The following is a 72,089-nucleotide window of genomic DNA, read 5'->3' as shown; positions in this document are numbered from 1 at the left end:
ACTTTTTATGCCCATATACGAGTCATTCTGTACCACATCTCCATGTTTAGGCCAAACAGGTTCGCTCCATTTCTCCATGTATAGGTCCAAATGACCAACTTCGAGCTTGACAAGGAGGATACCGCACATTGTACCTCATCCACCCTTTCTTCTCTCTCCTTTTGGTATCTTTATCCTCCTCCTCCTTTTTTTTTCTTTTTTATTCTTCTCTTTTTTTCACAGCCGCCTTTAGAAAATATATATTAAATTCTAAGAACGTTTCGAGTACCAGTTTGATACAAGAGCGAATAAGCGCTACACTTCTGGAATCCTGTGCCTTGACTTAAAGTCGGATCCAGGCCTAATAACTTTATCTAGCCGCCCCCGTTGCCACCTCCTTTTCTTTTCTGAGACACATTGTACCTCATCCACCCTTTCTTCTCTCTCCTTTTGGTATCTTTATCCTCCTCCTCCTTTTTTTGTCTTTCTTAGTCTTGTGTATCCTTCTCTTTTGGCTACTGTCTATGACGGTAGTCCCATATGACATGATGGACTGGACTATCTCCATATATAGTGTTATTCACATTTCGTGTAGCCGCCCCGTACAGGAAGTGATGTCACAACTCGCTGACATCACACTGACATCACAGATGTTACGGAAGGAAGGACACTCAAGCGACACGGTTTTTCAGAGTATATGCGACCTTCGGTCGCAATGAATGGATGAATGAATTAATACGCCCTCATTTCTCACATGCCCCCTCTTCTAGCACCACCATCAGGCCGATTTTCGCAAAACACACTTTTGAACACTCCTACAGATTTTGCCCGAAAATCACACAAATTGGATGGCAAGTCACAACCTCCGTTCCTGATTTCTCACATGTCCCCCTCCATGTCTCTCTCCCACATGTCCACCATCAGGCCGATTTTTGCTAAACCCATTTTTTAACACTGCTCCTACCGATTTTGGCCTAAAATCACGGAAATTGGATTGCAAATCACAACCTCCACCCCTGATTTCTTAGCGCCACCATGAGGTTGCTTTTTGCAGATACCATATCTCTGGCACCGTTGCCCCTATTCATGCCAAACGTTGCACACACACTCCTTGGCTGGCAAACCACAACCTCCACCCCTCATTTCTCACATGCCCCTCTTCTAGCGCCACCATGAGGTTGCCGACCTGACGGTCCCTTATCTCACGATTAGGGAGTGTTACTGGTATTATTATTATTAGTAGTATTATTAATTGTTGAGTTTGGAAGCGCTGGTTTTCAACAACACAGCGTCCTGCTGCCTCCTGCATTATGTGACATTTAGAACCACGTGCTACACAGGACCGTTGAGTGATTTATAACCAGCCCTTTCAAACTCCAACACTTAGAAAAAGAATCACCTGCACGGCATTTATTGACAGAAAGTAGATCAGATTATGTCTATGATGGATTTGTATTACACTGACTGGCTGGCTGACTGGGGTTGCTTTGTGGTGTAGTTGTTTTGATGTTGTGCAGATGTAGAAGTTAGATGCTATTTTTTACATGTTGAATAATATGTTGGCTGACTGGCATAATGAGTGGCATAATGACATTAGTGTGGAGAAAGGTTGTGTCCAGTATGTGTGTCTTGGAGCCTGGGAGGCTCAGAGCATGTTCTGGCATGGCTGTGCATAGGCGGAAGGTTCGCCGTCTGACCTTTGGTGGAGGTAGCATATCCTGGAGGTCCCTTGGGCAGTGGGGGGTTGCAATTTGGGACCTGTTGCAATTTGGGAACGAGGACCTGTTGCAACAAGACTTCTGCTTCATAGTTGCAGTCAGGCAGAAACAGGAGGAGTGAGTCAGAGAGAGGAACAGGAAGTTACAGTTTGTTCAGAAATTTTTATAAACAACACAGAACAACATGTGTAGGGTGAGTTTACACTAGTTTAACATGTTTATGGGGAGGGAAGCAGATCTAGTGGTGTAGTTGTTTTAATGTTGTGTTGATGTAGATAGATAGATACCTTTATTATCCCAAGGGGGAAATTCAGTTGTCCAGTTGTAGCATAGCAGTATACAGTATTTACAAAGTTACAGAGAAGTAAGAAAAAAGATAGATAAGAGTAAAAGAAAAAAAAGAGCAGTACAGTACCAATAAAGAGAAGGTGCATCAATAGAGGGGGCGAATAATATATAAGTATATATACATAAAGTGACTTACAAAAAGAGACCGTAACAGTCAATGCTAGTTAGTGCAACAAGTATCTCAAGTATCTCACTGACATTGTTAAACAAAGCAGAATACTCAGAAACTACCAACACAACCTAATAGTGCAAAGTAAAAAATCAGTGCGAAAAAACTAAAAAAAAAAGCAGCTCAGAGAAGAAGAAAAACTAGGGAGCGTGTCACCGCAAGACGCACATGAGCACTCTCCCTGGAAGGTCCTTAGGGGTCAAAGTCAATACAGCAATAGTTCCGTCAGTCTAGGTTAGGAAGGAAGTCCTTTTCACTCGTCCGTTATGTGTCTCGTTGTACAGCTGCCGGGCGGCAGCTGTACGGCCGGTACAAAAGATTTTCCTAGTCTCTCACATCTCCGTCCTGGGTAGGCAAAGCGGTCGTTTCCTCTCTTACTCCAGTAACTGGTGATCTCCAGATGGAGGGGGTGAGAGGAGTTCTCCAAAATGGAATCTAGCTTCCTCGCTGTACACTCTCTGGTTATTTCCTCCACCCCCTGCAGAGAGGACCCAACAACAGAGCCTGCTTTCCTCACCAGTCTGTTCAGGTTAAACGTGTCACCTGCTCTGTTGTTGCCTCCCCATCATGTTATACCAAAAAAGAGGACACTTGCCATGACAGACTGGTAAAACATCTGTAACATCCTCTTGCACACACCAAACGATCTCAGTCTTCTCAGGAGGAACAGCCTGCTTTTTCCCTTGCTGTGAATGTAGATGTGGATGTTAGATGTTATTTTTAATATTTTGAATAATATGTTGGCTGACTAGCATAATGACTGGCATAATGGCTGGCATAATGACAGGCATAATGATTGGCATAATTACTAGGGATGGGTATCGTTAAGATTTTAGTGATTCCGATTCCGGTCCTGCTTATAGATCCGATTCCTTAGCGATTCTCTTATCGATTCTCAGCCCCCTCAGAAATAGTGGCCTATGGTATTTTCTACCTCCTCCACTCCTTATTCTCCTCCTGTCATTTTCTTCTTTTTCAAAGGGGGCTTGAGCCCCTGCCCTTTATCCTCTGTTAGAAAGTGCCCTCTCCAGACCATGAATGCTTTAATGCAAGTAAAGAAAATAGCTGACCTCCAAGCGGTCTGCTATTTTCAATATTTTCACCAAAAGGACCTTTTAGATATTTCAGCCCCTGCCCCTCTAACATTCTCTGCACGTCCCTGGTGTAGCCTACTCTATAACGTCGGCTGTATTTAATTTAGGCCTATATTATGTTTATTTTTTAATTATTTCAATTGCAATTGTGAACAATAGCCATGTAAGATAATGTATACACCATCCATTGGTCAATCATAAGTTTCACTGCAGCTCAACAGTAAAATGTGAGGCGTGGTCAGGAGATGTCTATGAACTATGTTTAAAGCAGGGGTCGGCAATTAGATTTGGCCTCGGGCCAATTTTTTTTTCGGGCCAATTAGATGGCGGGCCAGAACATTAAATGAAAAAGTTAAACAATACTGGAACTCCAAGACAGACTGCCTTACAAGACATAGGCATCTGTGATTAAAAAATCGAACCTCTGTTCGAAGTGGAGCTGTGTGTGTGTGTGTGTGTGTGTGTGTGTGTGTGTGTGTGTGTGTGTGTGTGTGTGTGTGTGTGTGTGTGTGTGTGTGTGTGTGTGTGTGTGTGTGTGTGTGTGTGTGTGTGTGTGTGTGTGTGTGTGTATTGCAGTTGATGCTCTGGGCAGGCTAGACTCAACAGCACCTCTCTGGTCACCCAGGATCATGTGTACCGATTTTTGTGACATTTGAAGAAAATATGTAGGAAAAGGAGCAAAAAGTGTGTTTTGGAGAAAATTCAAGATGGCGGAAAATCTATCCTAGAATTTTAATTTTCCGATCTACGGTTCAAGAGTTACGGGGCAAAACGCAAAGTGGGCCGTTATAGCGCCACCATGAGGCCGAGTGATGTAATTATTTTTCGATTCATTCTTAAAATCATTATGAATCTCCTCTCCGAGGTTTGAAACTGTAGCTCCTATGCTTTGCGAGAGAAAAATACTTGAATGTGATGTCTTGCATTGTCCCATTATAAGTCAATGGGGACAATTCAGCGTCGTTTTTTGCCGATTATGTCGCCATTGTAAGGCGGATCGGAAAGAAAGTTACTAGCACACCATTCCCGGCCGAGCCGCACGTTTTGATGTATATATTGCGGGGGTGGCGTAAATGGTGCGGGACTAGTAGCGTGCCGAAGTTTAGGCTACATACAGACACGGACGGACGGACGGAGACCCACACACACGGCCACGTATAGGGAGCTTGTGTTCCACACAGCTCCAAAAAGAAAAATATATAGACCTATATGTGGAAAAACAAGCTGTTTTCCCCTCTTTCTATTTGCAAATAGGACTGATTAGTGGAGCCTATAATAATTTTAATGATTACATACTTTTAATTATGTTCATAACTATTATTCCCCTCTTCTCTGCTGCCAGTAGGCTACAACATTACATACACATATGCATGATTCAAAATAAATCACTTTGCACATCTCACAACGCTGTGCAGCACGGCACCTTTCTGAGTTTGTAGATTGAATAATGTGCGCATTCTGCGCGACACCGCTGCACGTTGGATCAAACATTGGTCGTTAGTGTGAATTGAGTGCAGCTGCAAGCCTACTTGTGCAGAAAGACAGCTAGACAATGCGAAACATTCAGCCTTATCTGCTTCTAGTTGGCAAGAGAAATGACAAATGAACACTATCCAAAGGCATGAAGAAAGAGGAGTAAACAGTGAAAAGGGGCGTTTAAAGAGGAATATGGACAGCAAACTTTGTGTTTATCCTACCGACCTGTTCTCATCTACGCAAAGCCATTTGAGAAGCACCACAGCTTTGCCGTGACAGTTTTGGCTGCTTGCAAGGATTTTAGACACAGCACCAAAGATGAAGCATGGATATGGCACCAGTTAGTTTTCACCCAAGACAGAAGCAGTTTGACCACAGGTAGCCTACAACGGTACAAGCTCACAGCAGCAGCACCACTCCACTGCCGCGTGGTGCGTGACTGTGTGTGAGTGAGTGTGAGAGAGAGAGAGAGAGAGAGAGAGAGAGAGAGAGAGAGAGAGAGAGAGAGAGAGAGAGAGAGAGAGAGAGAGAGAGAGAGAGAGAGAGAGAGAGAGAGAGAGAGAGAGAGACGGTCCGCAGCGGCGTTCGCTCGCTCGTAGTGCTACCTTTCTAGTGGGTCTGTCAGTATTGTTTAAATAAAAAGGAAAATAAAAATGAATAAAACTCAAAATAATCTGAGGGGCCAGAAATAATTTCCGAGGGGCCAGTTTTGGCCCGCGGGCCGCCTATTGCCGACCCCTGGTTTAAAGGCTTGAAGGCCATTGTCTGTGATGGAGTCGACCACATGCTCTGGTATGCTGTTCCACACCAGGACAGCAGTGTGGAGAAAGGTTCTGTTCAGTGTGGGTGTATTGGAGCCTGGGGGGCTGAGAGCATGTTCTGGCATGGCTGTGCATAGGCGGGTGGTTCGCCGTCTGACCTTTAGTGGAGGGAGCATATCCAGGAGGTCCCTTGGGCAGTGGGGGGTTGGAAATTGTTATTTATATCAGGTCGCACTTGTTGGTGGTGACGTGGCAGACATTGCAGACCTTGTGAACCCATTTCTGCCATGCTGTGAGATATGTATTAATTGTTCCTGTACATTTCACATGTAGGCCTACTAGGAATCCCCCACCCCCGGCCTAAGTGCTAGAAGGCGTTGAATTTCTCCGTCTGTCCACTGAATGCTGCTCGCCATTTCTTCTGTAGTGTAAAACTTCTGCAGAACTTTTTTTTTTTTTCATTACACCCTTGCACTCTTGTAAATCAAAATGAAATTCTCACGCTCTGTAATGACATCAGTGGCACTTGGGTCGCGCTGCAAGTGAAGTTTGGGACAGTTTGATATGCAACTTGCTCATTAAATCAGGTTAGTGCATTCAGACTGAAACACATCTTTAGAAATCAGATTTGAATCAGATTTGAAACCACCTCTGGATGTGGTTTATAAAAATCGGATTTCATGCTTGTGACCTGTCTGCATTTAGACAAATTTAAGCATATCTGATTCTTTCTTCTTTTTCTTTCACCTTTATTTAGTCAGGGGAGCCCATTGAGAGCAAGCTCTCTTTTTCAAGGACACCCTGATTACAACATAGAAAACAATACAAGCAATGACAAATAAATAATACAAAATAATACAACAAGCATTGAATCATGGAACAACGTTACAGATGCGAAGACAAATGTGCTGTTACACAAAGCAGGTACAGTCACTATTTAGTGTGCCCTCAAGTAGTACTTTAAATGTCTCTATTGAAAGCAATCGAGCCATTTTCAGCGAATCCTGAAGTTTATCCCACTTGTGTGGAGCATAATACTTAAAGGCAGTCTTTCCTTGCTCACTGTTCATATGCGGGCAGGTAAATCTGATGTGTGCCTGTGCACGTGTTGAATGTCCAGTGACTTTAGGATCTAGAAGCGAGGAAAGGTACATAGGAAGCTTACCACACGCTGCCTTATAAATAAATAAAATACAATGTTGCTCTCTACGAACTGCGAGAGATGTCCAACCCACTTTTTCATATAACAAGCAATGCTGGGTAAGATAAGCATCGCCAGTGATAAACCGCAGAGCACTGTGATAGACGGCATCAAGAGGCTTTAACGTGGAGAGTGAGGCATGCATGTACAGCACATCACCATAGTCAAAAACAGACATTACAACAGATTGAACAATAGTCTTTCTACTGGCAAGAGAAAAACAGGACCTATTTCTATAAAGGAACCCAATTTGTCCTCTTAATTTCTCATGCTCCACATGGTCTTTAAATGAGAGCTTGTCATCTAGCCAGATGCCCAGATATTTGTATGATCTAACCTGTTCAATTTGTTCACCTTTAAGAGTAAAGATACTTGTAAAGGCATTCGTGTCTACAGATCTAGTCAATACCATGCATTTGGTTTTACTGGAGTTTAAGACCAGCTTAAGCCTAATTAGTGACAATTGAAACCAATTGAAACCTAAATTTGCATTCCAATCTTAATGTGACACGGATCTGATTCAGGCTGGATTTGGCTGGCAGTGTAAATCAGGCCTGAATGTCTGTCGATCGTAGCTGCCGGCCTGCTTAGCTACCCAAAGCAAGGGGGAGGGGAGGTGGAACAAGGGGCCAGATCTTCAAGCTAATAACATGTTGAACTGCGACACATTGTTAGCATGTAGATCTGTCCTTTTTGGGCAAATTACACCACTGTACTATAGAAGTATAAATTAAGCTATAGAGCTGCGACTCATAGAATATGCAGCTGCTGTATCCAAAGCCTTTTATGACTGTAACCCGATTCATACGATATCTCTGAAAAGGCATAACGTGGCAAAGCTGTATCGTCTCAACGAGAATTATCGCCATATCGCCCACCTCTATGTCATTGTAAATGCTGTAAATGCTTCTAGTTCAACATGTTGTGATCTTGTAGATCTTCTATTTTCACTATTTTAAAATGTTTCTAAAATGATAATAAAATGGATAGCATACAAGGTTTCTACCTGACTGCAACAATATGATAAATACACAGCTCTGTGTGTGTGTGTGTGTGTGTGTGTGTGTGTGTGTGTGTGTGTGTGTGTGTGTGTGTGTGTGTGTGTGTGTGTGTGTGTGTGTGTGTGTGTGTGTGTGTGTGTGTGTGTGTGTGTGTGTGTGTGTGTGTGTGTGTGTGTGTGTGTGTGTGTGTGATTGATTGAAGACTTTATTAGAAGTTTACATAGAAAAACGTACAGTTTCATGACACAGTTCACTGGTACAAGGTCAACTAAAAGGAGATCCTAGGAAAGCACTTGGCTTATTTACACAGGAAACCATTGAAGTATCTCAGTATCTCAACATTGAATGACAGACGGATAGAACACAGTACTATGCAGTTAGCCTGGGATCGCTTCCAATGTCAGGCTTTTGATCCGGTCGGGAGTGGATTACATCTTACGTCACTTTGTATTCAAAACGGACTACAATTTGGCCGGAACTACCAACCGGAATCAGTTTTAACCCAGTATTGCGCATGTGCTAACTGGGCATGCGCTAAACTGAAACTAGAGAGGTATTGAACCTTGTTGCGGGACAAGACAGGCCAAACTGGCGATTTACAAAAGCAGTAAAGAAAAAAGTGTTGGATGTTTCAGGGGAGGGGCTTGTGCCCATTTATAAGGCTTTGGTAAAAGCCAGGATCAGACTTTTATTGGTGGTTTATTCACTCATGAATGATGATGGTTTATTTCTATGTTTCAGCTGTGCTTCATTGAGGCTCTGTGTTCTGTTGAGGACAGCTGGTTTTTAATTATATTGTTCTAGGTTTTAAATGAGGAGTTATTTATTATATGGTGTAATGTGTGTGTGTGTGTGTGTGTGTGTGTGTGTGTGTGTGTGTGTGTGTGTGTGTGTGTGTGTGTGTGTGTGTGTGTGTGTGTGTGTGTGTGTGTGTGTGTGTGTGTGTGTGTGTGTGTGTGTGTGTGTGTGTGTGTGTGTGTGCTTGTGCCTGAGGGGAGAGGTGGAGGAAAAGTACTAAGGTGTGGCCGTGGGATGAGGGGAGGGGTTTAGTAAGGACAAACCACAAACATGCACATAAACACACACACACACACACACACACACACACACACACACACACACACACACACACACACACACACACACACACACACACACACACACACACACACACAGTGTCAGGGAGTAGAACAGGAATTAAAAAAGTTTTTTGAGGCTGTATTAACCCAACAACACAGAACATGTGTAGGGTGAGTTTACACTAGTTTAATATGTTTATGGGGAGGGAAGCAGATCTACAAGCTCACAACATGTCACTCTGCAGATGCGTAGTGAGCTTGTAGATCTTCTGCTTTGTTGTGTAGTTGTGTTGATGTTGTGTTGATGTTGTGTAGTTGGTTGGTAGCCCATACATCCAAAAAGAAAAGTCTCTGATTGTATTAAACAATGTTAAACTCATCAACATTACAGCTGTATGGAAAGCTTGAATTATCCTCTTTATATCTGCAAAGTGTTTGTTTCACCAGTGCTTACAACCAGAACTTCAACTCCAAATAATCACCTGCTCAGAATTTAGACAGAAAGTAGATCAGAACATGTCTATGATGGAATGCGATGTCGCACAGGGTCCATCTACAGTTGGATCTGTCCCTGGGTGTATGTACCATACCGTCTATCCCTAACGCTGCGTTAGAGCAAGAGCTCCCAAGCTTTGGGAAATGTGCAAGTCCGTTTAGAACACTGAAGCTGGGATGCAGAAATCCCTATTTAGTCCATGTACAGTCTCTTGGGAGACAGGGTTTCATGTTCCTCGATTGCCCGTCACAAACACTAGAGGTGTCTTTCAAAGTTAAGCATGGAGATGGCTATTACAGTATTACACAGTGTATGCTAGCCCTGACAATATGAAGTGCTTGAGTTTTAGTGTGGGGCCTTAAGGGGAGAAAATGTAGCCTAGTTCCAGACCCTGAATCGCTAGCCACACCCCTTTCAGGGGTCTAGAATTGCTCTCATTGAAGAGACTTTCCTCGTTCGAAAATCCGTACGGCGAATCAGCGTCGTGAATCAGCTTCTTGTGACGTTGGTGGGGGTTGGTGGGGGTTTAGAACTCATGTGCGTTTCCAAGTAAACCAGCGCCGCCGCCGTACCGTACGGCACATTGCGTCACGGTAAAATGCGGTAAAATGCGATTGTATCAATCTCGCTATGAAACACCAGTAGCAGGCACGTTATGTTGTGTTTGATTACTAGTTCGTAGTGCTCCTATTCTGCCTGTTTCTTTGGTTAGCAAGTAGTACTAGCAAGCAACAGGCTAGCCACTAGCCAGCCACACATAACAACACTACTCATGTGTTGGTCAGACGGTGAACCAATCGCAGAAGACTGCCTCTTTGGCAACGCCCATCCCAGCAATCGCCCTGTGTGGGAGCAACCTCAGACTGAATAATGGAGTGAAACGAGAAAATGCTCATTTCATGCAAATTAGTCTAAAAGCGCCACATTTTGCATAGATTTAGCTAGCCCACAAAACTGTGAAAAGTGATGACTCATTGTTTTCTGGGGCCATTTATAGCCCAAGGAAAGTTTTGTGTGCAAAACAAATGCTTGCAATGGATTCAGAATCATGACAAACCCCTAGTTAGACCCCTCACATCCAACTTAAAGCAGATTTTTTCTGAGTATTTTCCTCCTGTATAGAAAGTCGATGGGAGCCCAACTTGATTTGGCCGCTGTGGCGACCACGAAGGTCGTCGGCTCAGGCGCCCTAGCTAAATCATTAGAGCAAACCCTGGGCTACATCTGTGCAAAATGTGGCGCTTTTAGACTGTTTTGCACAAAATGAGCATTCTCTCCCCTTAAGGCCCCGCACTATTTGGGGATGTGGGCCACAAGCGCTTTGCTGCTTGTCCTCACCCACACAGAAAAAAAATATATGGGGAGAGTGGGGTAAACTGAGACACCCTGTGTATCTAGGCAATAGAACACATTTGTGGTATGTGACCATTATATTTTCAAGCCCCTTGAATTGTCCCCTTGCCATGAAGGAGAGGACCTGATGCTGTGGAAAACACATCTTTTTGCATGTAAAAGTAAATGTTCTGGCTGTCAACATAATCAGCTGTTGTGTCAAAGGAAATTGATTCAGGGAGAACATTTTATTTCATACATGTTGATGCATATACATCCATGTGATAGATGCTAGCTGAAGATTACTCTGAATTGATAAGATGCTAGCTGAAGATTACTCTGAATTGATAAGAGATGTCCTTTTTCCCAAAATGTGGCTGTGGGGTAAAGTGCAGTGTTAATTTTGTTGACCAAGACTAAGACTAAAGACTAAGTCGGCTAAGATTTTGATATTTAGACGACTAAATCTAGACATACTAAAACAATTTCAGAAGACTAAGACTAAATGTGTGTTATTAAAACATCTAAGACTAAGACTAAAGCTAAGTCTAAGACTAAAAGGAATTAAACCCAAATACATATGTTATCTTTACATTTGAGAATGTAGGCACTTATCTGTTCTTTTCAAATGTTGTTTGTTTTGCACAGAGAGTAGTAGACAGTGTCAGATGTGATTGATACTGTTACTATTTGCAGAGCAGAGATGTTGTACCTCATATAACTATCAAATGACAGAACACAATACTATGATAGATGTTTAACTCATATAACATTGAATGACAGACAGAACACAGTACTATGATAGATATTTAACTCATATAACATTGAAGAATGACAGACAGACAGAACACAGTACTATGATAGATATTTAACTCATATAACATTGAATGACAGACAGACAGAACACAGTACTATGATAGATATTTAACTCATATAACATTGAATGACAGACAGACAGAACACAGTACTATGATAGATATTTAACTCATATAACATTGAATGACAGACAGAACACAGTACTATGATAGATATTTAACTCATCTAACATTGCATGACAGCAGGGCCGGATTTAGCCTTCAGCACTAGGTGGAGCAGGACGACATGACAGGGGGTTACCTCCAGCCCATGCTGCTTTGTGGCGCGGGCGGAAAATAATTGGGGGGGACAAACCCCCTAAAACACCCGAAATGCATAGAAAACTGAGCATTTTGGCACACTTATTCCTATAACACACAATGTAAACAACAGGTCTTACACCTGCATCAGTCTACAGCATCAACCCCCATCCTTTTTTTCCTCTCTTTTTTTGGGTGGCCCATTGGCCCACTAGTGTAGTCGGTATGCCAGATGCCCAGTCCACCCACCCCTGCTATACTGTATCTCTCTCTCTCTCTCTCTCTCTCTCTCTCTCTCTCTCTCTCTCTCTCTCTCTCTCTCTCTAATTTCTTATCAGTTAATCTATCCATCTACCTAGTCGTAGCATAACATTTCAAATAGTTTAACATTTTTGAATTTTTAGTTTTTGCATGCCATCATGTTTGGTGGGGAAGACAGGGCATTTAGGGGGGCATTGCTCCCCTTGCCTATGCTTAGATCTGGCCCTGACACAGACAGAACACAGTACTATGATAGATATTTAACTCATATCACATTGAATGACAGACAGATATAGAACACAGTACTATGATAGATATTTAACTCATATCACATTGAATGACAGACAGATATAGAACACATTACTAAGATATCATTAGAAAAACAGTTGTAAAAATAAAAAAGGATTTACATTCCTTTAAGGCCTTCGTTAGGGCGTTCCACATTGTATCAGCATAGCAGGTGAACACATTTGACATTTTTTTGTGCCAAATCTACAGTGGAGGATATTGAAGGGAGCGGTGGCTGCAGGCACGTGTACACATAGACATCAAAGGGGGCTTGATGCCCTGCCCTTTTACCCTGCTGAAAAAAAGTGCCCTCTCCAGACCATGAATGCATGCTTTTACTATGGAGAAATAACTGCAAATGCCCCCCTTTCCAGGTCCTACAGCAGGGGTCTTCAACGTTTTCAGGCCAAGGACCCTTTAACTGAGACAGAGATAATGCAGGGACCCCCACTACATATTGTATAAAATCGTATTGCAGATTTTCATCGATTTTATGAAAGCACTGTCATCATTCTATGACATTTAACCACTTAAATCATGGATACTTAATACATTTGACCTTTTCACTCTACACCAAACCTATTTGCCAACAATAGCAGCTCTACAAGCTCTCAATGCCTCGTGCTACAAGCTCTCAACGCCTTAGCTGTTGTTGGCTAAAGTTCTCCTTAGAATAGGGATGCGATGGTTCAAGTTGTTCATTGAAAATAATGATCCTATCACACAAAGATTTGGTGGCCCCCTTGAAGTAACTCTGAGGACCCCTAGGGGACCCGGACCCCCTGTTGAAGACCCCTGTCCTACAGCATTCAGGAGACTTGTCTTTTCCGTTTCTCCTGAACTTGAATGCAACATTTTATGTTGACAGCATGTGTCCTCCGTCTAGAAAGCACAACACATTGAGAGCTTGTAGATCTGCTATTTTTGCATTCTTTGCCAAAAGAGCCCTTTTAGGAAATTTCAGCCCCTGCCCCTCAAACATCCTCTGCGCATCCCTGGATGGCTGTTAACAGTTCTGTTTCCAGGATTAACCCCTCAGTGTCCATTAAGTGCCCTTTCTGTGATGAGACACAAACTATTTGTCATTGTCTCATGGAATGTTGCAGGTTACAAGAATGATTTGAAACCTTGAGAATGATCATTTTAAGTTTTAATGGTGTAAAATGGCTTTCATTCTTGGTGCTGGTTACAAAAAAAAAAAAAAAAAAAAAGAGTGTCAGGTATTGAACTTTGTTGCAGGACAAGACAGGCCAAACTGGTTGGATGTTTCAGGGGAGGGGCTTGTGCCCATGTTTAAGGCTTTGGTAAAAGCCAGAATTAGACTTGTATTGGTGGGTTTCTCAGTCATTAGTAAAAGCCTTAATCAGACTTTTATTGGTGGTTTATTCACTCATGAATGATGATGGTTTATTTCTATGTTTCAGCTGTGCTTCATTGAGGCTCCGTGTTCTGTTGAGGACAGCTGGTTTTTAATTATATTGTTCTAGGTTTTACATGAGGAGTTATTTATTATATGGTGATGTTTAAATGTCTGCCTGAGGGGAGTTTAGAAAATGTACTCAGGTGTGTGTGTGTGTGTGTGTGTGTGTGTGTGTGTGTGTGTGTGTGTGTGTGTGTGTGTGTGTGTGTGTGTGTGTGTGTGTGTGTGTGTGTGTGTGTGTGTGTGTGTGTGTGTGTGTGTGTGTGTGTGTGTGTGTGTGTGTGTGTGTGTGCGTGCACGTGTGCTTGTGCCTGAGGGGAGAGGTGGAGGAAAAGTACTAAGGTGTGGCCATGGGATGAGGGGAGGGGCTTAATAATGACACACCACAAACCACACACACACACACACACACACACAAACTGTGCGGTAGAAATAAAGGGAAAGTCTGAAAGGATTAAGATGGTATTGGCAGCAGCAAAAAGATTCTTGAATGTTATGGACGTCACTGGGGAGGATCTGGATAGTGTGTTGAGGGAAGAATTCACGGAGGCTCAGACTCACGCTCTGGGTCACTGAATGGACAATATATATATTTGGAATGGGAGCACTACGGGTGGACACTGTTTATAGTTTTCACAGAAATGAATGACAAGGGGAAAAAAAGAAGAAATAGACATTGAGTAGTCTGGTCCATGAAAAGGGACCAGAAGAGGGCGGTAATGCACCGAATATACCGGATGCCAACCGCCTTTAAAAATCAAAAAGAAGAAGAAGAAGAAGACACACACACACACACACACACACACACACACACACACACACACACCAGTGTCAGGGAGCAGAACAGGAAGTAACACAGTTTGTTGAGGCTGTATTTTACCAACAACACAGAACAACATGTGTAGGGTGAGTTTACACTAGTTTCATATGTTTATGGGGAGGGAAGCAGATCTACAAGCTCACAACATGTCACTCTGCAGACGCCTAGTGAGCTTGTAGATCTGCTGCTTTGTTGTGTAGTTGTGTTGATGTTGTGTAGTTGGTTGGTAACACCAACCATTAACAGCCCATACATCCAAACAGAAAAGTCTCTGATTGTATTAAACAACGTTAAACTCATCAACATTACAGCTGTATGGAAAGCTTGAATTATCCTCTTTCCATCTGCAAAGTGTTTGTTTCACCAGCGCTTACAAACTCCCAACTCCAACTGCCAAATAATCTCTGCACACAATTTATTGACAGAAAGTAGATCAGAACATGTCTATGATGGATTTGTATCTGGCTGGCTGGCTGGCTGGCTGACTGACTGGCTGGCTGTTTCTCTGTCTCACTCCGTTTCTGCCTGGGGATGTGGTGAAGGCGGGGGCACTAGGACCTGTTGCAACAAATCAGGCAGAAACAGGCGTGAAAATAGCAGATGTACAAGTTCAACATGTTGTGATCTTGTAGATCTGCTATTTTTAACTTTTTCAAAAGGTTTCCCTGACAGCAAGAAGTAACGTGTGTGTGTGTGTGTGTGTGTGTGTGTGTGTGTGTGTGTGTGTGTGTGTGTGTGTGTGTGTGTGTGTGTGTGTGTGTGTGTGTGTGTGTGTGTGTGTGTGTGTGTGTGTGTGTGTGTGTGTGTGTGTGTGTGTGTGTGTCAACACAACGGAAGTAAAGATTAGACAAACTTCCTTTGACGAATCTCAGTATGATGAGTGTGGTAAAGGGTTAATAATATGACCCCCCCCCCCTCCCCCCTCCCCCCCTCTGCCACTCAGGTAGAAGAGCTCATCACTACATGTCTGGATGAATGTCTTGTCAACAGCTCCAGCTGAACATTCACTTCTTCCCAGGTAAGTCTTGATTGATTGATTGATTGATTGATTGATTGATTGATTGATTGATTGATTGACTTTGCCCTTTAGGGTGAGGTCGCTTAGGCGTCTTACTAGTATGATGAGTTCACCTTTTTGGTAATCTCATGTCATTGAAGCTTAGATCTAGTTAAATATAACTAGATATCTAGTAAAAAATCCTAGAATTACATGTCACTCTGCATCACGTTGTGAGCTTGTAGATCTGCTGTTTTGGGTTTGCAAGTTAATGACGCTGACAGATGGGGAGGTGTCAAGGAGCTGACTGACAGATCCAGCATCCAATCAGGTACTCTGGGCAGACGATAACCCAATTGCCTTAAAGTTAAAGCTCCAAACAGCCCAGAACAAACTGATTAGCGTTGTGCTTGGTCTTCCTCCTCGGGGCCCACCTTACCGATTATCACCACATAAGTGTGGGGTGGCAGAGTACAGCATCTTGCAATGGGCCTGGTGTACAAGATACACTACACCACTAAGATACCCATGTACCTGACTAAATACTGGTCTACAAGATACACTACACCACTAAGATACCCATGTACCTGACTAAATACTGGTCTACAAGATACACTACACCACTAAGATACCCATGTACCTGACTAAATACTGGTCTACAAGATACACTACACCTCAAAGATACCCATACCCCAGTATGATGTGTGTGGTAAAGGGTTAATAATAATATGCCCCCCCCCCTCCCCCAGGTAGAAGAGCTCACCACTACATGTCTGGATGAATGTCTTCTCATCACCTCCAGCTGAACCTTCTCTTCTTCCCAGGTAAGTCCTGATTGATTGATTGATTGATTGATTGATTGATTGATTGATTGATTGATTGATTGAATAATTTATTAGAAGTTTCATGACAGTACAAATCACTGGTACAAGGTCAACTTAGCGACACCCACAGCCGCAACACCAGAGGGAGTGCACACAACGATCTGATAACACAAACCCATAAGACAAATATGGGTAAATGCTCCCTTTCCAACACTGTCACCCAGGTGTGGAATTCCTTGACTACTTCCCTTAAAACATTTACCTCGCTGGAATCCTTCAAAACTGCCCCGAAAACTCACCTTTCAGGAGGCCAGAGTAGGAGGTAGTTATCACTTCTCCCATAGACAGGCCAGAAGTGAGCACCCCCCCCCCCCCCCCCCCCCCCCACTTACATTAGCCCACCCCCTTGTTTCCCCTATCCTGTACATATAGTGTTTTTATATCTGCGATGATTTTTGAATCTTTTTTTGCTTGCTATTTGTTAAGTCCATGAATTAAATACCAAGGACTTCCAACTTAACAAGACCGTAAAAGGACTTATTTGGGATGCTCAAATAAGTGGTGTTTAACTGTAGCCTACTGTACTACATTTTTGTCTAATAAAATATTGCGACCGAAGGTCGCAGTTTAGGATGAGAAACGGCACATCATGTCTCTGTCCGTCCGGAAGGACGTCTGTCCATGTACGCTTTTTTACGGTCTATGGGTTTGCTGCTCTGACATGACGCTCTGACATCACTGTGATGTCAGGGGAACCACACTAACAGAATCCGTTTTATGCCCATATATGGAGATCCCTGATGTTATCAATAGTAAGCCCATATCTAACAGGACTTCATATGGGAATTCCCATATATGAAGGAAGACAGCCCATATCTGTGTGGCTGGTTCTACAGACAGGGATCTCCATATATGAGCATAAAAGGGATTGTATGTATGATGTCAGATGTCATATATGTCATAGGACTTTCACATAACAATTAACGAGTAAGCATGTTTGGGATCTCAAAGCATATATCCATATACAGAACATGGATCTCCTTATATGGGTACCAGGGGTCTCATGGGTAACTGGTCCGATATACATCACTGGCCAGATGGCCAAGACATGGCACAACCTCGCCCTTTTGGATGAGGTCGCTTGTCGCCCTTAGGTGTCTTACTAGTTTACACAGGAACCACTTTATGTATCTCATAAAACATTGAAAGACAGACGGATAGAACGCAGTACTTTGCATAGGATATCATCAATAAGAAAAGGGGAATAGGCATTCAAAAATAAAAGGGAGAGGGAACTTAGAATTGAAAGCCGGCGTTACATCTGGTTTCCAGGCAATCATTCTCCTTACTGTATACATCATGGTCACAAACAAATAGCTGAAACCATGTCCCACATCTTAAATGGGTGCCATGTATACAGGGGACTCTACATAAGTAGGCATGACAGAATAGTGGATTTGTGTGCAGCTTGAAAAGAATGGGAACGTTGTTCCTACCACCGTTTATCCCTAACGCTGCGTTAGAGCAAGAGCTCCCAAGCTTTGGGAAATTTGCAAGTCCATTTAGAACACTAAAGCTGGGATGCAAAAATCCCAATTTAGTCCATGTAAATGCAGTCTCTTCGGTGACAGGGTTTCATGTTCCTCGATTGCCTGAAACAAACACTAGAGGTGTGGGGATGTACTGTACTATGATAGATATTTAACTCATATAACATTGAATTATAGACAGACAGAACACAGTACTATGTAGAAGATATCATCAGAAAAAACACAGTGCAAAATAAATTGTATTTGCAATAGAAAGGTGGCTTTTCAGTGCCGTTTTAAAGGAAAGGGATTTACATTCCTTTAAGGCCTTCGGTAGGGCGTTCCACATTTTAGCAACATAGCAGGAGGCGTACCACTTTGCTTGATTTTAGGGCAAAATCTGTAGGAGCAGTGTCCAAAAATGTCTTTGAAAAAAGGGCCTGATGGTGGCGCTAAATGGGACAGATCCATGTTGCTGCCATGACTCTAGACATACTGTGTACCGCTTTGTGTGATTTTAGAGCAAAATCTGTAGGAGCAGTGTCCAAAAATGCGTTTGTAAAAAGGGCCTGATGGTGGCACTAAATGGGACAGATCCATGTTGATGACATGAGTCTAGACATACTGTGTACCGCTTTGTGTGATTTTAGAGCAAAATCTGTAGGAGCAGTGTCCAAAAATGCGTTTGTAAAAAGGGCCTGATGGTGGCACTAAATGGGACAGATCCATGTTGATGACATGAGTCTAGACATACTGTGTACCGCTTTGTGTGATTTTAGAGCAAAATCTGTAGGAGCAGTGTCCAAAAATGCGTTTGTAAAAAGGGCCTGATGGTGGTACTAAATGGGACAGATCCATGTTGATGACATGAGTCTAGACATACTGTGTACCGCTTTGTGTGATTTTAGAGCAAAATCTGTAGGAGCAGTGTCCAAAAATGCGTTTGTAAAAAGGGCCTGATGGTGGCACTAAATGGGACAGATCCATGTTGATGACATGAGTCTAGACATACTGTGTACCGCTTTGTGTGATTTTAGAGCAAAATCTGTAGGAGCAGTGTCCAAAAATGCGTTTGTAAAAAGGGCCTGATGGTGGCACTAAATGGGACAGATCCATGTTGATGACATGAGTCTAGACATACTGTGTACCGCTTTGTGTGATTTTAGAGCAAAATCTGTAGGAGCAGTGTCCAAAAATGCGTTTGTAAAAAGGGCCTGATGGTGGCACTAAATGGGACAGATCCATGTTGATGACATGAGTCTAGACATACTGTGTACCGCTTTGTGGGATTTTAGAGCAAAATCTGTAGGAGCAGTGTCCAAAAATGCGTTTGTAAAAAGGGCCTGATGGTGGCACTAAATGGGACAGATCCATGTTGATGACATGAGTCTAGACATACACTGTGTACCGCTTTGCGTGATTTTAGGCAGGGGTAGACAAGGGGAAATTTACTCCTGGCACTCTGGGCCAGTGGATTTTGATGATCACTGGCCCCGACACGCATGTGCACGCGTCCTCGTCCTCGTTCATCCTCGATACCAGCGTATTTTTTACATATTTTTTAATACAAAAGGACCCCAATGCAAACCAGCCATTTACTTTTCTGTGGTTTAAATCCTTTCAGTAGAAGTTGTATCAGTGAACTGTACTGTCCCGTCCCCTTTTGCAAATGACCATGATTGCCACCATGGCCCCCACCACTGTAACCACTGGTCCAGGACAATGTCACTTATCATTCCCCATAAAAATAACTCACTTTATTCAATAAAATGTAGGCCTACTCCTAACACCAGCTGTAGCCTGTTTAACTGGCGAGGGCCCCAGCCCAGATTGACAGCTGTCTGTCTGCCTTCCCAGCCTATGATCAAGACTATCAAAGCTGTAAATAAAATACATCTATGATATTCTTGATCCAAGGCTAGGAGTTTATGCTGGCATAATTGCATCATAATATTTATAAACTGTGTAGCCTACTGTGTTTCTTGAATTTGTCTTTTAATTCATGAAGCATTTAGTTTTTTGGGGGAATGTTTTTTGAATAACTAAAAACTAAATGTAGGAAACCGAAAATGAAGGGACCCATAGAAATGTGTCTGCGACCCAAAAATGGGTCCCGACCCACTGTTTGGGAAACAGTGCTCTAAATCAACACTGAGTTTCTGAAACACTTGGAATTGTAGCCGCCAATGCGATTCTGTTTCTGCACCGTCGGGATCGGCATATGTATTTAATGACGGCAGGTTTGGGGGGGGGGGGGGGGGGGGGGTGGAGGTCTGTGGATTCAGATTATTTTAGACCTAGATATCTTTGTCGTGTGGACCTAGATATTTTTCTATGTGGGTATCTGAAAAACCGGGATATATGAAAAATCCAGCTCTGTGTAGCCATGGCCTAGACTGATTTGCACGAAATGAGCATTGTCTCCCCTTAAGGCCCCGCACTATTTGGAGATGTGGGCCACAAGCGCTTTGCTGCTTGTCCTCACCCACACAGAAAAAACATAGGGGGAGAGTGGGGTAAACTGAGACACCCCCTGTATCTAGGCAATTGAACACATTTGTGGGCATGTGACCATTATATTTTCAAGCCTCTTGAATTGTCCCCTTGCCTTGAAGGAGAGGACCTGATAGTGCTGTGGAAAACACATTTGTTTGCGTGTAAAAGTAAATGTTCTTGCTGTCAACATAATCAGCTTGTGTCAAAGGAAATTGATTCAGGGAGAACATTTTGTATCATACATGTTGATGAACATATAAATCCATGTGATAGATGAAGATTACCCTGAATTGATAAGAGATGTCCTTTTTCCCAAAATGTGGCTGTGGGGTAAAGTGCAGTGTTAATTTTTGTTGACCAAGACTAAGACTAAAGACTAAGTCGGATTAGATTTTGATATTTAGTCGACTAAGACTAGACTAGACTAAAACAATTTCAGAAGACTAAGACTACATGTGTGTTATTAAAATGTCTAAGACTAAAAGGAATTAAACCCAAATACAAATTCTATCTTTACATTTGAGAATGTAGGCACTTATCTGTTCTTTTCAAATCTCGTTGGTTTTGCACAGAGAGTAGTAGACAGTGTCAGATGTGATTGATACTGTTACTATTTGCAGAGCAGAGATTTTGTACATCATATAACATCGAATGACAGACAGACAGAACACAATACTAAGATAGATATTTAACTCATATAACATTGAATGGCAGACAGAACACAATACTATGATAGATATTTAACTCATATAACATTGCATGACAGACAGAACACAATACTATGATAGATATTTAACTCATATAACATTGCATGACAGACAGAACACAGTACTATGATAGATATTTAACTCGTATAACATTGATTGACAGACAGAACACAATACTATGATAGATATTTAACTCATATAACATTGCATGACAGACAGAACACAGCACTATGATAGATATTTAACTCATATAACATTGCATGACAGACAGAACACAGTACTATGATAGATATTTAACTCATATAACATTGCATGACAGACAGAACACAATACTATGATAGATATTTAACTCATATAACATTGCATGACAGACAGAACACAGTACTATGATAGATATTTAACTCATATAACATTGAATGACAGACAGAACACAGTACTATGATAGATATTTAACTCATATAACATTGAATGACAGACAGAACACAGTACTATGATAGATATTTAACTCATATAACATTGCATGACAGCAGGGCCGGATTTAGCCTTCAGCACTAGGTGGGGCAGGACGACATGACAAGGGGTTACCTCCAGCCCATGCTGCTTTGTGGCGCGGGCGGAAAAGAAAAATCTAAAACACCCAAAATGCATAGAAAACATTTTGGCACACTTATTCCTATAACACACAATGTAAACAACAGGTCTTACACCTGCATCAGGCTACAGCATCAACCCCCATCCTTTTTTGCCTCTCTTGTTTTGGGCAGCCCATTGGCCCACTAGTGTAGTCGGTATGCCAGATGCCCACTTGCCCAGTCCACCCACCCCTGCTATCTCTCTCTCTCTCTCTCTCTCTCTCTCTCTCTCTCTCTCTCTCTCTCTCTTTAATATCTTATCAGTTTATCTATCCATCGACCTAGTCGTAGCATAACATTTCAAATAGTTTAATGTTTTTGCATGCCATCAATGTTTGGTTAGGTGGGGAAGACAGGGCATTTAGGGGGACATTGCTCCCCTTGCCTATGCTTAGATCTGGCCCTGCCACAGACAGAACACAGTACTATGATAGATATTTAACTCATATCACATTGAATGACAGACAGATATAGAACACAGTATTATGATAGATATTTAACTCATAACATTGAATGACAGACAGATATAGAACACAGTACTATGATCGATATTTAACTCATAACATTGAATGACAGACACATATAGAACACATTACTAGGATATCATCAGAAAAACTGTTGTAAAAACACAATGCAAAATAAATGGTATTTACACTAGAACGGTGGCTTTTCAGTGCCTTTTTAAAGGAAAGGGATTTACATTCCTTTAAGGCCCTCGGTAGGGCGTTCCACATTTTAGCAGCATAGCAGGAGAACACATTTGACACTTTTTTGTGCCAAATCTACAGTGGAGGATATTGAAGGGAGCGCTGGCTGCAGGCACGTGCACACATATACATCAAAGGGGGCTTGAGCCCCTGCCCTTTTACCCTGCTGTAAAAAAGTGCCCTCTCCAGACCATGAATGCATGCTTTTACTATGGAGAAATAAATGCAAATGCCCCCCTTTCCAGGTCCTACAGCAGGGGTCTTCAACGTTTTCAGGCCAAGGACCCCTTAACTGAGAGGGAGATAATGCAGGGACCCCCACTACTATATAAAATTGTGTTGCAGATTTTCATCGATTTTATGAAAGAACTGTCATCAGTCTATGCCATTTAACCACTTAAATCACGGATACTTAATACATTTGACCTTTTCACTCTACACCAAACCTATTTGCCAACAATAGCAGCTCTACAAGCTCACAATGCCTCGCGCTACAAGCACTCAACGCCTTAGCTGTTGGCTAAAGTTCTCCTTAGATTAGGGATGCAATGGTTCAAGTTGTTCATTGAAAATAATGATCCTATCACACAAAGATTTGGTGGCCCCCTTGAAGTAACTCTGAGGACCCCCTAGGGGTCCCGGACCCCCTGTTGAAGACCCCTGTCCTACAGCATTCAGGAGACTTGTCTTTTCCGACTCTCCTGAACTTGAATGCAACATTTTATGTTGAAATAATGTGTCCTCCGTCTAGAAATCCACGTCGTAGGCCCACACCGAAAATAGCACGACACCTTGAGAGCTTGTAGATCTGCTATTTTCACAATCTTTGCCAAAAGAGCCCTTTTAGGACATTTCAGCCCCTGCCCCTCAAACATCCTCTGCGCGTCCCTGGCTTTGATTGATTGATTGATTGAAGACTTTATTAGAAGTTTGCATAGGAAAAGTTACAGTTTCATGACGGTACAGTTCACTGGTACAAGGTCTACTAAAAGGAGATCCATGAAAAGACTAAGCTTATTTCCACTGGAAACCATTGAAGTATCTCATATAACATTGAATGACAGACAAATAGAACACAGTACTATGCAGTAGATATGTAAAGAAAAAGAAAAAAGAAAACAGTAAGTCTAAACAAACAGTATATACAAAGAAGGGGCAGGGGAGGGTAGGGTTGGGCTAGGTTCATTTTTTTACCAGTTGCGAACGGCTGCTGCCTGTAAGTGGTTTTTCAGGGCAATTTTAAAGGATGCTAGTGATCCACACTCCTTTATGGCCTTCGGTAAGGCTTTCCACATTGATGGTATAGCAGAAAAACGAGTTTGACCCTTTGTTGGTTTTTACTCTGGGTTGGAAGTGATCTGTGGCGCTGCCTCTGGTGTTATAATTATGGACATCCTTAATGTTTATAAAGTATTTTGACAGGTACTTGGGTATCATAGTGGTGTAGTGTATCTTGTACACCAGGCCCATTGCAAGTTGCTGTACTCTGTCATCTACTCTGAGCCACCCCACTCTTAACTGGTGAGTAGCGGTGAGGTGAGTCTGATAGGGGAGGTTAAGCAGGACCCTAATTAGTTTATTTTGGGCTGTTTGGAGTTTTGTTTTCAGGGCTTGTGGGGCGTCACGATACCATACGTGGACTCCGTAGTCAAAGAGGGGCTGGATTATTGCACCAGCTATGGTCTTCAGTGTGTTGAAATTGACCATTGGGGCGATCCTCTGTAGGAAACGAGTTCGTTGATTGATTTTATTTATTACTTTAGAAGTCATCTTTTCACTGGAAAGATTAGCTTCAAGGATACATCCTAAGTAAGAGATTTAGTTTTTTCGTGTTATGACCTTGTCACCCACTTTGATTGTGAAGTTATCGACTTTTTTGAGGTTATGATTTGATCCAAAGAGGATGGACTCAGTTTTACCCAGGTGAATTGATAATTTGTTGTCTTTAAGCCATGTGCAGATCTTACTTAGTTCAGAGTTAAGTGTCCTTTCAACCTGCAAGTGGTCCTTGCCCGAGACTAGTAGAGCCGAGTCATCCGCGAACAGGAACAGGTTGCAGTCACAAACAGATGCCATGTCGTTCACGTATATTAGGAACGACAGAGGTCCCAGTATGCTACCTTGAGGAACACCACAGCTTACTGGGAGGGGGGGGGGACAGGGTACCGTTAATCTCCACCACCTGTTCCCTCCCCACCAGGTAAGACTGCATCCAACTCACTGCTGCGCTGTCAAGACCGATGGCTTTTAGTTTCTCAATCAGAATAGAATGATTTACGGTGTCAAATGCCTTCTGGAGGTCCATCATGACCATGCCGCTATATTTGCCGTCATCCGCTTCGCGTTTGATTTGGTCAGTCAAATAGAGAAGGCATGTGTCAGTGGAATGAGATTTTCTGAATCCAGATTGGAACTCGTAAATCAGATTATTCTCATCGAGATATCTTGCTATCTGTTCGTAGACTATTTTCTCCATGACTTTGGATATGGAGCTAAGAATGGAAACGGGACGGTAGTTTCCAGGGTCTCTTTTGCTACCTTTTTTATGCAGGGGGGTTACTTTTGCTAGTTTGAAGTCCTGTGGGACATGACCCTGTTCGATGGAAAGGTTAATTATGTGGGTAATGATTGGAGCAATGGTGGCGGCTGAATCTCTGAGAAATCTAGCTGGAATTTAACAAGGCCAGTGGCCTTGTGTTGAGGTAGGGCGCTCAGTTTTTTAAACACTTCATCAGTTGTCACTGTGGCAAGTTTAAAACTGTCTTTACTGACGCCCAGTTTCTTGTAGAATTTCTTAACAAATTTTACACCATACCGGCTGGCTGTTAACAGTTCTGTTTCCAGGATTAACCCCTCAGTGTCCATTAAGTGCCCTTTCTGTGATGAGACAAACTATTTGTCATTGTCTCATGGAATGTTGCAGATTACAAGAATGATTTGAAACCTTGAGAATGATCATTGTAAGTTGTAATGGTGTAAAATGGCTTTCATTCTTGGTGCTGGTTACAAAAAAAAGAAAAAGAAAAGGAGTGTCAGATATTGAACTTTGTTGCAGGACAAGACAGGCCAAACTGTCGATTTAAAAAAGCAGCTAAAAAAAAAAGAAAAAAAAAAGTGTTGGATGTTTCAGGGGAGGGGCTTGTGCCCATGTTTAAGGCTTTGGTAAAAGCCAGAATTAGACTTGTATTGGTGGGTTTCTCAGTCATTAGTAAAAGCCTTAATCAGACTTTTATTGGTGGTTTATTCACTCATGAATGATGATGGTTTATTTCTATGTTTCAGCTGTGCTTCATTGAGGCTCCGTGTTATCCGAGTTATTTATTATATGGTGTAATGTTTAAATGTCTGCCTGAGGGGAATTTAGAAAATGTACTCAGGTGTGTGTGTGTGTGTGTGTGTGTGTGTGTGTGTGTGTGTGTGTGTGTGTGTGTGTGTGTGTGTGTGTGTGTGTGTGTGTGTGTGTGTGTGTGTGTGTGTGTGTGTGTGTGTGTGTGTGTGTGTGTGTGTGTGTGTGTGTGTGTGTGTGTGTCGCGCGCGCGTGCATGTGTGCTTGTGCCTGAGGGGAGAGGTGGAGGAAAAGTACTAAGGTGTGGCCATGGGATGAGGGGAGGGGCTTAATAATGACACACCACAAAAACACACACACACACACACACACACACACACACACACACACACACACACACACCCACATGCACACGCCAGTGTCAGGGAGCAGAACAGGAAGTAACACAGTTTGTTGAGGCTGTATTTTACCAACAACACAGAACAACATGTGTAGGGTGAGTTTACACTAGTTTCATATGTTTATGGGGAGGGAAGCAGATCTACAAGCTCACAACATGTCACTGTGCAGACGCCTAGTGAGCTTGTAGATCTGCTGCTTTGTTGTGTAGTTGTGTTGATGTTGTGTTGATGTTGTGTAGATGGTTGGTAACACCAACCATTGACAGCCCATACATCCAAACAGAAAAGTCTCTGATTGTATTAAACAATGTTAAACTCATCAACATTACAGCTGTATGGAAAGCTTGAATTATCCTCTTTCCATCTGCAAAGTGTTTGTTTCACCAGCGCTTACAAACTCCCAACTCCAACTGCCAAATAATCACCTGCACACAATTTATTGACAGAAAGTAGATCATGTCTATGATGGATTTGTATCTGGCTGGCTGGCTGGCTGGCTGGCTGACTGACTGGCTGGCTGGCTGTTTCTCTGTCTCTGTCTCTCAACACAACAGAAGTAAAGATTAGACAAACTTCCTTTGATGAATCTCAGTATGATGTGTGTGGTAAAGGGTTAATAATATGACCCCCCCCCCCTCTGCCACTCAGGTAGAAGAGCTCATCACTACATGTCTGGATGAATGTCTTGTCAACAGCTCCAGCTGAAAATTCACTTCTTCCCAGGTAAGTCCTGATTGATTGATTGATTGATTGATTGATTGATTGAATAATTTATTAGAAGTTTCATGACAGTACAAATCACTGGTACAAGGTCAACTTAGCGACACCCACAGCCGCAACACCAGAGGGAGTGCACACAACGATCTGATAACACAAACCCATAAGACAAATATGGGTAAATTCTCCCTTTCCAACACTGTCACCCAGGTGTGGAATTCCTTGACTACTTTCCTTAAAACATTTAGCTCGCTGGAATCCTTCAAAACTGCCCCGAAAACTCACCTTTCAGGAGGCCAGAGTAGGAGGTAGTTATAAATGGTAAATGGTGCATTTATATATAGCGCTTTTATCCAAAGCGCTTTACAGAGATTGTGCATTACATTCACCCATTCACGCACACATTCATACACCGGTGGTGTAGGAAACCATGCAAGGCACCAACCTGCTCACCGGGAGCAATGTGGGGTTCAGAGTCTTGCCCAAGGACCCTTCGACATTAACTCAGGGGGAGCCCGGATTCGAACTGGGAACCCTTCGTGCTCTAATAACGGTTTCTCTACCCCTGAGCTATGCTGCCCCACTTCTCCCATAGTAAGGCCAGAAGTGAGCACCACCCCCCCCCCCCTTACATTAGACCACCCCCTTGTTTCCCCTATCCTGTACATATAGTGTTTTTATATCTGCGATGATTTTTGAATCTTTTTTTGCTTGCTATTTGTTAAGTCCATGAATTAAATACCAAGGACTTCCAACTTAACAAGACCGTAAAAGGACTTATTTGGGATGCCAAATAAGTGGTGTTTAACTGTAGCCTACTGTACTACATTTTTGTCTAATAAAATATTGCGACCGTAGGTCGCAGTTTAGGATGAGAAACGGCACATCATGTCTCTGTCCGTCCGGAAGGACGTCTGTCCATGTACGCTTTTTTACTGCTGCTCTGACATGACGCTCTGACATCACTGTGATGTCAGGGGAACCACACTAACAGAATCCTTTTTATGCCCATATATGGAGATCCCTGATGTTATCAATAGTAAGCCCATATCTAACAGGACTTCATATGGGAATTCCCATATATGAAGGAAGACAGCCCATATCTGTGTGGCTGGTTCTACAGACAGGGATCTCCATATATGAGCATATAAGGGATTGTATGTATGATGTCAGATGTCATATATGTCATAGGACTTTCACATAACAATTAACGAGTAAGCATGTTTGGGGACTCAAAGCATATATCCATATACAGAACATGGATCTCCTTATATGGGTACCAGGGGTCTCCATATATGGGTAACTGGTCAGATATACATCACTGGCCAGATGGCCAAGACATGGCGCAACCTCGCCCTTTAGGATGAGGTCGCTTGTCGCCCTTAGGCGTCTTACTAGTTTACACAGGAACCACTTTATGTATCTCATAAAACATTGAAAGACAGACGGATAGAACGCAGTACTTTGCATAGGATATCATCAATAAGAAAAGGGGAAAAGGCATTCAAAAATAAAAGGGAGAGGGAACTTAGAATTGAAAGCCGGCGTTACATCTGGTTTCCAGGCAATCATTCTCCTTACTGTATACATCATGGTCACGAACAAATAGCTGAAACCATGTCCCACATCTTAAATGGGTGCCATGTATACAGGGGACTCTACATAAGTAGGCATGACAGAATAGTGGATTTGATATCAAAATATATCTCTTCCATCTTTAGGTCCTCCATCATGCTATATTACATTACTTTGATTACAGCTTAGAGTAAGCCAACGTGTTAAAATATCAGCTAGAACCAGGCATGTGCAGAGAGAATTGGAGGGGCAGGTCTGAGAGGGGCACCTTTTGCCGAAGGGCGCAGGCACTTAAATAGCCATATTTAGAGGGATGTCACATTTTAAAATAACACAATGAATTCAGCATTCCCCCCAAGCAGGCGTGCACTTCAGACTTTTTTGTCAGCTGACAAATATTTGATTTCCATGAAATCATAATCACTTCACACAGCATTTCCTCTCATCTATTTGATGAAAAACACAATTTTAAGCAATAAAGTGCAGTACAAGACAACAAGACAACACCCAATGTCTAGTTAAACCAACTGATCACACAGTACAGTAGGCTACAGTAAGACAACACCAGGCAGTAGCTATGTCCAGTTCATCCAACTGAGCCCACAACAAGCCTAACATTACTAAACAAGCAGAACCACCAGTCCAGTAGGTAAATAAGTACAACTTGCACAAGTACTAGTATACACACACACACATGTGCGGCCACGCGCATACACGCGAGTGTCTCGTACACATAGGGTTGCCACCCTTTCCGTAAAATACGGATTTGTCCCGTATTTGAGAATGAAATGTTGTGTTCCGCATTGAACCAATACGGAACACAGTTTGTTCCGTATTTCTCAAATGCCCCATAAAGGTCTGTCACTCAAACACTGAATTTAACAATAATGAACTGGCAGCACTCGCGGGAGGCAAGCAGGACATTCTGCGAGCGTAAACATAAAACATCAAGTGGCTCGGTGCGGTGGCTGGTCACGTGTCAGTCTGTGTCCATGGAGTCCACTTGTAGCCCGGCCAACAGCCGCTGCCTGCAGTCATTGGCGACATTAAGCAGACCGTTTCTACTACCGCAACGTGAGGCGGGACTACGGCTGCTATGATGTAATCGCCGTAGTGATCAAAATGGTTAAGCAAAGCCTCGGCCGCGACGGGTTCCCACCCCTTTCATTGAACGCTTTGGTTCCCATGGCGACGCGCACATGCAGCAGACGGAGTAGGCGCTACGTGGGAAGGGACCTTCTGCCGTAGTAGAGACGGCCGCGGCGACGGCAGGTTGATCTATCGAGCGCGGATCATTTCCGATTACCGTTGTCATCTGCCGTTGCCGTAGCCTTGCTTAAACTGGCTATTTACGCTGCGTTGCGGTGAGCACTGCGGATTTACCCCATAAGCGAGCCGATCTACAAGCTTGTTGTTGTTTGTTGTGCTATGTGCCGAGGACACCCTCGAAAACGAGTTGTTGCAACTCAATGGTTGATCCTCTATTGCAATTTCAAATAAATAAGCTCGAGTGTTTTGTTATTTAATAATAATACTCTGATAGTTCACAGTAGAGATGTGTTCAATTCAAATTCAATAGGAGACGTTTAAAAACACAAAAAGCACGAGCGCACCAAACTCTGTGTGCGCCTTTGTCAGGTTGGTGGGAGGAACCAGCAGCCACCAGCATCCCCTCTACCAGTTCAAGATAAGATACAATAAGGTGACATGAGATGAGATAAACCTCTATTGATCCACGAGAAGGAAATTTGAAATAACATAGGAGAGGTATTTTAAGCTCACAACGTGTTGCAATGTGACACATTGTGAGCTTGTAGAGCTGCCATTTCAAAATGTCTTTGAATTTGAAACATTTCAACAACACAAATCTTGAATGACCCGGCAAAAATATATATAAACTAGAAAAATGCTCCTCGGAGCACAGATCTCCGCCAGGTCAGGTAGGATAGGCCTAGAATACAATTTAATTGTTCATATTTTGGAAACAATTGCCGATTTCAAACTGCAAAAAGCTTACACAATATTGTGTGTTAGTTATAACTATTCTATGTATTTCAGGGGTTCGGGACTTCAGTTTCAGTTTCTGAAAGGTGGCAACCCTACATACACACACACATACAGGCGAGCCCATTGAGTTAATGTGTGTTTGTTTCTACACATGCTAGGCTAACGTTACTGCAGACTGCAGTATGTTACTTATTATGGATTTATGCATTCGGTTTGACACAGTTCAGGTACGTTTACACTGCCGACAGTGACCACGTTGTTCACTCACTTTCTCTCTCCACATTCCTGGGTGGGGGGATTATTTATCAGCAAACTGATGTTAAATGAGCACCTCAGCAAACAGTCATGGTCACCGTCATTGTGTCTTACTTTTCAAAACAAATGCACATCGTTAATTGGGAGAGGAGAGGAGAGGGGAGGGGCCTCTTCAGCTACTGAGCAAAGTGACTGAGTGAGAGGGGCACTGGATCATGATCAGGACAGAGGCATCGCGCACGCTCGCATGCTGATGATGGTGTGATGCGGAGCAAATATATTAGTTAATATTATGATTTTTCTTCTGCTTCTTCTTTTGGTGCCCCTCGTGTCTTGGTAGCGGTGGGTCTGCTCTTGAATGTTGCCTTCTAGTTTAGAGAGGGGGCTTTTTTATTTTATTTTTTATTTTCATTGAAAAAGGGCACTTTTTTCCTGACGGCCAAAAGGGCAGGTGCTCAAGCACCCTTTGATGTCTATGTCTGCATGTGCCTGGCTAGAAAAAAACATCTCACAGCTAGGCTACAGATGTAAACTTTTGTTTTTTATCATTGGGAGCCTAGGGCACAAGTTGGTTGTGAGGGGCCTTCAAATGGCCGGCTTCTCCGAAAAGAGGGCCAAACAGTTTCAGCCATTATAGGAAGCCGCTCAATTTGGAGGAGGCGTTGTTTCCTTTACCCATGATTGTTGTCTGCTGTGTTTGACATGTATGCCAACAGTAGGGGTGTAACAATAAAGTAACTGCATCGAAATATCGTTTTTAACTTAAGAAATCGAAGTAGATCGAAATGAAAACAGCTAAAATCGAATCGTATCGTTTTATTTTGTATCGTATCGAATCGGCAGTGCAACGAATCGATTGTATCGATACTACCTACTTGTGCATTGTATTTAGCATTTTTAAGAAGAAAAATGTAAAGGAGGGGTTTAATTATTTTTCCATTCCATATAGCTACACTGGTCTATGGATAAATGTGTGTAATCTCTGGGTTCATGTCAAGGTGCAGGTTTGTCAATATACAATGTCCATGTATTTGGCAGATAATCACAGCGTTTACTTATTTATATCCACAATAATACATGTTTCCTTTAAAAACCTGCACTATCCACACCTTTCACACCGATTTAATTTCTTTGCTAAATAGTTACTATATCGATTTTAAATCAGTGAATCGAATCGTATCGTATCGCCATGAATGAACCAATATCGTCCATGTATCGTATCGTCAACCATGTATCGTGATATGTATCGAATCGCTATTAAAATGTATCGTTACACCCCTAGCCAACAGTATTGTATGTAACAATGCTCTGCCCTACATGCACTTTGTAACTGTCTGTTTTCCTAATTATCTGACTGCACTGATATTGTTTATGTCCTTTGTACATTCTTGTACTTCTGCTTATGTGGACATAAATAAACTAGGGCTGGGACTTTAACTGATTAATTGCGATTAATTAATTACAGAAAATTAACACGATTAAAAAAATTAAACGCATTTTAATCACACTTAGTTTTTGCACCACAGAACCTTCAGTTTCGGGTATACCGATCATAGCGATGGACCAACCAAGAAGAGACAACAAACGCAAAGCGAGAAGTAGCCGATCAGAGCGCTTTGCTTGGCCCAGTGGATGCGAAATTTAGATTTAAAAAACTCACTCGTTGATTCACTCGTACAACAAAATGTGTTTTACTTGAAAAAAGAAAATGCTTCTCGGGTCAAATATTAATATGCGATTAATTAATTACAAAGCCTGTAATGAATTTGATTAATTTTTTTAATCGCATCCCAGCCCTGAAATAAACGTTCAATTGCGTGTGTGTGCAGGGGTAGACATTAAGGGAAATTTGCCACTGGCTTTTCAAGATCACTGGCCCCACCATTGTAACCACTGGCCCGGAACATTCGTCAAGTAGTCCCATAAGGATAATGAACACATTTTATCCTGAATTTTTCCCTAAAATACAAATCCCCTTATTTTCCCCGATAATAAACAAGCAAAAAAGTCCATCATAGGAGAGTATATGTTGCATTACAAAAGTAAAAAGAGTAAAAATAGCAGAACTACAGATCTTTTTAAGGAACTGTTTTGGACATAACATGTTTTTATATTGTTCTGTATCAGTATATCAGCCAGTTTGAGCAGATTTCATTCTAATTGGCCACTATGACAGATTATGAATTTCACAGGCATGGGTAGACAACCCTGGTCTGGCGGAGATCTTCGCCTGCTGCTCCCAGCAGCATAGCAGGTGCAAACAATTAACTTAAGAAGGGAATTTGCGACTGGCATTGTGCAGCAAAAACTGACATAACAATGTGTGTGTGTGTGTGTGTGTGTGTGTGTGTGTGTGTGTGTGTGTGTGTGTGTGTGTGTGTGTGTGTGTGTGTGTGTGTGTGTGTGTGTGTGTGTGTGTGTGTGTGTGTGTGTGTGTGTGTGCGCGCGCGCTTGTATCCAGCATTTACTATTTTCTGATGTACTTTATGAATCCTGACAGGTTGAATAAAGATCAACATGGAGACAGAGCTGGAGAGAGACAGCCCAGAGTCTCCATCAGTGAAGAGCTCTACAGATGAACCTCCTTCAGACAGTAATGCACCTGGACCTTCACACACACAGTATGTCAATCCTAAAGTGATCTAATGTTAACTCATTTACTGTCTCTCCTGTAGTCCAGAGAAAATCCCTATGTTCCTCGATTATACGCACGATAGTCCAGAGACTTTAAAACATTTAAGAGTATAATCACTGTTTATTCACGAATTGGTCTCTAATCACCCTTGGAGAAGTGCTTCCGGTCGGATTTTCGGCTTTCGGTTTGATCGGTTTCCGTATCCGGTCGGGGACCGAAAGCTGTGATCGGGTGTACACACGCCTGGTACATGATCCGTGCACAGATGGTGCGCGATGTGCGCGCACGTCCCCATGTTAAAAGGTAAGGACGCCACGGCAGTTAACCCCTTCAGTCGATGTTTAAAAGTTACATCATTGGGAATAACACTGGAAACCGGGTTAGGTTCTACAAGCTAAAATCCTGTACCATTGCACAGTGTTGATAGCTGGTAAATCTGTTCTTTTTGCGCATGTGATAACCTCCTCTACCAGTTAAATGTGCTGCTCCACAGATTTGCAGCATGTCTACTGGACACAGACACACCACAGTGCTTAGTCTGCTTTATATGTGCTTTTTACCATAGTCTGCTTTCATGTGCTGTACCAGCCGTGACTGTTTTGTCTCTCTATCAAACGATATCATGCTATTACGCGACTTCGCTCTCAATGAGTGCATGCGAGCGCACAAATCTATAATTGAAGCGGTGAAAGCCGCTTCCAAGGAGTGGCTTTGTCTGTCCCGTACATGTCCCGTGCCTGCAGAATTGAGGATTGTTCAAGCTTCACATGACAATTTGGCCCTCCAGACAAAATCATTCATTCATTCAGATATAGAAGATATAGATCTAGAACACAGAATGTATAGATCTATAACACAGATTTCATAGTTCTAGAACACAGAATAAAATTCAAACCTCGGTTCGAAGTGAAGTGGTGAATGTTTATTCTATGTGTTCTAGAGCTATGAAATCTGTGTTCTAGATCTATATATTCTGTGTTCTAGATCTATACTTTCTATGTGCTTCAGTTCTATATTTTTATGAATTCTGAATTCTGAATGATTTTATCTGGAGGGCCAAATTGTCATGTGAAGCTTGACCAATCCTCAATCCTGGACGCACGGGACACACATATTCTGGATGTACGGGACAGATAAAACCTGTTCATTCTGGACTGGACTGACCATATATGGACATGTACGGAACACACAAAGCCACTCCTTGGAAGCGGCTTTCACCGCTTAAAAAATCAAACCTCGGTTCGAAGTGAAGCGGTGAACTTTTATTCTATGTGTTCCAGAGTTATGAACTCTGGAACACATAGATACATTCTTTATTCTGAATGAATGAATGAATGAATGTTTTTATCTGGAGGGCCGAATTGTCATGTGAAGCTTGACCAATCTTCAAAGTATCCAATCATCAGACCGGGACACTACACACATATTCTGGACGTACGGGACAGATAAAACCTGTTCATTCTGGACTGAAATGACCATATATGGACATGAGGTGACACACATTTTGTTTTTGATAAAACCTGTTCATTCTGGACTGAAATGACCATATATGGACATGGGACACACATTTTGTTTTTGATAAAACCTGTTCATTCTGGACTGAAATGACCATATATGGACATGGGACACACAAAGCCACTCCTTGGAAGCGACTTTCACCGCTTCAAAAAATCACCGCTTCACTTCGAACCGAGGTTTGATTATATATATATATATATATATATATATATATATATATATATATATATATATATATATATAAATATATATATTTATTTTTTATTTATCAGTTCCAGCCATGATTGTACTGTGTACAAAAGATAGCAAGCGAAAATGAAACACCGGCCTGGTGATGGCCACAACGCATGCATGGATAGAAAGCCTTTGGCGCCATGGTGCCCGCTTTCATACTACTATTACAACAAACAAAGAATGATGGATGTCTGTCTGTCCGACAACAGAAAGACACCGAACCCTGGCTGGTTCACACCACACTGATACAAATACTGTTCAGGGGTCTGCTATGACAATGTGTGGCCCCCAACAAACCTACCACACCAGACCCCACGTGGCCCCCAACAAACCTACCACACCAGACCCCACGTGGCCCCCAACCACACCAGACCCCCACATGGCCCCCAACAAACCTACCACACCAGACCCCCACATGGCGCCCAACAAATTTACATTACAAACATACTGTATGGCCACAGCAGCGATGTTGCCACAGTGTTAAAGTCGTGTTTAACACTTTGGTGGCCATTGCTCTGATATACACAGCCTTCAAACCTAGTCTGTAAACCCCACAGACACGGTTAACCACACTAAATAGCCAATCTTCAAGCTCACAACACAGTGCGATGCGACACATTGTGAGCTTGTAGATCGGCTATTTTTGCTACTTGTGTGACTTTTGACGAATTACTGCATTATTTTACGAATAAACAGAAAAATAAGTAACATTTGGAGATACAAAGTTTCTGCACGACAGAAAACAATGAATGTTTTAATATGTTTAATTATGTCTGTTTCATTTGTGACAAGGTCAAGGCCTCAGCTCTCTGGCCCCTCCCCCAACAGAGGCAGGACTGTGTGGTCGTGGGTCAGCGCTCTCATCAATAAGTTCTCCACGGCTCAGGAGAGTTCAGGAGAACCAACGCTCTCCAGCTCTGACTCCTTCCCTAGGATCCATGGAGAGGCCTCTGTCCCCTTCAGAGGGTGAGTCAACATGGTCTACAACCAGTCTATACTGTCCCCTTCAGAGGGTTAGTCTGGTCTACAACCAGTCTATACTGTCCCCTTCAGAGGGTTAGTCTGGTCTACAACCAGTCTATACTGTTCCCTTCAGAGGGTGAGTCTGGTCTACAACCAGTCTATACTGTCCCCTTCAGAGGGTTAGTCTGGTCTACAACCAGTCTATACTGTTCCCTTCAGAGGGTGAGTCTGGTCTACAACCAGTATCTATACTGTCCCCTTCAGAGGGTGAGTCTGGTCTACAACCAGTCTATACTGTCCCCTTCAGAGGGTGAGTCTGGTCTACAACCAGTATCTATACTGTCCCCTTCAGAGGGTGAGTCTGGTCTACAACCACTATACTGTATACTGTCCCTTTCAGCGACTCAGTTATCACAGTGAGACTGGACTTCACTCAGTTATCACAGTTAGCCAGGGGGCAAAGGGAAGTGAACTACATTTGCCCTGTTGTAAAAGGTAAGCCACCAGAAACATTATCTATGACCCAGTAGGAAAACAACCTACATGGAATACCCCGTCAAATTGCTGCTGGAAATCCAATATGGCCGCCTCAATATTGGCCCATATCAGAAAATAGCGCTGGCTATTTTGGGTTAGAAATGTAAACTTGGTTTCTGTTTCATGGTTTCAGAGCATGAGAAACTCAATGGAATACTTATCTTTATGATTGGATGTATCTGGACCTTTACTTTGCATATTTCCAAGATCGGCGCCACCCAAAAAATGAGTTTTGACAGCTGACTGTTATGGCAAAAAGTCTGCTTTTTAAGCATTATGAACACATTTGGTCAGTTTGAGCTTTCATTTCTATGTTGTCAATATGGCTGCAGGAATAAATAATGTAGGGTATTACGTTTTCCCTCAGATTCTATTTAGAATTGTGGGGATGATTGCAGAGAAAAATCTGAGAAAACGCCCACAATGTGTCTTAAAGATGACATTTTAATAAACAAACTACAATACAAACACACCCAGCCTTGCCAACAATTTCAGCTTTAGGTCTATAACAATTAACATAGTGGTATTCATTCAAGTAACAGCACAAAAGATAGATTACTTAGAGTGAGGCGGAATTAGGGTGTCCTACAAAAGGTTCATTTTGACCTCTATGGTGATGTCTTGCCTACTTCTAAAACCAATGATGCCATGATACAATACGATTCACTGTCACTGTTGTCATGTGTTGCACTGATCCTGCTGCATCGTGTCTCTAGTCCCTGGCACCGGCATCCTAAGTAGCATGGAATTGCCTTCTTCACTCAGGAACAGTTTTATTTTCTGGCAGCCGTTGGTACAACTGCATGATATTGCCTTGTTCATTGACACAGGCCAGGCTGGCTGGATAGATGCAAGGGAAACTGCATTGCTTTCACCGAGAGACCATCCATACTCTCTGAAAACAAACAAACAAACAAAAAAGAATATCCGGCTTGGCAATGTGTGCACGTTTATCTTTTATGGTTGCTAGAGCAGCTCTTCTCAAGTGCAGGTCAAAGGCATTCTTTGTCAGGGCAGCAGCTTTAAGAGGGTTGATCTATTATTGAGGAACTTGTACACTCTAATCTTACTCAGGTAAAAATCCTCTGGGTTGTCAGATTTGGATACATATACAGAAATAATTGTGAGGTCTTGTGCCCAATTGATGATGTCATCTGAGAGAGAATCAGAAGAGTTTTCACCAAACCCCTCAAGTGCACTGAGATCGAGACACATGCTGGCCTTGAACCATGCCTTCTTGCCAGTGAAGAAGGTATAGCTATCTCTGCCACTTAAACTATGGATAAATGTGTAAGCCCCAGTGCTGATACCATTTGATGGACAGGAAGTTATGCATTTTGCTCTCACCCACAGCTCACCCACAGCTCTGGAACTGGAAGGCATCTGAGATGGGTTGCTGCATAGTAAACGCTTTAACGGTTTGATGTTTTCGGGTTCCAGTTAGGACTGACCCTAACATGATTGTGTCCAAATGGAACCGCAACCACTTTTTTTTTCTTTTTTTTTACATTTTATAGTCAACCTTACAGAGTGTTTTTAAATAACACATAAATAACCATATATACAACCCTATAGCCAGGGAATTGGCCTGTCACGATTCACTCAACTCACGATACGATTCGAATCACGATCCAAGGTTCACGATTCACGATGTCACGATTTTCTCAACACAAAATTATTTTCCAGAAAAATTACCCAAAAAAATCCACAATTCTTACAATCCCAGTATTTTCTTTTCTTTTAACAATACTGTTTTCTCTTATGCTCTTTTCAATACAGTAGAACTATCAAATGACAAAAAACAACAATTACATTTCAGTTCTTGTATTCTCTCCTGTATTTTTGAGATGTTCTCTTATTCTCTATACAGTAGCAAATAGCAAATGACGGAAAAGTGTAAACTTATCTATTCTTAAATGTCAAATCCTGTTCTTTTTTTTAAACAGTACTCTTACCCTCTTTTCAATACTGTATCAATTATCAAATAATGCCCTTTTCCTGTGGTACATAGCAAGCCTGTACTGTTAGCCAGCTCCTTTTAGAACATAATCCAATTAATTGGAAAAATAAGTCTCCAATCAGCCAAACAAGCTTTATTTGACAGCTGTGATCTGTGCATTTACCAGACATTTAAAACTGTGAGTAATTTTGACCCTAGGCTCTGTATGGTCTTTCCCTCAGAATAAAGGGATATATAGGGTTTAGGCTATGTCAATAGTAGTGTTAATAAAAGAAAGGGGTCCTATCACACAAAGATAAACCCCCACTAGTACTACTTCTTGCTTGTGTTGTGTGTAAATGAGAAGAGGAGGGGTTCACTGACCGTCTCTCTTTTCTCTCTCTCTCTGCGCGTGTGTGTGTGTGTGTGTGTCTGTGTCTGTGTGTGTGTGTGTGTGTGTGTGTGTGTGTGTGTGTGTGTGTGTGTGTGTGTGTGTGTGTGTGTGTGTGTGTGTGTGTGTGTGTGTGTGTGTATCAACTCGCGAGGCAATCTACAACTCTCTGCGCAGTTGTGTCAACTTGACCTACTTCAGAAGAAGTTATGACCGTCAATTAAGCAAGCAGTTGCAGGCGATCAGAGCCCTGCATGCGGGGCTTTGATCGGCTCTCCTCTCCTGCCAGACTGTTGGTCGAATCGCGATTCGTTTTTTAAAAGATCGATTTTAACCGGCCCCCAATTAAATCGATTTAAATCGATTTTTTCGTGAATCGTGACAGGCCTACCAGGGATAGATTACCCAACAAAAAACAACCTTCAACTCAAGAACCAAGAAAACACTCAAACACAGAAAATATCCATTCAATGCCACGTATTGAAATTACTCCCAGCCGACGTGCATGCATGATTTTCCTGTCCTCTCCTAAATCCTCCAATACTACCTCATAATTCACTGGTCCAACTTGGGCGACTATTCTCCACTGGCTCCCGATTGCTGCTCACACAAAACGCTGATGCTGGTATTCAAAGCAGCCAAATGGCACCTCATACCTCCAAAACCTGATCGACCCCTTCAACCCCTTCAACCCCACTCGTTCACTCAGATCAGCTAACACAGGGATGCTGACAGAACCCTCACTAAAAACCCCAGGACAATGATCAACTCATCCTAGACTCTTCGCCCTCCTGGCCCCCAAACAGTGGAATAAACTCGGCATACTCACTCCCTAGCTTCCGCCGTGGTCTGAAGACTCACCTCTTCAGACTCCACCTTTGCCCATAGCACTTACCATAGAACTTGCCTACCCTCAAATGACCATACACGTAATTTAGATAGCATTTTTATGTTTTTTTTTCTTTTTTTTTTTAAATGAATAGGTGCTTGATCTACCTGATCTTTCTTACATTACAATTTCTATGCATTCGATGTATTACCTTGCTATTACAAGTCTCTCTGGATTACGAGCATCTGCTAAACGCCTACATTTCAAATTTGAAATTGTGAGATACTTAGCCACGCCCCTAATGCCATTATTCTGATTATTGATATCTCATAACTTGCCATAACTTTTGAACAGTTTCTCTTGCAACTTTCTACCTTCAGTAATGAACTTGGACGTCCACACACAAAGTATTACACAAAACAATATGCACTTTAATTTATATTGTATAGTAAAAACAAAGCTATACATACACACAGCGTATCCTCCCTGTCCAATGTTTATCTATAGAGTATAAGTTACTATATGGGTAGTTGTGAATGAAGTACAATAAATCACTATGTGCTGTTCAATGTTTATCTATAGATTATATATCACTATGTGCTGTTCAATGTTTAACTGTAGATTATAAATCACTGTGTTGTTCAACATTTATCTTTAGAATATAAATCACTATGTGCTGTTCAATGATATCTATAGATTATAAATCACTATGTTCTGTTCAGTGGTGAAGCTGCACTATACAGACTGACTGACTGACTGTTGTTGTTGTTGTTGTTGTTGTTGCTGCAACGTCCAGGAGTTGAAACCTCCAAACATTTACTCTGTTATACTTTCATAATGAGATTTAACAATATAGAACTGACCTCTTTATTCACATAATACTTATTTAAACATTTGTATGATTCCAGAAGTCTTCACCACAGACCAGAGTCTCCGACAGTGAAGAGTGACCGGTCTAAAGATGAACCTCCTTCAGACACTGTTGAACCTGGACCTTCACCCAAACAGTATGTCAATCCTTCTATACAATATAAACAACAAAGTGATCTGCTAAGTAACATTTGTAAATTATTATAAAACAAGACATAGACTAACTAGAGGTGTGCATTGGCACTGCCCTCATGATTCGATTCGATTGTGATTAACCAGGTAACGATTCAATTTGATTATATGATGCATCGCGATGCATCACATTTTTCTATATTATTGCACAATATGGCTTCGCGATGCATCGCTGAATCGATTATTGTTGGCACCACTAAGACTAACTAAAGATATGTTGTAGAAAGATTCTGAACAGAACTGGTATCTGTTTTTTGTTGGCCAGTTGTGTGTGACTGAGATTGTTGCTGGCCACCATCTAAGATTAAATTACAAAAGTTTTAAAATATTTTAGCATTTCATCAAAACAACCATTCATTAACAGTCTCTGCCATGAATCAAAATTTACTGTTTTTCACTGCCAGACTTCTTGTACCTTTTAACGTGGGCGCGAGCGTGTCCATAATGCACGATCGTGCACGATGGTGTGCACCAGGCGTGTGCACACCGTTCACAGCTTTCAACCAAAAAAAAAAACGGATAAAAAAAAATATCCATCTATTGTAGAGGTTTAGCTGTGTTTACAACTAAAGCTAAGGTCCCATTTCATGGTGACACCTGTTCTGTTTCCGCTGGAAACGGAAATGGCCAGGGACCGGAAATGGGACCCGACGTACTTTTCCGGGGCAATTATTCTTGTAATTGTTTTATAGCGATTAAAGCATATTAAATTCTCGGTTTCCTCGGGCCTGGCGAAAGACAACAGCTTTTTCTCTGGATCCTCCGGTCTAGGCAGCAAATTAGTTAATGTGCAACTCGAAGCAGTGCTCTTCCGAGCACAGGTCTCCACCAGGTTGTGCGTGTACAACTGAAGGACTAATACAAAAATTGTTTCACGTAAGTTGACCTCCTGGTGGCGCTATAAAATGCAAATTAGAAAAATACACAATGCAGGGCAAAGGTAGTGGGAATGTGCGTGCACAATTTCACAGAAATAGCACGCTGCGTTCATGATTTGAGGCATTTTGTTCAAAACAGACCAATCCTGCAAACTTTGAAAGCCAATCTTAGCCAATCAGGATGGAATATGAAAAAACATCACATGACTAGAAATCACATGTACCGAGTTGCATGGAATTTGGATAAAAACTGAAGGAGTAATACAAATACATTTGTTTTACATAGTTGTCCTCCTGGTGGCGCTATAAAGGCAGATTTGAAAAAGGTTTTCTTTATTTTCTTTTTTTTTTTTTGCCTCTAGGGAGGCCTAGTGGGAATGTGCGTGCAACATTTCACCGAAATCGTATTCTGTGTTCATAATTGAAAGCATTTTCTTCAAAACGGAGCAACTTTGGAAGCCAATCTTGGCCAGATGGAATATTTAAAATCTGGTATGTTCGTTTTGTTTAATGACTAACAGAGATACTGTGTACTGAGTACAGTCCAAAAATGTGTTTTGCATAAATCCGCCTCCTGGTGGTACCATAAAAGGCCCTGTGAAAAATTCAGGGCAGAGGTTCTGCTCTGGCATCCAGGGAGTGTGCGTGCACAGTTTCGCTGCCATCTTGGCAATGGTGCCGGAGATTAGCTGTCCACAGACAGAAGGAGAGGACGGACGGACGGACGGACGGACGGACGGACGGACGGACGGACGGACACACACGGACGGACGGCAAACAGGGGGCAAACATAGTCTCCCCATGCCTTCTGCTGGTGGAGACAATAAGTGTTAAATAGTACTGTAATAATTACTATAAGATCTCCATGTTCTCTTCAACTCTTTATAAACAGAAAATTCATATTAAACAGAATATATCACTACATTTTACTAGTAGATATAATACTTTAAGCAAGTGACCTTTTTACTTTTGGAAAATAATATTGAAGAAACTGTTAACTGGTTAATGTGTGTAGTCTACTTTCACTTTAAATTAATAATTTTGCTTCCTCGGGTAGCGCTGGCAGGTATCAATACACTTTTAGACAGACGAGTTTGTGCCAGTGATGGTGATTAGATTTATTTCTTGATCTCCTCTTGTCTTGATTGTTTAGACATGACGTCATGGACCGCTATGCTCGATAACGGGCTCTACAGTCCTTTAGCTTATTGATACCGGGTCTCAATACATTTGTTATCGAGTTTGTACGGGTTGGGTTTCGAGCTCCATCCGATATTTCTTGACCCACTTCCCTGATCTCGCGGGAAAGTCATGAAAGGCTGCAAAGGACGATTGATCGGCGTCATACTTGTAGTGTTGCCAGTCTCCCGACGAAGACAAGAATATATTGCACTATAATAAAATGGCATAATCTGACATCTGACAAAGTTGTGTAGTTTCAACCTGGCTTAATGACCTGCTACAATGCCCTCTGCGTCACCGTCGGCCTGGCGGAGGTAATAAAATAAATGCGACACTATTCTTCCTCTCTTCCTACCAGGGTTGATCAGCAGGGAGCAGACTCTCCTGCACCCAGCTGTGCCTCCATGAAGAGTGATCAGCAAGGAGCAGACTCTCCTGCACCCAGCTGTGTCTCCATGAAGAGTGATCAGCAGAGAGCAGACTCTCCTGCACCCAGCTGTGTCTCCATGAAGAGTGATCAGCAGAGAGCAGACTCTCCTGAACCCAGCTGTGTCTCCATGAAGAGTGATCAGCAAGAAGCAGACTCTCCTGAACCCAGCTGTGTCTCCATGAAGAGTGATCAGCAGAGAGCAGACTCTCCTGCATCCAGCTGTGTCTCTATGAAGAGTGATCAGCAAGAAGCAGACTCTCCTGCATCCAGCTGTCTCTCCATGAAGAGTGAGCGATCTGGAGGAGGACTTGTGGACATCAGAGTTGGACAATCTACTGATCAGAGGTCAGAATGTAAAACACACTCACAACTAGAAAGAGTTCTGGGACATTGCAAGTGTGGTTGCACTGACACGCGTCACAATGAATCCTCTGGGAAATGAATTCCATCTTACATTATCCCTTTCATGTCCATATATGGATATCTCTGTATCTGTCCTAGTCTCTATTTGAGCAGTGCTAACCATTCCGCCCTTGTCCTTTTTATGCCCATATATGGAGATCCCCATCTGTAGAACAAGCCACACAGACATGGGATGTCTTCCTCCATATATGGGCAATCCCATATGAAGTCCTGTTAGATATGGGCTTAATATTGATGACATCAAGGATCTCCACATAAGGGCATGAAAGGGATTCTGTTAATGTGGTTCCCCTGACATCACACTCACAGTGATGTCAGAGCGTGATGTCAGAGCGTGATGTCAGAGCGTTAAACCCATAGACCGTAAAAAAAAACATACACAGACAGACGTCTGGAGACATGATGTGCCGTTTCTCATACTAAACTGCGACCTACGGTCGCAATGAAACTGCCCTGTTAGGGAAACCTGACTAACAACACATGATTTATTCATCAAACTCTACTGAGCCATGTCACGTTTATTCAGTTTTAACAGCTTTTATTCAGCGCACTGTCTGTAAACAACAACACACGGTTTCCGTCCATATTCACATCTGGATACCCAGCACCCCCTGCGCATGCGTATAGACCCACAGTGTGAGCCGTAATGTGTGCAATAGAGTAGCAGTGTAAGTTAACAATCAATATCAATAGCCTTTATTAATATTTCTTCTGTCTTACCAGCATTGATGGATCTGACATCTGCGTTTAATGTGTCCAGTGTCCACATCGTGGCCTTTACCGGCTTTCTATCTTCGTCGTAGCGCCACCGTTGTAGCGCCACCATTAGGCTGTTGTAACCAAGTCTCATAGCAATCAGACGCTGCATTCATGATTTGTGGCATTTTGGGCAAAACGGGCCCCTCCCACAAACTTTGAAAGCCAAACGTTGCCAATCAGAAGGGACCAAGCCCCCAGAACCCAGGGCTAGATTTGAAGCAACGGCTACGTGCTAGCATGTAGCTAATCCAGGTGCATTCTGGGGGTTTGGCCCCACTACTCCTGTGAGCGGATAGGCGGAGAGCAGCGTGACGTCATTTGTGGTCTCGAAATAGAGACCACTTTCCCCCAGAATGCACCTGGATTAGCTACATGCTAGCACGTAGCCGTTGCTTCAAAACGCCACTGAGCACTTGCATTGAAATGATAGTGGGGGCGGGGCTCATCCGCTCTCTATTTTATATATACTCTATGGAAGGGACTGTGAAAGAGCTGACAGATTGATTATGATCACGTGACCACAGAGTTGAAACTATGTGCATGAGCCCCGCCCCCACACAGAGGAACACGGATCTGCGTCAGACCCCAGACCTGCACGAACATCATAACTTTATGTGATGGTGTATGTTTAAAAAGAACAGATCTACAAGCTAACATCATGTACCATTTCACAGTGTTTATAGCTTGTAAATCTGCTGGACACGGACACACCACAGTGCAGACTCATAGACCCATACAGTGAAGACACACCACAGTACAGACTCATAGACCCATACAGTGTAGACACACCACAGTACAGACTCATAGACCCATACAGTGTAGACACACCACAGTACAGACTCATAGACCCATACAGTGAAGACACACCACAGTACAGACTCATAGACCCATACAGTGAAGACACACCACAGTACAGACTCATAGACCCATACAGTGAAGACACACCACAGTACAGACTCATAGACCCATACAGTGAAGACACACCACAGTACAGACTCATAGACCCATACAGTGTAGACACACCACAGTACAGACTCATAGACCCATACAGTGAAGAGAGACACCACAGTACAGACTCATAGACCCATACAGTGTAGACACACCACAGTATAGACTCATAGACCCATACAGTGCAGAGACACACCACAGTACAGACACACACCACAGTACAGACTCATAGACCCATACAGTGAAGAGACACACCACAGTACAGACTCATAGACCCATACAGTGAAGAGAGACACCACAGTACAGACTCATAGACCCATACAGTGAAGACACACCACAGTACAGACTCATAGACCCATACAGTGAAGACACACCACAGTACAGACTCATAGACCCATACAGTGAAGAGACACACCACAGTGCAGACGCATAGACCCATACAGTGTAGACACACCACAGTACAGACTCATAGACCCATACAGTGAAGAGACACACCACAGTGCAGACGCATAGACCCATACAGTGAAGAGACACACCACAGTACAGACGCATAGACCCATACAGTGAAGAGAGCACTTTTATCTTGGTCATGAACAAAATCTAATCACTCTCATTTTAACGAGTAATGCAGTATTATTTAGAAGTTTAATAATATTAATAGGTTTTGGCAGAGTAATAATTTACACTACTCGTTACTGGGTAAAGTAATAATATTACAGTGATATATCAAGTAACTTGTTGCTGCCCAACACTGCACATACATCATATAAGTGTATGATATTCTAACCCAACACTGCACATAAATCATATAAGTGTATGATATTCTAACCCAACACTGCACATACATCATATAAATGTATGATATTCTAACCCAACACTTCACATACATCATATAAGTGTATGATATTCTAACCCAACACTGCACATAGATCATATAAGTGTATATTCTAACCCAACACTTCACATACATCATATAAGTGTATGATATTCTAACCCAACACTGCACATACATCATATAAGTATGATGCAGTATGATCATATAGTCATATCTCCTTCTCGTCCACAGAGAGAGGACTTGTGTTCTGATCCCACCTGGACTGAAGACGTCCTGTCAAACCACAAGTGGACAAAGTAAGACTGGACACAGTTTGTAATCATTATTATTATTGTGGGCTCGTCTGAAAGACGAGATCAGTATGTTAAACCAAAACTTTATAGGTCAAGTTTATTCTCCTAAAAAAATGACGACAGTACAAAAGCAGGGCCTTAAAGGTGATACACCATGAAATTTCACTTTTCCTATTTTAAAACCTTTTTAGGGGTCCCACTAGCACCTTCTATCCTCACAAAGTCCCATTTCTGACCGTTGTGTCTTTCTCTGGTTTTGGGAAGGTGAAGGTTAAAAGCATCCCACGGGTTCTCAAAACAGGCTATCCAGATTTGCTGCCGTTTGTGACGTCATAAACGGCCGTTTTTGGTGCAGTTCAGGCCAAAGGTGGTACTGGAGCTGAAAGTGCTCTGAGAGCCATTCAAAAATGAGGGGCTCTCTATTCAGGAGTGGTTATTTAGCCTCAAACCTTTTGAAAAAGGTTTTTGGGACATAAACAATATGACATAAATACTTTTTAAATGCATGGTGTATCACCTTTAAGCCAATGAAGGAGTAGCGTTCTTGATGACATCACCACCAACAAGTGCGACCTGATATGAATAATAACAACACCCACATGAAATCTTATAGTATGTTCTCCTAAATCTTTATATAGTAAAGATTTGTGGGCTTGCTGAAAGTGTATGTTCTCACAGGCCAGTATGTTCACCCACATCTTTGGTTATTCTCCTCAAAAAACTTCAGAAAGTACAAAGGCAGGACCTTTAGCCAATGAGGGATCAGCGAGCCCACACTGTTTCGTAGGAACAGTATTTCTAGTTTTTACTGCCATGCATAAAGGACAGAAGACATAGTCTGGAGGGCATTTCATTATTAATGTTCATACACAGCTGTAAGAATGTAAAGTTATGAATGAAGCTGAATGTTTAAAATGTCTTCATTGTCTTCTCATAGCAGGTGTCAGTCCACAGGAGGATTTAAAGGTTTATAAGGTCGGTTTGAACCGTCTTGATCGTGTGACATACGTCACTGAAGTGCCCTCCCTCAGCAGCATCTTCACAGAGCTCCACATCTCAGTGGGAGAGAGTGAAGGGGTTAATACCCAACATGAGGTCTGGCAGCTTGAGAGAGCTTCCAAGAAGAAGACCCTCCTTGACCAACCAATCAAATGCTCTGACATCTTTAAGCCCCTCCTCCTTGGCAGAGACAAACCCATCAGAAGAGTTCTGACCAAGGGCATCGCTGGCATTGGAAAAACATTCTCTGTGCGTAAGTTGACTTTGGACTGGGCAAGGAGTTTGGAAAACCAAGATGTCATTCTCCTGGTTCCTTTCTCATTCCGGGAGCTGAACCTGGTCAGAGATGAGCAGCACAGTCTTCTCTCACTGATCCATCGTTTCCACCCAGAATTAAAGAACGTCACAGCTGAGCAGCTTGCTGTCTGGAAGGTTGGCCTCATCTTTGATGGTCTGGATGAAAGCAGGTTTTCGCTGAAATTCGAGAACATTCGCTTTGGTTCTCATGTCTTCCAAGAGAATGACATTGTTTCTGATGTCACAGTGACATCATCAGTAGATTTGCTGTTGACAAACCTCATCGAGGGGAATCTGCTCCCTAACGCCCTCCTCTGGATAACCACCAGACCTGCAGCAGCCAATCAGATCCCTGCTGATCGTATTGACCTGGTGACAGAAGTACGAGGCTTCACGGACCCCCAGAAGGAGGAGTTCTTCAGGAAGAAGTTCAGTGATGAGAAGCTGGCCAGCAAAATCATCTCACACATGAAGACATCAAGGAGCCTCCACATCATGTGTCACATCCCAGTCTTCTGTTCAATCACCGCTACCGTTCTGGAGGACATGTTGAAGACAGACGAGAAAAAACAGCTGCCCAAGACCCAGACTGCGATGTACAGCCACTTCCTGTCGGTCCAGACAAAGAGGAAGTGGAAGAAGTATGATGACAGACATGATGTGAATCAACAGCAGCTCATGGAGAAGGACAGGGAGGTTCTTCTGAAGCTGGGCAGGCTGGCGTTTGAACATCTGGAGAAAGGCAGCGTCATGTTCTACCAAGAAGACCTGGAAGAGTGTGGCCTCGATGCGAAAGACGCCTCGCTGTACTCAGGACTGTGCACAGAGATCTTCAAGAGAGAGAGTGTGAGCTTCCAGAGAACAGTCTACAGCTTTGTTCATCTGAGCATCCAGGAGTTTCTGGCTGCAGTCTACCTGTTGCACTGTTTCACACAGAAGAACAAGAAGGTACTGAGGGCATTCGGGGTAGTCTGGTACCGTGGCTTGAAAGGCTTCCTGTACAGTGTCATGGAAATATCCCAGGAGAGTAAAAATGGCCACCTGGACCTCTTTGTCCGCTTCCTTCATGGCCTCTTACTGGAGTCCAACCAGAGTCTGTTAGGCGGCCTGCTGGGTCAGACAGAGAACAGTCCAGAGACCATCCAGAGAGTCATCGACAATCTGAAGAAGATGACCACTAAAAATCACTCTCCTGAGAGAATGATCAACATCTTCCACTGTTTGATGGAGATGAACGACCACTCAGTACTTCAGGAGATCCAACAGTACCTGAAGTCAGGGGACAGATCAAAGACCACACTGTCTCCATCCCAGTGTTCAGCTCTGGCCTTCATGCTGCAGATGTCAGAGGAGGTTCAGGATGAGTTCAACCTGGACACATACAACACATCAGAGGAGGGGCGACGGAGACTCATCCCAGCTGTGAGGAACTGCAGAAAGGCTCGGTTAGTATTCATGTGAATATAAAACATACTAGAATAGAGTCAGTCTACCACTTCAAACCACTACACTGTAACTAGAAATGAAGGTTAACATAAAACATTGGTTTTCAAAGTGGGTCTGGGGTCCAGTTCTAGGGGGTCCCCAGCTAAATAAGGAATGGTTGAACACTTTCATTAGTGTGGTTTCCAAACAGGGCAACGCTTTATTTATTCTAGATAAACTTTATTCTAGACAAACTATTTGAACAGGTTTCTACCTTGAATCAAATGTAATTGGAAATTGGTTGAAATACATCTGGATTTGGGAGTGGTGTTAGCTGGAGTATTGGTTGAGCTTCACATGACAGTTAGCTTGCTGTAGAATATATCTTTCACGTCAGCAACCACACTTGCAATTTCCAATTGCATCTTTCTAGTTTAATTTTATACTGTAGGTATTTGGAAATAGTCGATCTACAAGCTCATACCGTGTCGCGGCACGTTGTGAGCTTTCCGATCGGCTATTTAAAATTTTCAATTTATATATTACTTTAAATCCTGTATGGGTCTTTTGATTGATGGACTATTTTATTAGACAAAATTGTTGTGCAGCACAAGTACAGTCAACAAGAATTTTCAGGGCCGTTTTTAAGGAAGCCAGTGAACTACATGTTTTCAAATTGTGACTGGTGGTGTTGTGTTTATGTATGTAAAAAAGAAAAAAAAAATGTGTAAAAAATCTGCTATTTAACCCAACTGGACCAGCACTCTCACTAGTTTGGCCATATGGTGGCGCTCTACCTTAAAACATTTCTAACTAGATATAAGATCTCTTAGTTGACTTCATTGACAGTGAATGTGGTCTAATCTGTTTGATTTTGCATTTAATCTTTACAGACTTACTGGCTGTGGCAGACTCAAAAAGACAGACTGTGAAGTTGTGGCTTCAGCTCTCAGCTCTAATCCTTCACATCTAACAGAACTGGACCTCAGTGGGACCAGACTGGACCTTTCATCCGTGGAGCTGATCTTTGCTGGACTAAAGAGTCCACATTGTAAACTGCAGGTCCTAAGGTCAGACTAATTTACCACCATTATTTGTATTAGTTTAGTTTTACTATTTATTATGTGATTATAACATGAATACTGTGGTGAGACTTTATTTGAAGAGTGTGAATAAGGTTGACATCATGGTAACCCACACTGACTAGAATAATGATAAGGTACAGCAGGGGTTGGCAATAATTTCTGGCCCCTCTAATTATTTTGAGAATTATTTTTTTATTTTTTTCACAAACGTTGCAAAGTATCAAACAGGTGTTTAATTCGAAACCCTTGTGTTCAACGGGACTCGGGAGCCGGAGGCAGGCAATGCAGAGATGAGACGTTCGCGAACAAATCAGCTCTTTTGAACGGCTCTTTTAGGGCGGATTCACACTGCGGTCTCTGGACCGTTCTCGAGGCTACTTGGCAAATGTTTTAACAGTGTGAAGCCTGCGGTTTTCCTCAGAAACGGATCAACGCAACCAGCCTCGAAACCACCTCAAGAGGTAGTCTCGAGGCTGCTTGATGCGACCTTGTGAACGGTGAGCTGCAGTGTGAAGCAACCGTCCTCAAAAACGGTAGTGATGTTGAGCGTGACCTCACATAATGTCGACGAGTCAGGCGTCGCCACAAATAAACACTGGGTAACAGTTGTCGACATGGCCATGGGATCAGTGACTTCTCTCACAGAGAGATTGCTTGCTTGTAGGGCTGTCTTCTAAAATTCGTTTTTTATATCACCAGTTAGCCTACTACTGCGGTGCGCTGGACTGGTGTCATGTACTTCCAATTGAGAGAAGTAGCAATTGGCGAACAGTTATTTATTGTCTCGCACCAGCGCACTGAGCGCAGGGGTGAAAGTGAGACGGAACGGCCAGAACCGCCGCTCCATTAAAACATTCGGAACACGGGACTGTAATCATCATGTGTATAATCCGAGAGGACCCGTTACGTACTGTGTGTGTGACGTGTGTGTACTTACATCAGTTTAGGCTGACCTAGGATCAGATTCAGGTCCGTTATTAGCCGCGAGGCAGCGACATTCTATAGTTTTCAAAGTGTGTCTGGGGTCCAGTTCTAGGGGGTCCCCAGCTAAATAAGGAATGGTTGAACACTTTCATTAGTGTGGTTTCCAAACAGGGCAACACTTTATTTATTCTAGATAAACGTTATTCTAGACAAACTATTTGAACAGGTTTCTACCTTGAATCAAATGCAATTGGAAATTGGTTGAAATACATCTGGATTTGGGAGTTGTGTTAGCTGGAGTATTGGTTGAGCTTCACATGACAGTTAGCTTGCTGTAGAATATATCTGTCACATCAGCAACCACACTTGCAATTTCCAATTGCATCTTTCTAGTTTAATTTTATACTGTAGGTATTTGGAAATAGTCGATCTACAAGCTCATACCGTGTCGCGGCACGTTGTGAGCTTTCCGATCGGCTATTTAAAATGTTCAATTTATATATTACTTTAAATCCTGTATGGGTCTTTTGATTGATTGACTATTTTATTAGACAAAATTGTAGTGCAGCACAAGTACAGTCAAAACACATAGGGCTCTATTTTGATTGTCTTAAGTAACAGCTCTTATGCCTTAAAGGAGTCATCCAGACCAAAACACATATAGGGTTAAATCTGTATTTTATCATACCCCTTTATACCTGCTTTATTCCATTTTTTTCATAGCTGCCCCTGTTGCTAGATTTCGGCTGCCCCTGTTGCTAGATTTCGCGGGCCCTCTCATAACTAACAGAGTAGATAGACTTTATACTAGTGCGGTTATTTCTTCAGCTTCAAAGTTATAATTTTTTTATTGGATTGTGTTTACACAACGTCCTGAGACCAACCAAACCGCTGTTTTGACCTCTCAGGCACCCTTACTTGTCAAACCGACCCCTCCCTCTCCTCCCTTTCTAGCCTCTCCTCTCCCTGCTCTGGTGCAGAGCAGAAGCCGTTTGATTTTTTTATTTCTTGGACCATATGGCTTGATGTATGGCCTCTTTTTACAGATGCCATCTCCCCACCATTTTGCCACTGCTTCCTGGCTTTTATAATCTGCAGGAGCACAACCCTGTGATTTGATAAGGAGGAGGTCTTCAATTGTGGATGTGTGCAGACTTAGGCGCCAGTCTCCCTGCATTCTCTTCATAATTGAGAACTGTCGCTCTACCTGAGAGGTGGAAACAGGGAACACTAAGACAATTCTAATAAGGTGTAGCAGGTTGGGATATGTGTTTCCCTTCTCATTGAGAAACTTTGACCATAACTGGAGGAAAGTCTGGTTCTTGTGGTGGCGTACTATGTTAACTTTAGCTCTATACCACTCTCTGTGAATCTCTGCCACATTACAACCATTTTTTGTGAGAAGAGGCTCAAAGTGCTTGCATAAGTGATGCACTTCTTCCTCACCAAACTCCTCCAAGAGCCCTTCTTCTGTTGGGAAATTCACAGGATCAAACCCCTCTGCTGCAAACAGCACAGGATCAGTGGAGAAAGTGGAAAATCTCTTGCCAATGCAGGCAATGATTTTGTCCACAGTCTCTTTCCTACAGCGACAGAAGGCCTCTGCTGTTACATTGGAGTTTTTGATTGTGACACCATTGTATTTAAAATCCTCCGTGGCACTGGTGAAGAATTCAAGGACTGGGCGGAGATAGGGTCCTGGCTTCTTAGTTTGCTTTCGCAGTGCAGCCTGGGAAGCAACACCAATCCAAAGCAAAGGTAAAAAGAGGTAGAAGACACCTCCAAACAGTCAGTGCAAGTTCTCTCACTGTTATCTCGTCATAACACCGATAGTAATACTTAATGTAAAATGTAAATACTTGAATACTAACCAGTAAGACTCCCTAATCGGGAGATAAGCGACCGTCAGGTGACATGTATACACAAAGAGGGCTGTAAGTGGCATTGGTTCCTGAGTGTAGGGGGACGTGTAGACATAGTGTGTACCGATTTGTGTGATTTTAGGGCAAAATCTGTAGGAGCAGTGTCCAAAAATGTGTTTTGCAAGAATCGGCCTCATGGTGGCGCTAGAAGAGGGCCATGTGAGAAATGAGGGGTGGGGTCTCCGCGTTGCCTTGGCGGACGAATAGGTACCGGCCCCGGCTCTCCCGGACGCTCCTAGCCCGAGTTACGGCATTTTATGTGAGCTGCAGTGGAGGGGGTCCTCCACTGGGGGCGCCACCACTTTTGCATCCGTTCTGGAGCACCAGGAGTCGGTGGTCCCCGGGAATTCCCCGTGAGCAGCCCCGTTGGGGTGGTCATTTGGTCATTTTTGCACATTTGGTCATTTTTTACATCTGGGGGTCCCCCAGGGACCCTGGAGCTCCGGGGGTTGTAGTTGTAGTTTGGCAGGCAAGGAGCGTGTGTGCAAAATTTGGCATGGATCGGGGCAACGGTTGCGGAGATATGAGCAGGGCAATAGTGTGACATGTGAGGTGTGACAGACAGACTGACGGAGGGACTGACTGACTGACTGACTGACTGACTTACAGTTTGTGGAGGTTTTGATAGTAAGTGCGACCTGACGGTCGCAATTATTCACCTTGTTCCCTGGGAGCGAGCTGGTTTCACAACATGCTCCTTAAGTTCCTTTCCGATGGCCTTCAACTCCCTCCATTTTTTGGGGGAACGACGGTAGAGAGAGTACAGTCTTGCCAAGAGGTCATCAATCTTAGTAAAAGACAGAATAAAGGCATTTATTACACTGCATTACACATGTACATTTTGATTATATATTTTCCAGATATAGTAGGTAAAAAATAATACATTACCTGTTCAAAGTATGTGCCCTTGAAGGCTTCCTTCAGGCACAGCTCCAGTCTGTGGGCAACACAAGGCACTTTCAGCATCCATGGCACAGATTCCTGGAGTTTGGTAAGGACACCATTTGTCTTTCCAAAGTTGACGGCTGCTCCATCAGCTGCTGTTGCAGTCAAGCAGCCACTTAGATCCAGGTGGTTCTCTCCACACTTCTGCATTATGGCCCCAAAGATCCCATCAGTGTCACAGGTCGTTGGCTCTGCAATACTTAAAAAACAGCAAATGGAGCACAAAGATAGACAATGAAAATTTGTTTTTAATACATCCATGCCTTTTATACTGTCACTAACCAAATAAAGCAAAAACTAATGTGGAGAAAAGAACATTCAGCAAAGACTACAATCCCCATTTACACTGGCAGCCAAATCCAGCCTGAATCAGATCTGTGTCACATCCAGATTGGAATCTGATTTGTTTCATGTGACCATTTAAAGTTTCTAATCTGGATGTGGCACAGATCTGATTCAGGCTGGATTTGGCTGCCACTGTAAATGGCAGCTTTATGCTTATAACTTCTTTGTCTGAAGCTCCTTTGTCTGTGCTTCCATCGAAAAGCAAAGAGCAGTAGAAAGGCTCACATTTTCTTATGACTTGAAGCTCATCTCTTATGCTTTCAGCAATATAGTGGATGAACACACGGCAGGATTTAGAATTATGGTAGGTGAGCCCCAGCTCCACCCCATGTTTTCGCTCCACTGACACATGAGTCTTGTACATATTAAACGGTTGCTCAGAGTACGCAACCATGTAAGCTATGTCAAATAATTTGCACATCTTCGTCTCTGTCCTCTCGTGAAGCTTCTGGAGCTGTGAAACTGTATTACTTGGAGTTGTGTTTGCTTGGTTGCATGCTGTCATGTGAGCTTTTGAATCATTATGTGTTTTAGCTGTGTCTTTTTTAATGTTTGTCGTTCCAGTTAAGTATGAATCCGAGCAAATTTGAAGATGTGGCTTTTTTTTTGTTTTCTCTTTATAGTATTTTCTACACATGGAACACCACAGCTTAGTAACATATCCTTCATTGTCCTTATCAAAGAGCAGCCAATCATATCCCCACGACACAGTTGTGGCAGTTGTCTTTCTTGGCTGTCTTACATTGTCTGCTCCAGCATGTTTGCCTCCATTCTTAGCTCTGTGTCTTTGTCTTACATTACCTCCTCTGGCATGTTCTCCTTCACTCTCATCTCTGTGTCTCTCATTGTCATCATGTTCTCCTTCACTCTCATCTCTGTGTCTCTCATTGTCTTCATGTTCTCCTTCACTCTCATCTCTGTGTCTCTCATTGTCTTCATGTTCTCCTTCACTCTCATCTCTGTGTCTCTCATTGTCTTCATGTTCTCCTTCACTCTCATCTCTGTGTCTCTCATTGTCTTCATGTTCTCCTCCACTCTCATCTCTGTGTCTCTCATTGTCTTCATGTTCTCCTTCACTCTCATCTCTGTGACTCTCATTGTCTTCATGTTCTCCTTCACTCTCATCTCTATGTCTCTCATCGTCTTCATTTTCTCCTCTCTCATCTCTGTCGCCTTGTCTTAAATTGCCTGTTCTGTCATGTTCTCCAGTCTCATCTCTGTCCCTTTGTCTTACTTTGTCTCCTCCTTCATATGGTTCTGGTTCATTTTCTCTTCTAGCTTGTTCTCTCTCATCTCTGCCTCTTAGGCTTACATGTTCTCCTGCTGCCTGGTCTCCTCTTTCATATCTGTGGCTTTCTTCATTTTCACCTCCATCCTCTCCATGTAGAAATAATACTTCTTGTTCACCTGTGTCTGTTCTTTGGTTCTTCTGTGTCTTTCTGGTCTGCCTTACTCTGGCTGGAAAATATTGACACAATACATACAAAACAACTGGGTAAAGAGAGCTAATAGCAAATCAGTGGTGGAAAAAGTATTCACATGTTTTACTTAAGTGAAAATATCAATACTGCCATATAGAAATACTCTGTTAGTAAAAGTCTGGAATTCAAAGTGTACTTGATTAAAGGTACGAAAGTATTGGGATCAAAATATACGTTAAGTACAAAATGTTTGAAAATAGCAGATATACAAGCTCACAATGCGTTGCAAAGCAACACGTTGTGAGCTTGTAGATCGGCTATTTTCAAATAGTCTAGGTATAAAACAGGGATAAAGGGTATGTTTTATAATATAATCATTTATATCTGCAAAATCTAGTAACTATAGTGGAGTAAAAGTACAATATTTGGATCCCAGATGTAGTGGAGTAGAAGTAAAAGTACTGAAAACTGGAACTAATCAAGTAAAGTATACATCAAAACTGTACTTAACTACACCACTAGTTACTTTACACCACTAGCAAATACATTAAATGTTTCACTGCACAACAACTAGATTACATGCATTTTTGTGCATTCTTAGTAGCTAACTTTTTGCATCATAATTTCCTCACCTGAAAAAAAAGTCCAATGTTTTGCAGTTTTTGGCTGCATTCTGAAATGTCTTCTGCAAAGCTTGATCCCTCCGCTTCTTGCACGGCATGTCTGTAGCTGAGAGTAAAATGAAAGTAACATTAATTGTCTAACTTCTAACAAAGCCTACCTAACAAAACCTGCTGTCAAACCAATTACAAAGATGTTAATTCATCACATTAATTCCTGTATAATCATATTCTTTCAGGCACATTTTAAAACAAGGATATTTACATTTCTACACCATAGGAAAAGTACAGGACAGTACAGTTCAGATACAAGGTCAAGGACCCCCAAATTGACATGCATTCTGCAGACCCACCCATCTGAAAATATTTGCCAGGGAAGATTGTTCTAGATTTATCAAAATATTTCGAAGATAGCCGATCTACAAGCTCAAAATGGGCAGTAATGGAACGCATTGTGAGCTTGTAGATCATCTATTTTCAAGCAAAGTAAAAAATATGGTTTAAGTGGTAAAACTGTTTCTCGTTTTGTTGTGGACCCCCTGGAGCTTTCACAAGGACCCTGGAGGTCCCCAGACCACACTTTGAGAACCACTGCTCTAAATAAATGCTAAAATATTATTTTAATTTAAATCCTATATTATACAACTGTATAAACACGTCACACTCAAACACTACCCTTAGAGTGCTCTCCTCCAGTTTGCTGGGTCTACTAATATGCTTCCTCCAGTCTTCCAGAACTTACAAACAGGTGTTTAATTCTAAACACTTGTGATTTAAGCCCAAGCATTCATGAATGTATGTGAAAATCACAAAGGAGACTGTTTGAACATTTTTCTGAATCATTTTGTCACAAGTCTGTAAAGACATCGACCAAAAAAGCAGTCAAATAAGTAAAAAAAAAAAAAAAAAAACGAACACGGTCTCAAACTGAAACAACAGAGAATGTAGCGTGTGCTTCAGCCTTCATCAAGTGGTCTTTGTCTAGTTACCGTATGCGTCGTCGGCAGCAGGTCAGCGTAGCTAAACACTAACAGTTACATAATGTAATTTATATTAAATGTTGAGTTTTTTGTCTTGTGCTTTCACAAATGTATCAAACTTTCTTACCTCTGTGCTCAATAGAGCTCAATCATCGTCTTCTTCAGAGCACACAGTCCGTTTACGTTCGCAGCACATCCGGGTTCTTCGTTTGATCCACACACAGGCTGGCAGGCTGCGTTAGATTTTTCTCCTGTTTGTCCCGGCGATGCTTTTGTGTGTGGTAAAACACCGTGTTGTTGCACCTTGCGGGACTCCGAGCTTGAAATCGAACACTACTGGTCATGTGAGACGCTCAACTGGAGACACCGTATATGACTGAAAAATCGTGCAGCGGAAAAATGAAATGTTGTGGGCGCCGGTCGTCCGACTGGGGCACCACGGCCACTGTGGCCGCGTGGGCATGTCATTTTTCGAGGGGCACACGGCCAAAGAAGGGGGCAACGACGGCCATGGCCGTCGTGGCCGCCGTGAATTTCCTGCCCTGGATGGACTGCTTTTTTGCACGTGCTACGTGCATGCATAGTGTGTCTATTAATTCATTTGACACATAACCTTGCATGTTGATACCTCAATATCGATATATTTTCGATATATTGCCCAGCCTTAGCTTGTAGATCAGCAAGTTTTTTTGAATAACTTTGACATTTATTACAACATATTAAATATGTGGGACAATGGCAAAAAAAAACTCAGTTGGAGGTCCACAGCCAATTGTGTGGGGTCCAAAGGGTGGCGCTATATGAAAGGTTGTGGGGTCACTTCATCTGTAGAGTTAATTCTCCAAGGAGCATCAATGTGCTCCATAATTTTCATGACAATCCTCACATTAGATTTTCAAACATCATGCGTGCAAGTGAACATTTTGGCCTAAAGGTGGTGCTAGAGTAGAGGTCATGAGGTCAGTAAAAGCAGTAGGTTTAATCCGGTGGCGAGAATAAATGTCCCAGAATAGCCCAGATAGGGTCATCGGCCATATGGTGGCGCTCTACCGTACACCATTTCAAACTAAGACCTCTAAGTTAACTTCAATGACAGTGAATGTGGTCTAATCGCTTTGATTTTACATTTAATCTTTACAGACTTGTTGGCTGTGGCCTCAAAGGGACAGACTGTAAAGTTGTGGCTTCAGCTCTCAGCTCTAATTCTTCGCGTCTAAGAGAACTGGACCTCAGTGGGACAAAACTGGACCATTCATCCATGGAGCTGATCTCTGCTGGACTAAAGAGTCCACATTGTAGACTACAGGTCTTAAGGTCAGACTAATTTACCACCATTATTTGTATTAGTTTAGTTTTACTATTTATTATGTGAGTATAACATGAATACTGTGGTGAGACTTTATTTGAAGAGTGTGAATAAGGTTGAATAAGGTTGACATCATAGTAACCCACACTGACCAGAATAATGATAAGGTAAGATAAGATGTTAGCAGGGGCTGCAAGACAGGCTGGATTCCTCATGCACGTGCTCAGTCCTGTTGTTTTAATGTGCTTCTATGGTTTATTTTTTACCTATGTTAAACAAGTGCAAAACAGGTGCTGCTTTTCTAGACTGACTTTTCATTTTGCCATATGTTGGGAGTTAATAATTGCTTCTCTGCTGACGCACGAGCCATGAGGACGTATTTTGTGAGCTTTTAGATCTGCCATTTCCACTATTTGTACCAGGCCTATTTGTATTCAAATGTTTAAAAAGAATATTCAAATATTTTTACATTTTTGCAAGATATATAATTATATTTTTTTAAATAGCAGATCTACAAGCTCACCCTTAATTTGATGTGTATTAGAGCTGGGATACCTGACCAAAAACCCGTGGGATCGGTACCCGTGGGTTTGGGCTCGGGACCAGGCCCGGTTGAAGGACATCTGAAGCCCTGGGCAATGTACCTATGATGCCTCTGAAAGGCTAAATAACAACACAGAGAGACTATACTGTTGAGACTAAAATGAAATAACAAATTGACTTCAAAATGAAATAATCATCACTTTACTTCACAGCTACAGTAAGTGTCTAAATGGGGAGGAATAAGAAAGTCTGACAAGTGAACATTATAAATCTCTTCTGTCTTCTCACGCAACGCCTTTCTTCTCCCTCTCTCTCGGTTATTGACTGATGATTGCTACAATGAAAAAACAAAACAAAAAACAAAAGAATCAGTGCCTACTAACTGGCTACAGCTCTATTTACAGTATTAAAACAAGCAAGCAAGGCAGTGACTATCTCTCTCTGCTCCATTCAGCACCGGGGACAGCGCCCAGCCACGCACGCACGCACGCACGCACGCACGCACACACACACACACACACACACACACACACACACACACACACATCCTATGCATGATGAAATAACAGTTTTACTCACCCCCTTTGAAGTGGACCTTTCTTGCCGTGGCTGCAGCAACGTTTTCAATAATTCTGGAGTATTCCAAATCGCGAGCTATTTCTTGCTCAATAGCTATTCTGCTAGTCCATTGAGACGGTCTTGAGACATGCTTGACCTCATGTAGTTCTTCAGGAGCTTCAATTTGGAAAAGTTTCTCTCGGCAGAGGCCACGGTTACTGGTACAGTCAACAGTATGCGCAGGTCAACACTAAGGTTTGGATACATGTCCAAGATGCTTTTCTCGTAAATGTAACACAACATGCCAAATGGAGATTTAGGCTTGTTTTGGGGATAGCTGTTGACAATTAGTCTTCTTATCTTAAGGCACATGTCCTGCGCATCGATGTCCCCCATTTCCTCAGCAAAACGTTTACACCTCTCAGGCAGTGTACCGTCTTCAATCGCTGTCCACACGTCCGCGGTGCTGAAGAGGAATCCATATAAATCATTGAAACTATCTAGCTCTGAAAATCGCTCTCTGATGCTGGAGAGAGCATTGACAATCAGGGGGAGAAATATATCAAGCTTGTAGTTTTCTTCAGGTGTAATTGGTGGGCGATCATCTTTACCCTAATAATCAAATAGAGCCCTTTTTTCCCACTGTGGCCTTTTCAGCAATCGTTTGTTCGTCTGTGCACGCATCCATGAACCCGTTCTCTCTGAAGTCCTGGAGAAATAGTATGACAGCACGGATTTCGTTTAGAAGGGCTTCCACGCTGACTGTGGGACTTTGTAGTTGTTTGCTCACTTTATTTATTTGAAACAAAATGTCATGACACACCACAACGCTCACGATAAATGGCCCCGTTATTATTTATTTTGATAGGCTTTTGGCCTCTGTTGCCGTTACACCATCTTTGTGCTGGAGTGCATAGTCCTCCAGCGCTCCCAGTGCTATGTGAACCTCTTCTAGGTGGTAACGCAACACCTTTACGCTCTCTATATGTGATTCCCAGCGGGTGTCTGAGAGGGCTTTTACAGTCAGCCCAGAATCATTTTTGCACTCCCTGATTCTTGGCTTTCATGTTACTCCCGTTATCATAACTTTGGCCCCTGCAGTCACTCACTGATGTCGAGACCCAGTTTTTCCCAGTGAACTCACATTGAATAAATACAGTGAAATGTTCAGCAATAGAAACAACAGCAGGCTTTTCTTCTGTATTTGGGACACAATTCACAATGCACAAAATGACTGGCATCTGTTCATTATGGCTGGTGTCGGGTGAATAATATTTAGCGTTGTGCACCTTTTCACAGATGGACTGGAGAACCATCGCTCCTATCCTCACAATCTGCTCATTCTGTATGTGCTTGCTGAGGTAATGAGTGGTTATGTCACGTCTCTCGATTCTTCGCAAGTGCTCGCTCATTACTGGGTCGTGTTTAGCCATCAGCTCCACCTGTCCTAAAGAATGACCATTGGAGTGCTCGTACAGTTTGTCTGATGTCCCACGAAAGGCCATGTTGCGTTCAGCTAAATGGCAGATGATGGAGATAATTCTGCACAGCAATTCTCTCCAATATATATATTTTTTTCTCTTTGTTCCACGTGTTGCCAGTCCACAGTCTTCATAGTAGCCATGCCATGAGCGTGTGCCACGCTTCCATACAACGGGTGTGTGCTTTTGATTGCTCGTGAGCTTTTAGAATATCCCGACATGTTTCCATCCATCATATCCCTCATTTGACAGACTGATGCCACATTTCCCGAAGAGTAAGCAACAAAAACAGAAAACCCTATCCTCAGATTTATAATCAATGGTGTCTGACTATACCTTCTTCATTATAGTCAATGGTGTCTGACTATACCTTCTTCATTATAGTCAATGGTGTCTGACTATACCTTCTTCATTATAGTCAATGGCGTCTGACTATACCTTCTTCATTATAGTCAGTGGTGTCTGCCTGGCCACTAGGCTGACTATACCTTCTTCATTAAATACCTTGTCCCTAGTAAAGAAGTGAACTGGGGATCTTGTGTTGCCAGATTTTTTTCAAAGAAACAAGCAGCCAGGTCTATGAAAATAAGCCCAAAAGAAGCAACTAGGCTCAGTGTTACTACTTTACATTGGCTATTTGAAAATAGCAGATCAGCAAGCTCACAATGTGTGACACACACAATATTTTTTAAACATTTTAACAACCTAAATCTTGTATGGGGGTCCCTGGCACCACATATTTCCAAATGGGGGTCTGCGACAAATACATATTTTTGGAGTAAATGTAATAGGTATTTTCTTTCACAGAAAAATGTGGTGGAAAAAGTAGGCTACTCGATTTTTTACTTAAGTAAAAGTATCAATAGTTACTGAATTATAGAAATACTCTGTTACAAGAAAAAGTCTGGAATTCAAAATTTACTTGAGTAAAAGTACGAAAGTAATGGCATCAAAATGTACTTAAAGTACCAAAAGTAAAAGTACAAAGTGTTTGAACATAGCAGATCTACAAGCTCACAACGTGTTGCGTTGCGTTGTGAGCAATTATCCAAGGTATAAAATAAGGCTAAAGTGGTTAAGTGGTTTACAATGTATGTTTTATAATATTATAATGTATATCTGCAAAGTAACAAGTAACTAAAGTGTTCAAATAAATGCAGTGGAGTAAAAGTACAGTATTTGGATCCAAGATGTAGTGGAGTAGAAGTAAAAATATTAGAAATTCTGGCCTGTCTCAGGAAAAAGTGATAACTACTGTACCTCCACCAGAACATGGGCAAATGCAATTCATGCAGCAGTGAAGAACATCTGTTATACTTTGTTTATATGCATGCTGTGGTTGTGTGTGTGTGTGTGTGTGTGTGTGTGTGTGTGTGTGTGTGTGTGTGTGTGTGTGTGTGTGTGTGTGTGTGTGTGTGTGTGTGTGTGTGTGTGTGTGTGTGTGTGTGTGTGTGTGTGTCCTGCTGCTCACTGTGTGCGCTACTGTAAGGTGATGTTGTTTGGGCTGAAACAGTGCTCTCTTTTCACAATAAAATATCACCCGCCTGTGTTTAGTCCCGTACCACCCGTTCCCGAACCCGCAAACTTATAAAAGTATGTTTTCCACCTGTTTTTGCCTGTCAAACACAGAGCCCCGCCGGGTATTCATGGGTGCCAACTAGTGTTTAAGATTTTCCCGAATTTTGCTCATTTTAAAAACCGGGATTTTTCGGAGCTTCTCCCGGGCTCCCCGGTATTTCCTGTCAATAATAATAATAATAATTAATAATGTTTAATAACCATGGAATGGCGGCCTTTAGGTGACAGTACCTTTTTAACCAACCAGGGGGCGACATTGCGTAGCCTATATCGACTGAATTTGCACGGGTCACTGAAAATAGATGATTTGCAAGCTCACAACACATCGTAGATTAGACGCTATGTGAGCTTGCAGATCGGCTATTTTCAGCGTGACACTCGCAGGACAAACTATATAATCAAGCTAATGGGAGATGCCGTTGGACGCGCAGTCGCGCACAACTCTTCACAACGCAACGCTTCAATGTTCCTCAATGGCTCATTATAAAGCATTGCATTACTTACACAATTGGATATATTTGGGGGGTTAACGCTTGCAAGATCATTCTTCATAGTTCACCCCAAGAAAGCAAAAGGTAGACCACAAATGCATTACTTACAGTACAGCAGTTGGATTATGTAACGTGGATGATTTATATTCTTCAAGGCACGATTGCCAACAACTACAGACTTGTTTTCCATCATTTTCTATTTGCTGCTGGAAAACATCACGTTATAAATAGACTAAGCATAGGCCTACAGGTGGTCTCTCTGTAATGGTAAAGGGACTGTTGGAAGTGGAACGCAGTATAATTTCGGTGCCACACCACGTTAGATTTAATCAATTAAGTTTATTTAGTAGGCCTATTGTATGGGACGTGGCGCACTTTAGAATTCCACGGCATCTGACCGCTTCCCGTGATATCAACAGCCAAACTAAATGTCCATACAAGTTTTAGTCAAGTACTGTATATTAATTATGTCCCAAACTGGGCAATTCATCATGTTACAGCAAATAAAGAAGCCCACCCCCAACTGCTGCTTGTCGCTGCGAGAGCTGCGCCCGGCTCGTTCTCGAGATTGCGCGCTGCGCAGCGGCTGCGCTCATCAAAGAGGCAGTGCAAATCAGAGAGAGATTAATTTGTGGTTGGATTATTGTAGGCATATTGACGTTCTGATTCATTCTGATATATATTTCTTCCTGTTAAAAAAGGAGGTGAGGATATGTGGCAAGCAGCCTAATTGCCCACGCACTGTAGTAGGCCTTTCTAGTAATAATTGTAGCCTAATTTATATAAGAAAAAGACAATCTCCGGGATGACGGTTCCCGAAGCCAATAACCGGGAGGGAAATTAGGTGCGCTCAGGCCGGGAGTCCCGGGATCCCGGTATTAAACACTAGTACGCACTACCCGGCCCGTTGCAGGACTCAAATAAGATGTTCACACATCATGTGTGCAAGTGGACATTTTAGCCTAAAGGTGGTGCTAAAGTGGAGGTCATGAGGTCAGTGAAGCAGTAAATTTAATCCTGTGGGGAGAATAAATGTGATCAACAAGTTTCATGACAATCTGACCACTACTGTAGCCTACATTTAGAAATGTTGTGACAGTGAACTTTTTGACCTAATGGTGGTGCTAGAAGAAATACTATTTGAATACTGAAATCAGTTGGGGTCATCCTCTGGGGAGCATGAAGGTTTACAGTCTTTATTTATATTATTCTTTTCAACATATGTTGTTGTTTATGATGTTTATGTAAGCTCTCAATGTGTGACATATTGTAAGCTTGTAGATCTGCTATTTTGGCTGAATGTTAAGTGTAGAATAGGGTCATAGGCCTTATGGTGGCACTCTACCTTAAACAATTTCTAACTATAGAAGATCTCTTGGTTGACTTAATTGACAGTGAATGTGGTCTAATCTGTTTGATTTTACATTTCATCTTTACAGACTTGCTGGCTGTGACCTCAACAAGACAGACTGTGAAGGTGTGGCTTCAGCTCTCAGCTCTAATCCTTCACATCTAACAGAACTGGACCTCAGTGGGACCAAACTGGACCATTCATCCATGGAGCTGATCTTTGCTGGACTAAAGTGTCCACATTGTAGACTGCAGGTCCTAAGGTCAGACTAATTTACCACCATTATTTGTATTAGTTTAGTTTGACTATTTATTTTATTTGACGAGTGTGAATAAGGTTGACATCATGGTAACCCACACTGACTAAAATAATGATAAAGTACAGTGACTACAGTATGTGATTCATCATGGCTGCTAGGGAACGATCACATCCACTTACTTAGTCTAAAAGGAACACCTTTGGGGTCCAATTCATCAACATATAAAGTAGCATCAAAAACATTCAATACCATCACAAGTATAAAACACAATGTATACAGAGGAAAGAAATGGTGGGGCGAAGTAAGGAATTTGGGGGGGGTGCTCGCCTGTCTCAGGGAGAGGAACTACTAGCCTGACTGCAAGCGTCAGACTTTTCACACACTACGTTTCACTTCGTTTTGGGGAAAGAGTCTGATCCTTCGGACGGAGATTCTATTTCAGCGGGGGCGGGCTAAAGCCTATTGACGTCACACTGATCTAAAAGGTCACAGTTGTGAGGTACTCGTTGATGCCATGCAAACAATTATGAATCAAGCTGTATAATAATTATTACCCCGATCTTTATGGAAAAATAAATACAAATAAATGTTATGTTTTAGTGCTAGGTTTTATATTGCCGTAAATCCCCAATTAATCGCCTGGTGGCAAACTGCCGCCGGGTCCCATATATCCGCCCGGGGTCTGACCCCATTTTGCGCAATAAACGCCTGTTTCAAATAAGCGCACGGTTCGTATAAGCGCCTGGGCCGTTATTTGCAATTAATATTATCCTTATTATGTTTTATGTAAGAGCCCGGGCTATTATTTGTTTGGTTGTTCGGTATTATTTGCTATTTATTCAACTTAACTGGTCATTTATGTTGCATGGCAGTGGTGCGCTGAAAACAGCAAATCTACAAGCTCACAGCAGTGCTGTGACAGCACGCACCGCACTTGCTGTGCGTCGCTACGGGTCATATGTTGCATGACGGTAGTGCGCTGAAAACAGCAAATCTACAAGCTCACAGCCCTGTGGACAGACACTTCTAAGCCAAATGTATATGGTGCCCAGCCCAGTGCTGCGCTATGACGCGCAGGACGCACTGTCTGTGCGTCGGGGAACAGATTGCCAAAGGACTCCAAAAAAAGAGAGAGGAAAAAAGGAGTCTGCTGCTCTCTGCGCACTGACCATCATTCATTACTGTCTAAAACATTGCTACAATGCAAAGTTTGCGTGAGTAGGCTACTTTAATGGCAAAACGTTGTGATGGAGAAAGACTGGCCAATAAAGGCCAGCTGGATCAGAATAACTCATTACCTGTTGCTGCCTCTTTTTATCCAGTCCGCATTTTGAAGAAGTAATCCATTATTTTGAGGTGCAAGGGGAATGCAGAAGGCTTAATCATAATGCAATACCATAATGGTTTAATGTCAGGATAGTGGAGCTGTTCAGTGGTCTTGTCAGCGAGTCCACTCAGAGCGCAGCTGCAGGACTTCTGTGCTAATTGGGTCGTTGACTCGTTGACTACAGACCTAGATGCGTCTTTGCTGGCATGCGGTAAATGATTATTTTGGAGAAAGATTCCCTTAGTATAAATAATAGTATCTATATTTTTTTTACAAGGCATTCATACACTCTTGATATTTTTTAAATGAGGTTTGGTCTAATAGATCACAATGTGCTATTTTCTGGGTGTTCATAACAATTAAAATAATAATAATAATAATTATAACATTTATTACAACATTTTGATTATTACCCCTATTATATAGTTTGAGAAAGAAAAATTTACCAAATAATGGCCCAGTGCTGGCCAGTGCCAAAATAAATAAAAGCCTGTTACCAATAGCCGCCTGGTCCCTTTTAAGCGCCCGGGGTCCGACCCCATTTTGCGAAATAAAGCCCGGGCTACTAATTGCGGATTTACGGGTATATTCACTGAAATATTCACTGTATTGTAATTAACAGCAACAGCTTTAATTCTATGCATAAGAAAGAACAGCAGTGTTAAACAAAATACTATATAGTGCTTTTTGTCCAAAGGGTGGCGATATATGAAAGGTTGTGGGGTCACTTCATCAGTAGGGTTCATTCTCCAGGGAGCATCAATGTGCTCCATAAGTTTCATGATAATCCTCAGATCAGTCCTGCACAGGTCCAATGTTGACAACCCGCGTCCGCCCCGCCTGTCATTAAACAGATCCATGGACCAACCCGCTACCCGCAATAGACCCTATTCACGGCCCGCCCACGCACGCGCACTCAGCAAATTTCTCAGTAACTTCCTGGTGCTGACGTCAGCTTTGAAGGGTAAAATAACACAGAAATTGCTGGACTTAAAGCCAACAAATCATTATTTCGAACGGTAAAGTAAATTATAACGCTTTGTGCCTTTTACTATCTTGTGTTCTGTATCATGCTAGCCGTATTTTATACTTCACTATTCGGAAATTGCATTAAATTTGCGATTTCTGTTTTAACTCTATGGGCTTTTAGTAGGGTTTCCCCCTTCAACCGTGACGTCAGCACCAGGAAGTTGCGTAACGTGAATTTGGTTAATTACATAAAGTCTAAACCAGATATGCCTCGCCCATCAAAAAAACTGAACCGTTGCCCGCCCGCTACCCCCGATTACATGCAGTTAAGTAAATAGCCTACAGCCGTGCATGCGTAGGCCTACTTCCAAACTGCATCGCACTCGATCATCCCCGCACGCTCAGTTTTTGCGACGCAATATATTTATTCACATTTTCACAATAAAATGTCACATTTTCACAATAAAATGTCACCCACACACATTTAGTCCAGTACCGGCCATTCTTGTACCCGCAAACTTGTAAAAGTATATTTTCTGCCCCTTTTTAGCCTGTCAAACACGGGTCTCCGCCAGGTACCCGGACCGTCTGCCTCACATTAGATTTTCACACATGTGTGCAAGTGGACATTTTAGCATGAAGGTGGTGCTAGAGTAGAGGTCATGGGGTCAGTGAAAGGAGAAGGTTTAATCCTGTGGGGAGTATAAATATGATCAACAAGTTTCATGACAATCTGACCGGTACATTTACAAATGTTGTGACAGTGAACATTTTGACCTACATGTAATGGTGGTGCTAGAAGAAAGACTAATTTGAACACTACAATAAGTCTGAGCAGTCTTTATTAATATTATTCATTTTTTATGATGTTTATGTAAGCTCCCAATGTGCGACATATTGTGAGCTTGTAGATCTGCTATTTTGGCTTAATGTTCAGCCCAGAATAGGGCCATAGGCCATAATGGTGGTGCTCTACCTTACACCATTTCCAACTAGATACAAGATGTCTTAGTTGACTTCACTGGCAGTGAATGTGGTTTAATCGGTTTAATTTTACATTTAATCTTTACAGACTTGCTGGCTGTGATCTCAAAAAGACAGACTGTGACGGTGTGGCTTCAGCTCTCAGCTCTAATCCTTCACATCTAACAGAACTGGACCTCAGTGGGACCAAACTGGACCTTTCATCTGTGGAGCTGATCTTTGCTGGACTAAAGAGTCCACATTGTAGACTGCAGATCCTAAGGTCAGACTAATTTACCACCATTAGTATAGTTTTACTATTTATTATCTGATTATAACATTAATACAGTGGTGAGAGTTTATTTGAAGAGTGTGAATAAGGTTGACATCCCCACTGACTAGAATAATGATAAGGTACAGTGACTACAGTATGTGATCCATCATGGCTGCTAGGGAATGATCACATCCAGTTATGTAATCATTTGACTGTCAAACTGGTGTAAACACAGACTGGAAGGTTTGCTGGTTCCTAAGCCTACCTGCACCAGCAGTCTGATCAATTATGATCACTGGTGTGTTTTTAAGAGTTTCAGAGTAAAACAGTCCATTATTCTGAAATGTTGCTGATAAAACTGTCTCCTGTCTGTTTCCTATGAGTTAATTATATTCCAATGAGATAATTATAACAACACAGATATTTCACATGTATTTTGTAAAAGTAATGGAAAGCAAAACGTTTGGTATCATTATTATTTGTTCTTTTATGGACCTCAGTGGGACCAAACTGGACGATTCAACCATGGAGCTGATCTCTGCTGTTCTAAAGAGTCCAGGTTGTGGACTGCAGACCCTAAGGTAAGAATTTACCACCATTATTTGTATTAGTTATAGTTATAGTTATAACAACACAGATCTTCCACATTATTTAGTAAAAGTAATGTAAATAAAAACTGCTATATATGTGATGTAGTGAAATTTATTTTTTATTTGATAAAATAATTAATATTCAATTAATTTTCTTCATATAAATCATTAGTTGCGACTGTCAGTTCATAAGTTACTATGAAAAGCTCCACCGGCTGTCTGTCCATCACATCACATCACACTTTTGGCTCTACTCTTATCTCCGGCACCGTTGCCCCTATCCTTTAGCCTGCTTCCAGACCATTTACTCCGCCCACTCTCAGAGTGGACTCTTTCTCTGGTCTGGAGCTGAGTACATGAATCTGCATTTATTTTCGGCTCCTCCAATGGGGGTGGGGGTGGGTGTGGGGCTAACGAATATCCAATCCGCGCAGCAGTTGAAACGATTCAAACGAAGTTCACACACACAGGCAGGCTGAGTAAGGCACACACACGCGCGCGCGCTGATTTCACCAAGCTGTTAATGTTGATTACATGTTTCTGGTCGCAGTTCTGTGTGGAAGCAGTCACTGGCACAGACAGAGACACACACAATCCACGACCGTGCGTCGCGTCCACCGTGGGTCTTGATCACCGTGCGTCGCAATCACTCACGCGCGCACGCTCGCAAAAAAGTCCCTCCACCGTAAATAGGGACAGTTTCAGACTACTGCGTGAGCTGAGTCTGAGATCAGGCTACCTATCCTTGCCAAACTTTGCACACACACTCCTTGGCTCCCAAACCACATCCTCCGCCCCTGATTTCTCAAATGCCCCTCTTCTAGCGCCAACCATAAGGTTGCGTTTTGCAGACACCGTGGCTGCGTCCGAAATCCACCCTATTCCCTATTTTAGTGTACTAAAGGGGCGTTCCACCATTTTGAAGTAGTGTCCGAATGTATAGTGAGCTTTTTTGTACCCTAATATAGTGGACTCAAATATACCACAATGCGTCTGGATTTGTAGGGTGCATTCGATGGTCACTATTCAAGCCCTACCGCCCCACAATGCACTGCGCTGCGGCCGCTACCTCGCGCTTTGAGCACGCGCATGCAGTGTGCACTGTGCACGCAAACACGCACACTGCAGACTCTTTTCTGGGCAGGAGGCAACGGTGCTGCGTAGGCGTAGCCATCTGTTGCTGAGCAAACGCAAACGAGCCGCCTGTAGCAGAACCACCGGCTAAAGAAAACAATGCATACCAATGTCCACTCAGCGGTTGAAGAATTATTCATGGGCGTGTTTCGGCCGGTACTTTAATTCACCAATCAAGTTTGCAGCTGTCATCACCTTTAAGAGCGTCAGAACTGGCATAAAACTCTGCATAAGCCTTCTTGAACAGCTTTGAAATGGATGAAGGGGCGACGGTGCTCTCATCTTTGCATAGACAAATGGACAGTCACAGACAGCAATGTAGGCTTATAATTCTCTCTAGCACCTTATTAAGTGTAGTCCGTGTTTTCTTTGCTTATTCACATATCAGTGATATCACTTGAAAGTCACTCTGGTGTGAGTGTGTGTGTGTGTGTGTGTGTGTGTGTGTGTGTGTGTGTGTGTGTGTGTGTGTGTGTGTGTGTGTGTGTGTGTGTGTGTGTGTGTGTGCGTGTGTGTGTGTGTGTGTGTGTGTGTGTGTGTGTGTGTTAATCTAGCTGTTTGTTCTTTATAGGCTGACAGTAGGCCTATTGCGGTGCGGCAGCGCCCTCTCATTTGGCCAAAATGGCTTTTAGCGCATAAAAGCAGGTTCAACCACGTCTAAATGCTATGCTTTAATTTTTATAAAGGCAAGCTTCTTAACAGCATATTGACGCATTGTGCTGCACTTCGCCCCCCGATTTACATAATCTCCGTTAAATATGCGAGCAACACTAAAACGTAACGTTCAGCACGCTGATTACATTCAGCGCGCATTTTATAATAGCAATAACGCATATGATGGGTGGCGCTCGCCGATTTGTGTGCTCAAGGCGAGTTTCAAAATTGAGTCTCACAGCGTCGCTCCCATAGACTAACAAGGCAGCGGCTACGGAAACAATTTTGTGTTCATAGGAGATAAGAAGTCGGCTTAACCATAGGCAAGCAAGCGCAACACACTGGCTCCACTGTGCGGGGAAGACGAACAGGGAGGTGGGGGAAGGGGGAAGCCACGCGAACCGGCGGCTCGTGGGGGGAGCTGAAGTTGAAGTAGTTGAAGTTGACACAGTCACCTGTCAATCATTCTGACCACAAATTATTAAGTAGAGTTAACATAGACTACGCATTGCATTACGTTTTTTTTTAGGCGCTGTACTTAGGACTGTAATTGTCTTGTTATAATACACAATACAGGATTATTTTTTTTCACTTCTTTGCCGTCTACTGTTAGGTATGGCCATATTATCAGGGGTGCACATAACCTTTTGGGGCTAGTACTCAGGGCTATATATATATATATATATATATATATATATAAATTAGGCCTCTCACGATTCGACCAACAGAGCAGCTCTATTGCTTAATTTATACTTCTATAGTATGGTGGTGTAATTCGCCAAAAAGAACAGATCTACAAGCTAACGACGTGTCACGTCTCACCGTGTCAATAGCTTGAGGATCTTCTGTCCCCTTGCTTCCATGGTCCCTCCCCCTTGCTTTGGGAAGCATGCAGTCACTAGGCAGGCTACTAGCCCTGACATGACCGTCATGTAATATTCAGGGATAGGCAGGCTTCGAGCGACTGATAGACACACACAGAGGGGCTGCGTATTCTCCCTCGGTCTATGGAATATGCCAAAACCGACACGATGAAACTCAAGTTATTTGCAAAGTTTGCAATGTTTGTTCGAATGTCACTCGATATAACTTTTAACCAAA

At 42.5% G+C, this 72,089-nt stretch overlaps 1 protein-coding gene across 1 annotated transcript; it reads left to right on the top strand.

Moving 5' to 3' along the window:
- Window positions 1-35,355: 35,355 nt before the first annotated feature.
- LOC308298169 (protein NLRC3-like) lies at window positions 35,356-50,834 on the top strand (the record flags this gene model as incomplete). The annotated part of the gene is made up of 8 exons (XM_080741725.1): window positions 35,356-35,555; window positions 35,871-36,044; window positions 43,218-43,308; window positions 43,372-43,611; window positions 46,486-46,550; window positions 47,579-49,288; window positions 50,162-50,330; window positions 50,775-50,834. The coding sequence occupies 8 exons, from the start codon at window positions 35,356-35,358 to the stop codon at window positions 50,832-50,834; spliced, it is 2,709 nt and encodes a 902-aa protein (XP_080597851.1).
- Window positions 50,835-72,089: the final 21,255 nt, after the last annotated feature.

The sequence above is a fragment of the Nannobrachium achirus genome (assembly GCF_963921795.1).
Source record: "Nannobrachium achirus genome assembly, chromosome: 14".
Lineage (NCBI taxonomy): Eukaryota > Metazoa > Chordata > Actinopteri > Myctophiformes > Myctophidae > Nannobrachium > Nannobrachium achirus.
This window is presented reverse-complemented; position numbering and strand designations above follow the sequence as displayed.